A 72089-nucleotide genomic window follows, 5' to 3' on the forward strand; every position below is an offset into this window, starting at 1 on the left:
GACGCAATATGGTCGACTTAGTGCTAGTCTGATGGAAACATTTGAATGGGCCGAATCTCATTTGGGAAACAGAAAGTGACATGATGAGTCGCTACCCACATCTGTTTGTTGATGCATGATTGCGGGACGGAATCATCCTAAAGGGGAGAGAATTGTAACACCCGGGTTTTGGGGCTAAGCATTTTTAGACAATGTAATAGTATAGGTCAACTATTGTAACTCTTTTGAAGTAATAAAGATGATATATTTGAATACTATGTGAATTATGTGTATTACTTATTTACAAATGTATAATAAATAAAGGATAAAAATAAGCGTCAAAATTAAAGTGTGAGAAAACTCGATATCTTTACATAAAGTTGTAGTGGTCGAAACAAGGATTCTGGAGATATAAATGATGGGTTTTAGCCATAAGAACATCTTATGTGCTCATACAAACCCTAATGCTTGGATCTAGGTTTCTCTATTGTACATGCAATTCATCCAAGACTTTAAACCCTAGATCTAGTATATGATAATCAATACAACATATGAATTAGGGTTTAGATCATACCTTTATTGTCATGTAGTAATAACAATCTCAAATCCTCCTTGTAATGACTTTAGAAAGCTTAGAGTCACAAATGTCACTCCTCTAATGGTTCACAAACACCAAGAGCAAGAGGATGAAGAAGAGAAGAGAAGGAGGCTGGCCAAAACATGTGGAAACCCTAAGGATTCAGTTGCCCACGTTTTTGGTGCCCAAGGGGTCCTTAAATAGTGAGGCTATTAGGGTTATCTAACAAGGAAACCCTAATTTGGATGCTTAGGCCCTAAGCAACCCATGTACTCCATTCTTAAAGGCCTTTGGACGATTTCTAATGGGTTTCTCCACAGAATTCGTCCACCCCTTTAATATGGAGTCCATTAGCCCAATATTCAACTATCACACAATTGACAGTTCTAGTCCCTTAAGTTTAATTAATGTCTTTTAGCCACAAACTTAATTCTTATTAATTCTTGACTAATATTAATTAAACAATATGATTTCTCCTTTAATATAATATATTAATAAATCATATTTAATCCTTTCTCTCCATAATTCATCCTATCAAGTTGCTTTGATGAAGGCAACCCAAAAGGACCATGCACCATCGGGTCAAGTACATACCAAAATAGTTATGGACTTAGACACTAATCCAACAGTCTCCCACTTGGATAAGTCTAATAACTATTCTGCATATGACTTCAGAATCCTGATCTGCAATCGTAGCTTTCCAAAGCCGCTGTCAACTCTGATCTTATCAGATACGCGTGTCCTTTAGATAAGGGATCATATATTCCTCCATTCTATATATCGTATAGATATGAGACATGAACTTAATCATTCTTTCTATACTATTTCCCGACTTCCGATTTATGAAGACTGATAACAGACTACAATTTGAACACATCAAATTAGTCCCGGCTTGGCCAAGCGCTTAGGTGCCATCACTAAATCATCGAGAGGCCCAAAGATATCGCTTTTATCCTACTTTGGATAAAAGGAACGGATAGACTTCGACTCAATGCTCGCTTGCACTCACTTACCGAATTACACACAACAATATGTTTTATAACACCAAGTTACTGGTGCGTTTACATATCATCAATGTGCAACCAACTCGCAAGATACAACTCACACATCTCGGTTTCAAGAATATAAGATGTTATCATCTCACCAATCACTCGTGATAAAATCCATGAAGTGATCCAAGTGAGCGTGGGTTTAATCCAATGCCCAAATCATATTCATAACCACTCATGAACGTTGCAGCAAACAATTGATTATGTCTAATACACTTTAGACAATCCACACACCAATTTACGACAGTCTTCATTCATACCTACTTCCAACATATGAACGACTGTGGTCTGTTCGAATAATTTGACTATTCTGAACCAATTAAATCATTCAGGAAGTCAAAACATGCAAAGTAAAACACAAGAATAATACTAATCCCATATGGCCTCAACCTTTGAGTATAAATAAAACACCTTTTATTTATCACCATATCGATTACTCATTATTTGTTGTTTCGGGTAATCAACTTCTTACTTGAATTATAACTACACTTGTCCCATGCTCTTAGCATGCACACAATGCCAACCTATGGTCCTTACTTTGTGAAATATATCAAATGAACACATTTCCAATCAGACTCATTTCACAACTCCCAATCCTTATCATAAGTATAAGAATATCAAATTCTTTCCACTTATAGAATATGTTAGATTCTAACATTTTATGCAATGATTCTTTTGTAATGTCACTGCACTAAGGTCACAATGACTATTTCCAATGAATTACAAAGCTCTCTATCGGAAATTGTTACAAGACAATTCCATAGATGTGATGTCTCTCACTCAAAGTACATTCCTTTGAACATCCTTCTTGCATAAAATTTTCTAATCTAGACATAGATTCTTAATATCCAACTCCTAATATGGAAACCCTTCCATACTTACCATATGACAACTCATTCTTAATAGAGTCTTATCTATTCATAATAATGTCGATATACTCCATCCAATATGATACTTCCAACTACTCACAAGTGACCAATCCTTAGCAAGCTTTGGATCGTCCTTTGATAGTTGTTTAATTATCTTAGTCAAAACCGATTCTAGTCCTTTTTCCCTCTAAATGCGCTAGACATTTGGTAAATTTTAGAATGGTCAAATATTATAGCATTTGCAATCTATCCTATACCTGAAGCGTATGGGACACGATGCATAATGTCTTACATAAAGATTTGATACTTTATCAATCTTTTGCCATAATATATTATGTGTCACGTTCTTATGATTCGAATTATGAAGAGGAATGCCGTAATCATAATCGAAATTTAAGAACTCACTATGTATCCTTGACTAAGTTTATTAACATTCCATAACCTAAGCCTTTAGTTTTGAAATGAAGCATAATATTCTCTCCCTTAATTATAGAAAAACAACTATTTAACCCTTGCAACTTTGCAAAGTATGACTCTTGTTTTCTACAATTAATATTGCTAACTTGCAATACTTGCCTTAGTAATCATGCAATCATAACATTTATGCTCCCACTATTACGATGATTATTATAAACATAACACTTATGCTCCCACTAGCTTTGACATGTATTCAGAAACCAGCATAACTTCCAGAAAAACAATACCTATTGAATTTCTTAAGTTCGTATTTTTTTAATACTTAATGCTTTGATAATCTTTTATCAAGCCTCTTAGTCTTATACACCATTGCATTAGATAGCTTATATGTGTGTCTAAACAATTCAGACTAATTGCCAAATCTCACAATTCGAATTATGGAAAGGGATACCGTAACCATAATCAAATTTGAGAATACAATTTCACAATCGCTATCTTCTTAAAATCTCTCCTAGTGAAAGCATTTCCTCATAGTCATCTTCATGAAAGAGGGAGTCTTATGACACTTAGATTTTAATGGTGTATTTGTACTTATCCATGCGAATTTGTCAAAACCAAAGTTTGCGGCAAATCCAAACCCTTATGGACCGAACTTTTCTTAACCTTGAACTCTTGTCTTATGGTAACACGGCTGCCCACCATGTCTTCCAAGTAGTTAAGCAGCTCACCCTTTCTTATCAATGTACTTTTCATTGATCAAGGTGCTTGCCTTTTATGCGTTCAAATGAGAACTCATAGAACTTACATGCATAATTAACTTAATTGGAACGGCATAGAAACAAGATAGTGTCAACACGATAGGTTATAAACCTCAAGTCGTGTGCTAGTGATGATTGATAAGGCTTATTCTTGATTAGTTCTTGAACCTTTTCAAGACCATTAAGACTCCCACTGACTCCTTGACATATAAGATTCTCTTGTCAATGAACATTTCTTTACAAACAAATATTCAAGAGTTAGTGTAGCTTTTATCAAGACAAAACACTTCATAAATTGGTCCTAGTTGGTCTTTGTCTTATCCAAGACATCACAACTTTCCAATTTCAAATGTGCAAGAATAAGAAAACCTTTTTCCAAATTCTACATTTGATGAATGTTATAATCTTCTTAAGACTTGTCACTCAATGTCACAATCTTAACTTTAAGACTTGTTTTGGAACGAAGTATGATTAACTTCTTAATTTAACCATTTCTTCAATTCTTGATTTCTCTTCTCAGACATACAATTGTACTAAGACTCACTTAGAGGATCAATATGGTTCTTAATCATTAAGACCTATCATAAAACATAATAAAAGATACTCTCCCTTCTTCTTAGAATAAAGAAACTTTTATCTTTCTGCCTACTTGATTCTTCTCATTCGTTTTGCTATTGATTTAAACTTTTTTCAATCAATTCAGAATTACACTTACTCTTATAAGTATAATCATATTTACTAAACTCTTAGTAAATCACGACGAATATCTTTGTTACTCTTGTGGTGGACTTGATCAACACACAACTTTGTGTACTCGATCTCCTAGTCCTTCACTTAACACTTTGTCAACGACTTAGTCTAATTTCCAAATATGAAATTTCTCATTCATCGTGCAACCAAGTTGCATGATTCCAAGTTTCTGTCCAATTGAAACTTGGGCGATGAGAAACTCTCCTTATTTGGTAAATTCTCAACATTTCCAAAATTAACATAATTAAGAATCACATCCATTCGTTGTAGAAATATGCAAATATCAATTTTTCATAACGACTTCATTGCAAGGAAATAAATAAATAAATAAATGAGTCAAACCAAAATTTATTTTATTCATAAAAGCAGCGGAAAACATTTGTCCTTACAATGCAAAATCAACTGAAAAACTATGTAATCAAATATTCCTAACAACTCTATCGTAACTTTCTAATCTCAAAATCTAATCTTCGAATCCATGTGATCGAGATCCATTTCTTCGTAATTAGACTCATCTTGCTCTTTCATCAAGCGTCCTCTCTTTTCACTGATCCTGCAAAACATTCAAATGTAATCTTATCACATTATGTATTAAGAACCAATGAATAGGAACTTAATGGAGTTAGATAGTGGATTTTACCTGAAGCACAACCATACTCTTTGACTCTCCCATCTTCTGGACTCTTCAGGCTCTTAGGGCAGACTTGTATCCAACGCCCTTTCTCTTGGCAGCAAATACAGGTTGGTTCTCCTAGAACGTCCTCGGAAGCATGGTTGGTTGATTTTCCCAACAAATATGCTCCATTGCTTTGCCAAATCATTTCTGATTCAGCAGCAATGAGCATGTAAGTTAGGTCAATGAGGTTTGCGTCATGATCCATCATATAATACTTTCTTTTGAACTCATTATATGATTCAGGGAGTGACTGCAGAACCCAGTCCACAGCCAACTTACCAGGGAATGATGCACCCAACACTATCAACCTATCGATGTGTGATTTCATTCCTAGAATGTGGGCACACACGGGTTTACCATCTTCATGTTTCATTTCCAATAGGGCTTTAGTGACATTGAACCTTTCAATTCTTCAATCTTGTGGGTTAGAAAGAATAATCGGAGGAGGTGGAGGAAGTGAAGCATGATCTCTTGTTCCTCAATTGAATCGTGGAATATCATCTTCATGTGGAATGCTTGTTCCACAGGATTTGGGAAGACCATAGTTGTCTTACTTTGACATCTACAAAATGGAAGAAAACAAATTCAAGTTAGTTGATTGAATGAGTCCTTAATAAATCACCCAAATGAGATAATAAGGCTAGGAACCAACACAATATTCTACAACTCGGGAGAGGGATGCCGTAACCCAAATTGCAGAACATTTGAAGGTAAGTGAATGACGATTCACTAATTTTCCACCATAAAAAACGAAAAACAGATTAAGTTTTAAATGTATTGAAAACTCCTAGATCCTATGAGATTCATTGAACTTTTCAATGGCATGTTTAAATCTCGATATGCCCCTCTAGTTTGTGACTGGGATGCCGAGGATCACAAAACGGGTGTGAATAACCATGCAAATTTACATGGTGCCCCCACATGTTACAGTCACCTATTCAATGTGCCGGTTAACCACAAACGCTCCACCGAACTATGACAAACATTGAGTCACCCTTTGCTACCTTTGCTTAGAACCATTTAGTGTGCCGGTTAACCACACACGCTCCACTAACGTCTTCGCAAGGGTACAATGTGTAATTTCATGGAATTGCATCAATTCACTTTTGCCTAAAGTAACTAAGATTGTGAATTTTATGAAAACAGTTAGTTACTTTTATACTTCATTATACTTATAATGGAAGGTTTCTGTCCTATCCTACTCGATCGGCTAACGACCCTCCACTAGTCAAGAGTGCGGTGGGTAAGAGTGGATACCCATTCAATCGCCATTTTATAGGCAATTTCCTTAAACACCCCTTATAGACCAGCTTCGTGAATGAGGCCTACTAACGGTAAGACTGACTTTTACTTATACATATATATATATATATATATATATATATATATATATATATATATATATATATAATGTTAGACTTTTAATGTTATATATAGTATAGGGTGTATTTTACACTTTTAAAATACTAGGTGGTCTAATTTAATAATTATACTTTTAATTTAATTAAACTGTACACCAAAACTTTATGGATTTACTAAATCTCTTTTAATTATACACTTTAATTCATTAATAAAACCATAAGGGTGTTATTTGAATTTTTCAAAACAATACTAGGGTTTTAGAATTTAACATTCCTAAATTAAACTTTTAATTAACTTTTAAATTCCAAAACTTGAGGGCAAGTTTTGAAACATTTTTCAAAACATTAGGGTTTCAACTATTTAAATTTCGAAACAAAACTTTTGAGTTCAAATTTAAACTATAAAACCTAAAGGGGAAAAATTGAAACTTTTCATAACACAATGATCAAATATCAAATAATATAAATTAAACAGTTTATTTTATCATTATCTATATTTGACCTAATTTCAATTTCTTGCAAAGTAAGTTACCCAATTAATACAAATAATCAAACTTTATCATATAAGGAAGTTATTATCCAATTAATTGGTAATTATCTTTTGTTTAATCAAGGATATACTCATAAATATGTATAAAATCGGATTTTAATGATCTAAAACAGATAAGGCAAGTATCCATGAGTAAAACAGCAAGAAATCCTGAAAATAGCTCCATCTGACGCTCGAACTCGCCGAGTACCACACTGGACTCACCGACTTGAGGCCTACTCGCCGAGTACATTGTGGTACTCGCCGAGTTCATCAAGCAGGGAGCTCAAAAAACGTTTTTGCAACTTGAACAAACATACAAAGCATCAATACAATAGAAACCAATCAAGGCTCTGATACCACTGATGGGTTTTAGCCATAAGAACATCCTATGTGCTCATACAAACCCTAATGCTTGGATCTAGGTTTCTCTATTGTACATGCAATTCATCCAAGACTTTAAACCCTAGATCTAGTATATGATAATCAATACAACATATGAATTAGGGTTTAGATCATACCTTTATTGTCATGTAGTAATAACAATCTCAAATCCTCCTTGTAATGACTTTAGAAAGCTTAGAGTCACAAATGTCACTCCTCTAATGGTTCACAAACACCAAGAGCAAGAGGATGAAGAAGAGAAGAGAAGGAGGCTACCCAAAACGTGTGGAAACCCTAAGGATTCAGTTGCCCACGTTTTTGGTGCCCAAGGGGTCCTTAAATAGTGAGGCTATTAGGGTTATCTAACAAGGAAACCCTAATTTGGATGCTTAGGCCCTAAGCAACCCATGTAATCCTTTCTTAAAGGCCTTTGGACGATTTCTAATGGGTTTCTCCACAGAATTCGTCCACCCCTTTAATATGGAGTCCATTAGCCCAATATTCAACTATTACACAATTGACAGTTCTAATCCCTTAAGTTTAATTAATGTCTTTTAGCCACAAACTTAATTCTTATTAATTCTTGACTAATATTAATTAAACAATATGATTTCTCCTTTAATATAATATATTAATAAATCATATTTAATCATTTCTCTCCATAATTCATCCTATCAAGTTGCTTTGATGAAGGCAACCCAAAAGGACCATGCACCATCGGGTCAAGTACATACCAAAATAGTTATGGACTTAGACACTAATCCAACAATAAGGAATGCCGAAATCCGAGTTATAACGAAGAAGTTATGACCCGTCGAAGTTTCGCGATGCAACCGGCACGATACCAGGAATCGTAAATAGTGAATTTATGATAGAGCGAGTTTTAGACTTAGCGATCTAAACGAAAGTCGTAGAATACATTAAACTGAGAGCATCGATAAAAAGAACGCCAAAATTTGACTTCGTATGAGATAGTTATGATTTTTCAAAGTTTTAGCTTAGCAGTGTACAGCCTGAAGCTCGAATTTTAGATCGAGCGGTTTTTAGCTGACACAACCTAAACGAGAATCGAAGATTTCGTTATTTGTAGCGCAACAATAAAAAGATAGATAAAAACGGACGTCAGATGAAGAAGTTATGAATTTTTAACGGACCAATCCTGTCCCGGACTGTTAAAAATATAACTTTTAAAATAAATTCAAAATTAGCCGACGGAGCCTAAACAAAAGTTGTAGAGTACGCTCCCGCCTTCGTGTGGATATAAAGAACGTCGAAAATGGAGCTCATACACGAAAGTTACGAATTTTTAAAGTTTGTAGTCAAATTTGCGAAGTCTGGTGAGGAGCTGGTGACGTGGCAGCATCTGGGCCACCCATCGCTGATGAAGAAATGCGCTTCGGAACACGCCACGTAGCCCTCACATTACGCCCAGCGTATCCTCTTCCGAACGTGCCGCGTACGCGAGCCCTCCCTCGGCCCATCTTAAGCCACGTCGCACCATCCGGAGCCTGCCACCTGCTGACCTTATCCGAGACTACGCCCCGCGTAGTGTTGCTGAACGCCCAGCGTTGGTCCGAACTTCAGCCTATAAAAGGGCTGCGAGACTGCCATCTTTTTCACACCAATTCTCTTTCTGTCTCTCTAATATCTTTCTCTCTCTAGCTCCCCTAAGCCTCCCTAAACCCTAGGTAAAACCCCTAGCACCAAAAGGAAGCCCCGAGGCTCCCGGATTCCCGAGAAAAAAAGGGTCTTTCGGTTCGAAGTGAGCTACGCCTATGAAATTTTTAATATTGCTTTTAAATAATTATAGTAATGTTATTAGGTCCTTAAAATAATTATTTGGGCTATTATTATGAGTTATATAGAGTGTTGTTTAACGCTTATATAATAATAATAATAGCTAGACTATTAATTAGTCGCGGTTAACGTTAGACTAAACCCTAGTGGTATTGATACTAGGTTTTGTCAAGAGAAAATTGTTTTGAGATAACGAAGTGTTGTCCGAGTACCGAGTCACCACCTAATCAGGTGAGTGCATAGTCACTTTCAGCTTACACATAGATATGAAGTATTTTATATAAATTACATGTTGTGTGTGCATATTATATGTATACTTGTTATCTATGCTTGGTGAACGATTTTATACATGTTTTAAATAATTTAAACTGTATATATATTTTATATCTACAAAAATGTTTGGTAAAACATGGGTAGATCTAATAGATGATGTGTGATAAAATGATGAGAGGCCTCGATGTTGTTGTTGTTGATTCTGTCATCTAGTAGAGTATGGATGACAACCACAGACTCTTCTAGACAGTCTAGTGGAACACTAGCAGGCTTGCAACCTGTAAGTGTTTGTGAATGATGTGTTCAGCGGTGTACTCCATCCCGCTCATGGTTGCCTTTAGACATTTATTGTTGAGGAACCCCTTAGCAGTAGTGTCCATCCCGATGATGATCCTTAGGCTAGGTCCCTTATGATAGGTTTTTAGGGACATAAAGTGAGGATAACGGGAACGGGTAATCGGGTTAGTGTTGATTAATGAAATTAATCAACTTATTTATTGTGGGTTGTAAACCCTATGTGCTCACCAGGCTCCCAAGCCTGACCCACTCAGTTTTATGTATTACAGGTAGTGACGCTCGAGCATAGATGTGATGTTTTGGATGAGGGATGTTTTGATTTGTATCGAACATGACATCCGGAGTCTTTTAATGAAATAAATTTCTTTGGAAATATTTTTGGTAAATCTTTATCATATTTTGTTTTGGGACAAATTCCGCAACACTTTTATTTAAAATGTTACTCTGATTTTCAAAAAAGCATAAACAAAATCGGTCTTTTCTGGCCGTGAAAATGGAGATGTCACAAATAGTCCTAGTCAACCTTTGTAACTCATTTTGAAGTACTAAAGAGGAATTATGTGAATATTATGTGAATTATATGTTTATTTGCTTAATTATTATGATTAATGAATTAAGGATAAAAATAAGCTTCAAAAATAAATATTAAATAAAGCCGATATCTAAGGATAAAGTTGTAGTGGTCGAAACAACTATTACGGAGATATAAAGAATATTGAAATCCGAGTTATAATGAAGAAGTTATGACATGTCGAAGTTTCACGACAGAACCAACACAACGCTGTGTGACGTAAAAAGTGAATTTACGATAAAATGCTTTTTAGCCTTAGTGATCTAAACGAAAGTCATAGTGTTTGTTAAACCGAGAATTTTAATAAAAAGAACGCCCAAATCTGACTTCATATGAGAAAGTTATGATTTTTCTAAGTTTCGACTTAACATTATGCAACCCAAAACTCAAAATTTAGATTGAGTGATTTTTAGCCAAAACATTCAAAACGAAAATCAAAGATCTCGTCGATATTAGTTCAAAGGTAAACAGACAGACGAAAACGGACGTCGAATGAAGAAGTTATGAATTTTTAACGGACTTTTTCTGTCCCGGCCTGTTAAAAATATAACTTTACAAATTAAATCAAAATTAGTCGACGGAGTCTAAACGAAAGTTGTAGAGCATAGTCTGAGCTACGCGTGGATATAAAGAGAGTCAAAATGGAGTTAATATGTGAAAGTTACGAATATTTGAAGTTTTTGGCACAAACTTCGAGGCTGGTCCGAAGAGTACGCCCAGCATACTTCGCTTCGTACGCCCAGCGTACTCATGTTCGTGGTTAGAAATTGGCCATGTCGACCTCCCTTCGCAATCAACACGTATTATGCGAAAATGACACGTCCGTAGCCATGCATCTCCTACGCCCAGCGTAAGAGGGCTTACGCCCTGCGTAGAGTCTCGCATTGCAGTACGCCCCGCGTACTTGTCTTTTACGCCCAACGTAATGCTGACTTCGGTTACTATAAATAGTAACCGAGGGCTTACGGGTTATTGTTTAGAAAAGCAATTTTCTTTCACTCCCAACTCTCTTTTTAGCCTACTTTTAACCCCCAAAACCCCAGTATTATCCACGATACCCGAAGCAAGTCCCAACGCTCCGAAGTTCCCGAGAAAATTATATTTTCAAGCCGAAACTCTGTCAGCGTGAAGCCCATTTTTGAGAAAATACCACGGTTTTCATCAGAGAAAATTATTTTTAAAGCTGAAGTACTATCCAATCGTCTTCTTAACAAGTGAGTGTGTAGTCACTTTCTTCTTACACATAGATATGAAGTGTTTTCTATAAAATGCGTGCTATGTGTAATTATATTGTTTGTTTATTTGAGATGGTTGTTGAATAGATATTTTATACAAGTTTTAAACTGTATATGTATTTTTATCTACAAATATGTTGGGTAAAACATGGATAGATATAATAGTTGATGTGTGTTAATATGATGAGGGGCCTCAATATTGTTATTGTTCCAGTCATCTAGCGGAGTATAGATGACGACCACAGACTTTTCTAGACAGTCCAGTGGAACGTTAGCAGGCTCGCAACCTGTAGGTGTTTGTGAACTTAGTGTTCAATGGTATACTCCATCCATCACATGGTTGCCTTATTTGACATAAATTGCTGAGGAATCCCCTAAAGCAGTGTTGTCACCCCGATGAAATCCTTAGGCTAGGTCCCTTATGAAAGGTGTTTAAGGATGTAAAGTGAGGATAACGGGAACGGGTAATCAAGGTTATTGTGATGAAATTAATAAATTTATTATTGGTTGATGAAATTAATAAATTTATTATTATTTGTGGGTTGAAACCCCTATATGCTCACCAGGCTCCTAAGCTTGACCCACTCATATTTTTATATCACAGGTAGTGGACCCAGAGCATAGTTTGGAGGTTGAAGATGGATTTTTGGATTATAGGCCAGTAGATGTAAATATATGTTATAAGGCTTAGAATGTACTGTTTATGCTTTTGGTCTGTATCGGAACATTACATCCCGAGGTTTTGCTATATAATGAAAATATATTTCTTTAAGAAATGTTTTGATAAAATTTTATTATATTTTGTTTTGGGAACAAATTCCGCAACATCTTTTGGAAAATTACTCTGATTTTATTTTAAAAGCATAAACTAAATCGGTCTTTTCTGGACGAGAAAAATGGGATGTCACAGTTAGTATCAGAGCATTAGTTTAAGCGAACTAGGAATTTGTAGGATTTCTAGACTTAAACTTAGAATGCTAAGTGATGATCGTGAGATGGGTGTCTACTATATTTTAGACACGAGCACTAGTATATTTTTTAGGAGAGATGCCTAAAATGATTTTATGTGCTAAATGTTATATGTTTACCATATATGCCATTAGTTGTTCGGATCTATGGTCTGTTGCCGACTAGATCTGGAAACCTTATGTGTTTAGGATTCTAAGTGTACGACTACGATATTAGAACTAGCATATAAACGTTTCGGAGTCATAAGAAGAATTTAAATGTCTATCGTTAATAAAGATCTAAATTCGCCTAATTTGGTGTATAGATCAAATGGCGAGAACCCGAAGTGGAGCTGGAAATGCAAATAGAAACCAGCAACCTCAACCCCAAGTGGTGGAACAGGTGCCGATTGCAGGAGCTGCACCAAAACCCATCACCATGGCTAGAGTACAAGCCATGATTCAGGCAAAGATGGTTGAGCAAAGGGGAGAAATGAGGCAACTATTGCTGAACAATAGGATTGAACCTTCTATGCCAGTTGAACAACCTGAATTAAATGACGATCAGTCGGAGGAGGGAAATTATAGTAGATATGTTGGTCAAGTTGAACCAATTATGGTTAGGAGGAATAATCTGGAGAGGGAAAACCACAGAGATGGGCATATGTATAATGATTTCTAGGGTGCCAAACCGCCAAGTCTTTCTGCAAGCCCAAAGCCTGTTGAGATTATGGACTGGATCTTCGAAATGGAGATGGTATTTGAAAGCTGCAACTATAGCGATAAGCAAAAGACAGTATTTGCAGTCAGACAACTAAAGACCAAACTTTTAAGTCGGTGGAAGTTATTGAAAGACACGATGCCACATGGAGAATCCCTGAAAATGTCTTGGGAAATGTTCTTGGAGCAGTTAAAGATGCAGTACTGCTCAGAAATAGATCTGATAGATCTAAACAATGAATTTAAGAACTTGAAGAAAGGGAAAATGAGCATAGACGACTATGCTACTACATTTCCCGAAAAGATGAAGTTATTTCCATACTTAGTGCCAAATGAACTCTAAAAAATAGAGAGGTTCACGAACGGACTGCCAGCCGACTTTGGCCCAACAATCAAGATGGCAGGTACTCTGAAGACAGCAATCTGAGAAGCTAAAAATGTGGAAACCCAGTTAAAAGAAAGGAATCAGGAGAGGGCAGAAGTTGGCGAAAAGAGAAAGTTTGAAGGAACTTCAGGTTCCAACAAGAAAAGTAAGTTCTCGAAGTCTGGTTCGAGAAAATTCGGAGGAGGAGCCGCAGCAAAATGGTGTGATAAATGTAAGAAGAAACATGTTGGGAAATGTGACGAGGAGGTCACTGGTTTTAAATATGGAAAGCCAGGGCACTACGCCAGCAAGTGTACAACCAAAAAAAGGGTGTGCTATGGATGCCATGAAGAAGGGCACATTTTAAAGGATTACCCGAAGAAGATAGAGGTAGCGAAACCTAATATCCCACCAAAGCCGAAAGCCAGAACTTTCTGTGACATCCCCAAAATCACGGCCAGAAACGACCGGTTTCATTTATGCTTTTAAAATAGTTTCAGAGTAAATCCATTGATTTAAAAGAGTTGCGGAATTTGTTCCCAAAACAAAATATGATAAAATAATATTTACCAAAGCATTTCATAAAGAAATATATTTTCATTATATAATCAAAACTCGGGATGTCATGTTCCGATACAGACACAAAAGCATAAACAACAAAATATAGACCATACAACAGTTACATATAACAACTGGTCTAATAAACAAAATAACTTGATGATTCATCTAACTTATGCTCTCGCGCCACTATCTGTAGTACAACAAAACTGAGTGGGTCAGGCTTGGGAGTCTGGTGAGCATATAGGGTTTTCAACCCACAATAAATAATTAAATTTAATTTCACCAACCAACAATAACCCGATTACCCATTCCCGTTATCCTCACTTTACGTCCCTAAAACAACATCTATTATAAGGGACCTAATCTAGGAATTTCATCGAGATGGACTTTAGCGCGAGGGGTTTCCTCAGCAATGAAAGTCCTAAGGCAAACCATAAGGGAGATAGAGTACACCGGTGAACACATCGTTCACAAAACCTATAGGTTATGAACATGCTAGCGTTCAACAAGATTGTCTAGAAAGAGTATGTGGTCGTTATCCATACTCCGCTGAATAACTAGATCAACCACAACAACATCGAGGCGTCTCATCTGTTTATCACACATCAACTATCTACCCATGTTCTACCCAACATATTAGTAGATAAAAATATATATGTTTATACATAGTTTAAAACCTCTATAGCATTCTCATTCAATACACAGTCCAAACAACAGATGAGACACATACACATAACACGTATTTCACAGAGAATAAATCATATATATGAGATAAAAGAAAGTGAATATACATTCACACATATAACAACAAAATATACACATAACATGTATTTTGTATAAAATACTTCATAATTATGCATTAGAAGAAAGTAACTACACATTCACTTGATCAGAATGTGATCGTACAACACTACGGCTTGTAGAAGTAGTATTCTTTGGTAGATCTGGAAGATCTTTACAAAAACTGGCTTCTCGCGGGCAGAGCTTCGGCTCGAGAATTGCACTTCTCGGGATCTTCGGGGCTTCGAGACTTGCTTCGGGGCTCGGGATTAATACCGGGGCTTCGGGGTATAAGTTGCACGCAAAACAATGCAAAACGTGAGAGAGAGAGAGAGAGAAGAGAAATTAAGCAAAAGGATCGGCTGCCCTCGCATGCCTTTTATAGAGGCTGAAGCCTCGCATTACGCTGGGCGTACGCTTCGTATTCGTCATCGCTTACGTCTTTGGAGCACTTGAGTGCGAGGCGGTGCATGCATCGGGGTACGTTGGGCATACTCAACTACGTTGGACGTAGTTCAGATCAGATCGGTGACTCATTCTGATATCCATCCGAATTAAAGATTAAATAATAAATATTAATTATTTAAAAACTTCAGAAATTCATATCTTCTTCATACGAACTCCGTTTTAGACGTTCTTTATATCCACCCGTAGGTGAGACTACGCTCTACAACTTTCGTTTAGACTCCGTCGGCTAATTTTGACTTTATTTTTATTATTTATTTTTAGTAGGTCGGGACAGGAAAACTCCGTTATAAATTCATAACTTCTTCATCTTACGTCCGTTTTCGTCTGTCTTTTCACCATTGCACTACTATCAACGAGATCCTCGATTCTCGTTTAGATTGTTTCGACCAAAAATCACTCGATCTCGAATTCTAGTTTCGGAATGCATACTGCTAAGCTGAAAATTAGAAAAATCATAACTTCCTCATACGAAGTCAGATTTGGGCATTCTTTTTATGCACGTTCTCGGTTTAACGAACTCTACAACATTTGTTTAGATCACTAGGGATAAATATCGCTCTAACGTAAATTCACTTTTTACGTCATTCAACGTCGTGTCGGTTCTGTCGCGAAACTTCGACAGATCATAACTTCTTCGTTATAACTCGGATTTCGGCATTCTTTATATATTCGGAAACCTCGTTTCAACTATTACAACATTATACATAGATATCGGCTTTATCTAATATTTCATTTTAACGCTTATTTTCATACTTAATTCAATTAAGTCACACAGTTAAGCACAGAACACATAATACTCAAATAATACACTTCTATTATTTCAAAACGGTTTACAAAGGTTAACTGAGAATATTACATCAACATTAATGACAAGCCCATAAACACAAGCGTTACAATTCTCTCCACCTTAGAATGATTCCGTCCCCGGAATCACACATCAACAAACAAATGCGAGTAGCAACTCATCATGTCACTCTTCGTCTCGCAAATGAGATTTGGCCCATTCGTGTGTTTCCAACGGACAAGCACTAAGTCGACGATCTTGCATCACAACTTCTTAGTCTTTCGGTCAACAATTGCCTCTGGTTCTTCAATCAACCTTTTGTTCGCATCAATTCTCAACTCCGAAAGTGGAATCGTGTCAGGAACTTTTCCTGTGAACTTCCTCAAATAACATACATGGAAAGTGTTATGAATTCCATTCAGTTCTTCTGGTAGTTCGAGCTTGTAAGCTTGGTTCCCAATCCTTTGAAGAACCTTAAACGGTCCAATAAACCTTGGACTTAACTTTCCCCTTTTTCCAAATCTTATAAGTCCCTTCCACGATGAGACTTTATGCAAAACCGAATCTCCAACTTCAAAAGTCATCGGTCTTTGCTTGTTGTCAGCATAGCTCTTTTGACGATCCTGAGTTGCTAACATTCTCTCCCTAATTATTTTCAACTTTTCAGCAGTTTGATGGACTATCTCCGGTCCCATAAACTGCTTTTCCCCAGCCTCAAGCCAACAAGACGGCGTACGACATTTTTGTCCGTACAAAGCTTGATAATGTGCCATCTTTATGCTCAAGTGGAAACTATTATTGTAGGAAAATTCTACCAAAGGTAAATGTTCATCCCAATTACCTTGGAATTCCATGGTACATGCTCTCAGCATATATTCAAGCATTTGTATCGTTCGTTCGCTCTGACCATCAGTCTGTGGATGGTAAGCTGTACTTAAACACAACTTGGGACCCAATTCCTCTTGTAGACTTTTCCAAAATCGTGAGGTGAAACGACTGTCACGATCTGACACAATTGTTAACGGAACACCTTGAAGCCTCACAATTTCCTTCACGTAAGAATTTGCAAGCTTATCCATAGACCATTTCTCCTTGGCTGCTATGAAATGCTCACTCTTAGTGAATCGATCAACGACCACCCAAATCATGTCGTGACCATTCTTTGTTCTGAGTAGTTTAGTGGCAAAATCCATAGCATTGTCTTCCCATTTACCCATAGGCACAGGTAAAGGTTCTAAACTCCAGTATGGTTTCTGATGTTGTGTCTTGACTCTCGCACAAGTCACACACTTGGCCACATACTTTGCAATATCAAGCTTCATCGTCGGCCTCCAGTAATAGGGTTTCAGGTCCCTATACATCTTAGTGCTGCCGGGATGAATTGAGTACATGGTTTTGTGAGCTTCTTCCATTAGAATATCTCTGACTCCTCCTGTCTTAGGTATCCAAATCTGATCTTGGAACACCTTCAGTCCATGACTGTTTACACCGAACACTAACGTTTTGCCCAAAAGTTCTTCCTTTCGGTCATTCTTCTTAGAAGCTTCCTATTGAGCTTTCTTTATACTTTCCACTATTTTCGAGACAACTTCAATTCTCAACGCTCTTCGCCTCTTCCTTTCACGATTGACTTTCAGACTGAGAGCATCAACAACAACATTTGCTTTACCGGGGTGGTAAAGTATCTCATAGTCGTAGTCCTTAAGTAACTGTAGCCAGCGTCGTTGCCTCATATTCAATTCCTTCTGATTAAAGAGATATTGGAGACTCTTATGATCAATGAAAAGTTTTCAATTCGTTCCATAGAGGTAATGCCTCCATATCTTCAGTGCAAAGACTACCGCCGCCAACTCCAAGTCATGAGTCGGGTCGTTCTTTTCATGCTCTTTCAACTGTCGAGATGCATATGCGATCACCTTTTTCCTTTGGGTCAAAACACAACCCAACCCAACAGCAGACGCATCGCTATAAACAGTTAAGTCTTCAACTCCATCGGGTACAGAAAGTATCGATGCCTCGCATAGTTTCTTCTTTAGCTTCTCGAATGCTTCTTTATGCTTATCACTCCAAGTATAAGTAGCTCCTTTGTGGGTCAAAGTTTTTAATGGACTAGCGATCGAAGAAAAGCCTTGGATAAACCTTCGGTAATATCCGGCTAATCCTAAAAAGCTTCGGATCTCCATGGGACTCTTCGGTTGTTCCGACTTCATCACAGCTTCGATCTTTGCTGGATCAACCATTATCCCTTCTTGGTTGACCACGTGACCCAAGAATTGGACTTCTCGAATCCAAAAATCACATTTGGAGAACTTAGCATACAACTTCTGCTTCTTCAAGACTTCTAACACTTTTGGCAAGTGTCTTCCATGCTCCTCTTGGCTTTTCGAATAAATCAGAATGTCATCTATGAACACTATCACAGATTTATCAAGGAACGGATTACAAACCCTGTTCATTAAATCCATGAATGCTGCTGGAACATTGGTTAGTCCAAACGACATAACCAAGAACTCGTAGTGTCCACATCGTCATCTGAATGCAGTCTTCTCTATATCCTGCTCTCTTACTTTCAGCTGATGATATCCTGACCTAAAATCGATCTTTAAGAAATATCTCGAACCTTGTAGTTGATCGAACAGTTCATCAATCCTCGACAACGGATATCTATTCTTTATTGTTTCCTTGTTCAGCTCTCTGTAATCGATGCACATTCTCATACTTCCATCCTTCTTCTTCACGAATAACACCGGAGCTCCCCAGGGTGATGAACTGGGTCTTATGAAACCTTTTTCCAATAACTCCTAAAGTTGCATCATCAGCTCCTTCATCTCTGTCGGTGCTAATCGGTAAGGTGCCTTTGCTATTGGTGTCGTCCCTGGTAACAAGTCTATTCTAAACTCCACTTGTCTATTTGGCGGTAATCCGGGAAGATCTTTGGGAAATACTTTCGGATAATCACACACGACAGGAATGCTCCGCATCTCCTTTTTCTCCTTCTTAGCATCGATCACGAATGCTAGATACGATGTACATCCTTTGGCCAAACACTTTATGGCTTTCATCAATGAAATGATTCCAGAATTTACTCTGCATTTATCTCCATACACCATAAATGACTCTTTCCTAGGCGAGTTTACTTTGACTATCTTCTTCTTGCACAATATCTCGACGACATTGGCACTAAGCCAATCCATTCCAAGCACGATGTTGAAACTGTTAAGTTCGATAGGCAATAATTCCTCATGAAACTTATTCCCATTTAAGTCAATTAAGATGTTTTTCATACGATGGCTAACAGGTACAAACTTGTCACTAGAAACTTCGACTAATAAATCATTATCTAGTCTATCAAAGGCAAAGCTAGTTTTATTCCAAATTCATGCAAAATAAAGGAGTAGTTGGCTCCAGAATCAAATAAAATTTGGGCAGGCAATTCGTTAACGAGAAAGGTACCTGAAGCGACATCAACTTCATCTTTAGCAGCTTCCAGTGTCATCTGGAAGGCTCTCGCCTTCGGCTTAGGCGGAGTGTTGGGTCTTGCTGCCTCCTTCTTTTTCGGGCAGTCCCTAGACATGTATCCCTCCTCACCACAACCATAGCAAACTTTCTTGGTGAGAGTGCATTCGTTGGCAAAATGCCATGGCTTTCCACATTTGAAGCATGTGGCCACTACGTCACATTTTCCATGATGCTTCTTCTTACATTTGTCGCACCATTTTGCTTCGCCTCATCCTCCTCTCGAACTAGACTTCGAGAACTTGTTTTTCTTGTTGGACTCGGAAGGTCCATCGAACTTCTTTTTCTCACCAACATCTATCCTTTCCAGACCCTTTTCCTTCTGCTGGGCCTCCACATTCTTAGCTGCTTGAACAACTGTTTTCAGAGTGGTTGCCATCTTGACTGTCGGGCCAAAGTCGGCAGGCAGTCCATTAGCAAACCTCTCAATCTTGGAGAGTTCCGTTGGCACTAGGTACAGAATTTAACTTCATTTTCTCAGTAAATGCAGTAGCATAGTCATCTACGCTCATTCTCCCCTTCTTCAAGTTTTGGAACTTATTGTTCAGATTAATCAGATCTATCTCTGAATAGTACTGCACCCTTAGTTGTTCCAAGAACTCCTCCCATGACATTTTCAGGGCTTCTCCTCGTGGCATGGTATCTGCCAATAACTTCCACCAGCTCAAGACTCCAGTCTTCAGTTGTCTAACTGCAAAGACAGTCTTCTGTTTATTGCTACAGTCGTAACTTTCAAATACCATCTCCATTTCGGAGATCCAATCCATAATCTCAACAGGCTTTGGGCTCCCAGAAAGACTTGGCGACTTGGTACCCAAGAAATTCATGTACATTCACCCATCCTTGTTGTTTTCCCTTTCCAGGTCGTTCTTTCGTTCTCCTTGAGTCCCAACTTGACTCACAACGCGACTATTGTTTCCTTCCTCCGGTTGTTCGGGAATCGGTTTGGGTTCCCCAATGGGTATGATTGGTTCGTCCCTATTTTCATGTAACATCTTTCGCATTTCTTCCCTTTGTTCAGCTAACATATCCTGAATCATGTCTTGCACCCCAGCCATCGTTATTGGCTCTGGTGCATCAGCTACGACAGGTATTTGCTCAATCACTGGTGGTTGATTCCTGTTTTCATCCGCGCTTCCAACACCACTCCTGTTTCTTACCATTTTTATCTATACACCGAATAAGGTGAAATTAGATTCTCATCCATGATAGATAATTACATCATCCTTATCACTCCGAAACATTCACATGCTAGTTCTAATACCGTCGTCATACGCTTAGAATGCTAAACACATAAGGTTTCCAGATCCGGTCGGCAACATACCATAGATCCGAACAAATAATATCATATATGGCAACATATAACATTTAGCACATAAAAGCATTTTAGGCAGTTTCCTAAAATATACTAGTGCTTGTGTCTATAATATAATAGACACACATCTCACAATCTCCACTTAGCATTTTAAGTTTAAGTCTAGAAATCCTACAAATTCCTAGTTCGCTTAAACTAACGCTCTGATACCAACTATGACATCCCCAAAATCATGGCCAGAAAAGACCGGTTTCAGTTATGCTTTTAAAATAGTTTCAGAGTAAATCCATTGATTTAAAAGAGTTGCGGAATTTGTTCCCAAAACAAAATATGATAAAATAATATTTACCAAAGCATTTCATAAAGAAATGTATTTTCATTATATAATCAAAACTCGGGATGTCATGTTCTGATACAGACAAAAAAGCATAAACAACAAATTATAGACCATACAACAGTTACATATAACAACTGGTCTAATAAACAAAATAACTTGATGATTCATCTAACTTATGCTCTCGCGCCACTATCTGTAGTACAATAAAACTGAGTGGGTCAGGCTTGGGAGTCTGGTGAGCATATAGGGTTTTCAACCCACAATAAATAATTAAATTTAATTTCACCAACCAACAATAACCCGATTACCCATTCCCGTTATCCTCACTTTACGTCCCTAAAACAACATCTATTATAAGGGACCTAATCTAGGAATTTCATCGAGATGGACTTTAGCGCGAGGGGTTTCCTTAGCAATGAAAGTCCTAAGGAAACCATAAGGGAGATAGAGTACACCGGTGAACACATCGTTCACAAAACCTATAGGTTATGAACATGCTAGCGTTCCACAAGACTGTCTAGAAAGAGTCTGTGGTCGTTATCCATACTCCGCTGAATAACTAGATCAACCACAACAACATCGAGGCGTCTCATCTGTTTATCACACATCAACTATCTACCCATGTTCTACCCAACATATTAGTAGATAAAAATATATATTTTTATACATAGTTTAAAACCTCTATAGCATTCTCATTCAATACATAGTCCAAACAACAGATGAGACACATACACATAACACGTATTTCATAGAGAATAAATCATATATATGAGATAAAAGAAAGTGAATATACATTCACACATATAACAAAAAAAATATACACATAACACGTATTTTGTATAAAATACTTCATAATTATGCGTTAGAAGAAAGTAACAACACATTCACTTGATCAGAAGGTGATCAGACAGCACTACGGCTTGTAGAAGTAGTATTCTTTGGTAGATCCTTACAAAAATTGGCTTCTCACGGGCAGAGCTTCGGCTCGGGAATTGCACTTCTCGGAATCTTCGGGGCTTCGGGACTTGCTTCGGGGCTCGGGATTAATACCGAGGCTTCGGGGTATAAGTTGCACGTAAAACGATGCAAAACGGGAGAGAGATAAGAGAAATTGAGTAAAAGGATCGGCTGCCCTCGCATGCTTTTTATAGAGGATGAAGCCTCGCATTACGCTGGGCGTAATGATCAGTACGCGAGGTGTACGCTTCGGATTTGTCATCGCTTATGTCTTTGGAGCACTTGAGTGTGAGGCGGTGCATGCATTGGGGTACGTTGGGCGTAGTTCAGATCAGATCGGTGACTCATTCGGATATCCATCCGAATTAAAGATTAAATAATAAATATTAATTATTTAAAAACTTCAGAAATTCATATCTTCCTCATACGAACTCCTTTTTCGACGTTCTTTATATCCACCCATAGGTGAGACTACGCTCTACAACTTTCGTTTAGACTCCGTCGGCTAATTTTGACTTTATTTTTATTATTTATTTTTAGTAGGTCGGGACAGGAAAACTCCGTTATAAATTCATAACTTCTTCATCTTACGTCCGTTTTCGTCTGTCTTTTCACCATTGCACTACTATCAACGAGATCCTCAATTCTCGTTTAGATTGTTTCGACAAACAATCACTCGATCTCGAATTCTAGTTTCGGACTGCATACTGCTTAGCTGAAACTTAGAAAAATCATAACTTCCTCATACGAAGTCAGATTTGGGCATTCTTTTTATGCACGTTCTCGGTTTAACGAACTCTACAACATTCGTTTAGATCACTAGGGATAAATATCGCTCTAACGTAAATTCACTTTTTACGTCATTCAACGTCGTGTCGGTTCTGTCGCGAAACTTCGACAGATCATAACTTCTTCGTTATAACTCGGATTTCGACATTCTTTATATATTCGGAAACCTCGTTTCAACTATTACAACATTATACATAGATATCGGCTTTATCTAATATTTCATTTTGACGCTTATTTTCATACTTAATTCAATTAAGTCACACAGTTAAGCACAGAACACATAATACTCAAATAATACACTTCTATTATTTCAAAACAGTTTACAAAGGTTAACTGAGAATATTACATCAAAATTAATGACAAGCCCAGAAACACATGCATTACACTTTCCAAATGACATTGGAAGCTGCAAAGGATGCAACGGATGTCGCTTCAGGTACCTTTCTTGTGAATAGATTGCCTGCCAATTTATTTTTTGATTCCGGAGCGAATTACTCATTTATATCACATAAATTTGGTGAAAGACTAGCATTGCCTATAGAAAAGCTAGATGATGCCCTAATTGTAGAAGTTGCTAGTGGCAAATTCATACCTATTAGCGATTGTATTAGGAATATCGTTATCGACCTAAATGGAAACGAATTCCTTGAGAAGATGTTACCCTTCGAGTTAAATAGCTTCGACGTAGTATTGGGAATGGATTGGCTTAGCACCAATGATGCTGAAATACTATGCAGGAAAAAGATAGTAAGGGTAAACCCGCCTGGAAAGGAGTCGTTTATGGTATACGGAGACAAGCGTAGAGTAAATTCTGGAATCATTTCCTTAATGAAAGCCAGAAAATGTTTATCTAAAGGATACGCTTCATACTTGGCATTCGTGATCGATGCTAAGAAGTAGAAAAAGGATATGCAAAGTATACCAGTGGTGTGTGACTATCCGAAAGTTTTCATTGAAAATCTTCCTGGATTGCCCCCTAATAGACAAATGGAGTTTAGAATAGACTTGTTACCTGGCACAACACCAATAGCAAAATCCCCATATCGATTAGCACCGACAAAGATGAAGGAGATTATGACGCAACTTTAGGAGTTGTTGGACAACGATTTTATTAGACCTAGTTCATCACCCTGGGGTGCTCCGGTGTTATTTGTGAAGAAGAAAGATGGGAACATGAGAATGTGTATAGTTTACAGGGAGCTGAACAAGGAAACAATAAAAAACAAGTACCCGTTGCCAAGAATTGATGAGTTGTTGGATCAGTTGCAAGGTTCGAGCTATTTCTCGAAGATTAATCGTAGGTCAGGATATCATCAACTAAAGGTAAGAGAGCAGGATATTGAGAAAACTGTCTTCAGAACAAGATATGGACACTACGAGTTTTTGGTTATGTCATTTGGACTAACCAATGCTCCAGCAGCCTTCATGGATTTAATGAACAGGGTTTGTAAACCATTCCTAGATAAATCCGTGATAATGTTCATAGATGACATTCTGATTTACTAGAAAAGCCAGGAGGAGCATGGCAGACACTTACAAGAAGTGTTAGAAGTATTAAATAATGAGAAGTTGTATGCGAAGCTCTCCAAATGTGATTTTTGGATTCAAGAAGTCCAATTTTTAGGTCATGTGGTTAACCAAGAAGGGATTATGGTTGACCCAGCTAAGATTGAAGCTATAACAAAGTGGGAACAACCAAAGAGTCCTATGGAGATCCGAAGCTTTCTAGGATTAGTTGGATACTATCGAAGATTTATCCAAGGCTTTTCTTTGATAGCTGCTCCATTGACAACTTTGACCCACAAGGGAGCTACTTATGCTTGGAGTGAGAAGCATAAGGAATCATTCGAGAAGCTAAAGAAAAAATTATGTGAAGCACTAATTCTTTCTCTACCCGATGGAGTTGAAGACTTCACAGTGTATAGCGATGCATCGGGAGTTGGGTTGGCATGTTTTCTTACTCAAAGAGAAAAGGTGGTAGCATATGCATCTCGATAATTGAAAGAGCATGAAAAGAACTACCCCACTCATGATCTTGAGTTGGCAGCGGTAGTATTTGCTCTAAAGATATGGAGGCATTACCTCTATGGCACAAAATGCAAACTTTTCAATGATCATAAGAGTCTTCAATATCTCTTTAATAAGAAGGAATTGAACATGAGGCAACGACGCTGGCTAGAGTTACTCAAGGACTATGACTGTGAGATACTTTACCACCCTTGTAAAGCAAATGTTGTCGCTGATGCTCTTAGTCGGAAGGTAAACCTTGAAAAGAAAAGGCCAAGAGCATTGAGAATTGAAGTTTTCTCGAAAATTGTGGAAAGTATAAAGAAATCTCAGGAGGAAGCTTTAGAGAAAAATGACCGAAAGGAAGAACGTTTGGGCAAAACGTTAGTGTTCGGTACAAACAACCAAGGGTTGAAGCTATTCCAAGATAGGATTTGGGTACCTAAGACGGGAGGAATGAGAAATCTAATGATGGAAGAATCTCACAAGACCATGTACTCGATTCATCCTGTCAGCACGAAAAAGTATAGGGATCTGAAACCCTACTACTGGTGGCCGACGATGAAGCTCGATGTTGCAAAGTATGTGGCCGAGTGTGTGACATGTGCGAGGGTTAAAGCACAACATCAGAACCCATATGGGAGTTTAGAACCTTTACCTGTACCCATGGGTAAATGGGAAGACATCACTATGGATTTTGTAACCAAACTACCCAGAACAAAGAACGGTCACGACATGATTTGGGTGGTCGTTGATCGGTTCACAAAAAGTGCACATTTCATTGCCACTAATGAGAAGTGGTCTATGGAAAAGCTTGCAAAGATTTACGTGAAAGAGATAGTGAAAGCTCATGGTGTTCCCCTGACTATTGTGTCAGACCGTGATAGTCGTTTCACGTCGAGATTTTGGAGAAGTCTACAAGAGGAATTGAGTACAAATTTGTGTTTGAGTACTGCTTACCATCCACAAACTGATGATCAGAGCGAATGAACAATTCAAACGTTGGAGGACATGCTGCGAGCATGTACCTTGGAATTCCAAGGTAATTAGGATGAACATTTACCTCTGGTAGAATTTTCCTATAATGATAGTTTCCACTCAAGCATCAAGATTACACCTTATCAAGCTTTATATGGGTAAAGTGTCGAACACTGTCGTTTTGGCTTGAAGCTGGGGAAAAGCAATTTATGGGACCTGAAATAATCCATCAGACTGCTGAAAAGTTGAAATTGATTAGGGAAATGATGTTAGCAGCTCAAGATCGTCAAAAGAGCTATGTTGACAAGAAAAGACAGTTGATATCATTCGAAGTTGGTGATTTGGTTTTACTTAAAGTCTCGCCGTGGAAGGGACTTGTAAGATTTGGTAAAAGGGGAAAACTGAGTCTAAGGTTTATTGGACTGTTTAAAGTTCTTCAGAGGATTGGGAATCAAGCTTACAAGCTAGAACTACCAGAAGAACTAGAAGGTATTCATAACACCTTCCACGTGTGTTATTTGAGGAAATTCACAGGAGAAGTTCCCGACATCATTCCAATTTCTGAATTACGGTTGGATGAAAATAAAAGGTTGATCAAAGAACCCGAAGCAATCGTTGACCGTAAGACTAAGAAGTTACGACACAAGATGATCGATTTAGTGCTTGTGCGTTGGAAACATACGAATAGGCCAAATCTCACCTGGGAAACGGAGAGTGACATGATGAGTCGCTACCCGCATTTGTTTGTTGATGTGTGATTCCGGGGACGGAATCATCCTAAGGGAGAGAGAACTGTAACGCCCGTGTTTCTGGGCTAAAGCATTAATGATGGTGTAATAGTCCAGGTCAACCTTTGTAACTCATTTTGAAGTAATAAAGAGGAATTGTGTGAATATTATGTGAATTATGTGCTTATTTGCTTAATTATTATGATTAATGAATTAAGGATAAAAATAAACATCAAAAATAAATAATAAATAAATCCTATATCTAAGGATAAAGTTGTAGTGGTCGAAACAAGGATTTCGGAGATATAAAAAATACCGAAATCCGAGTTATAACGAAGAAGTTATGACATGTCGAAGTTTCGCGACAGAACTGGCACGACGCTTTGTGACATAAAAAGTGAACTTACGATAAAATGCTTTTTAGCCTTAGCGATGTAAAAGAAAGTCATATTATTTGTTAAACTGAGAATTTTAATAAAAAGAACGTCCAAATCTGACTTCGTATGAGGAAATTATGATTTTTCTAAGTTTTGACTTAGCAGTATGCAACCCAAAACTCAAAATTTAGATCGAGTGACTTTTAGCCGAAACAATCTAAATGAGAATCGAAGATCTCATCGATATTAGTTCAATGGTAAAAATACAGACGAAAACGGACGTCGGATGAAGAAGTTATGGATTTTTAACCGACTTTTTCTGTCCCGACCTGTTAAAAATATAACTTCAATAATTAAGTGAAAATTAGCCGACGGATTCTAAACGAAAGTTGTAAAAAATAGTCTCACCTACGCGTGGATATATAGAGCATCAAAAATGGAGTTCATATATGAAATTTATGAATTCTTGAAGTTTTTGGCACAAACTTCGAGGCTGGTCCGAAGAGTACGCCCAACGTACTTCGCTTCGTACGCCCAACGTACTCATGTTTGCGGTTAGAAATTGACCACGTCGACCTCCCTTCGCAGTCAACACGTATCATGCAAAAATGACATGTCCGGAGCCACACATCACCTACGCCCAGCGTACAAGGGCTTACGCCCCACGTAGAGTCTCGCATCGCAGTACGCCCCGTGTACTTGTCTTTTACGCCCAGCGTAATGCTGACTTCGGTTACTATAAATAGTAACTGAGGGCTTACAGGTTATTGTTTAGAAAAGCAATTCTCTCTCACTCCCAACTCTCTATTTAGCCTTCTTTTAACCTCCAAAGCCCCAGTATTATCCCCGACACCCGAAGCAAGTCCCGACGCTCCTAAGTTCCCGAGAAAATTGTATTTTCAAGCCGAAACTATGTCCGCGAGAAGCCCGATTTTTGAGAAAATACCACGGTTTCATTAGAGAAGATGATTTTTAAAGTCGAAGTACTGTCCAATCCTCTTCTTAATAAGTGAGTGTGTAGTCACTTTCTTCTTACATATAGATATGAAGTATTTTCTATAAAATACGTGCTATGTGTAATTATATTGTTTGTTTATTTGAGATGGTTGTTGAATGGATATTTTATACAAGTTTTAAACTGTATATGTATTTTTATCTACGAATATGTTGGGTAAAACATGAGTATATATAATAGTTGATGTGTGTTAATATGATGAGAGACCTCAATATTGTTATTGTTTCAGTCATCTAGCGGAGTATAGATGATGACCACAGAATTTTCTAGACAGTCCAGTGGAACGTTAGTAGGCTCGCAACCTGTAGGTGTTTGTGAACTTAGTGTTCAATGGTATACTCCATCCCCACATGGTTGCCTTATTTGACATAAATTGTTGAGGAATCCCCTAAAGCAGTGTTGTCACCCCGATGAAAATCCTTAGGCTAGGTCTCTTATGAAAGGTGTTTAGGGACTTAAAGTGAGGCTAACGGGAACGGTTAATCAGGGTTATTATGATGAAATTAATAAATTTATTATTGGCTGATGAAATTAATAATTTTATTATTATTTGTGGGTTGAAAACCCTATATGCTCACCAAGTTCTTAAGCCTGACCCACTTAGATTTTTATATTACAGAGCATAGTTTGGAGGTTGAAGATGGATTTTTGGATTATAGGCCAGTAGATGTAAATATTTGTTGTAAGGCTTATAATGTACTGTTTATGTTTTTGGTCTATATCGGAACATGACATCCCGAAGTTTTGTTATATAATGAAAATATATTTCTTTAAGAAATGTTTTGATAAATTTTTATTATATTTTGTTTTGGGAACAAATTCTGCAACATCTTTTGAAAAATTACTCTGATTTTATTTTAAAAACATAAACTAAATCGGTGTTTTCTGGCCGAGAAAAATGAGGATGTCACAGTCGGGGTTTCCGCCAAGAAAGAGGTTCATGTGAATTTCTTGACTGGCCTGACAGAAGGAAGGTCAACCCTTAGACCGGCCAACGTTCTGATTTTTGGATGGGTTAGAGGGAAACACACATGTGTGGACCTTACAGGGTATCTCCTCTCGTAGGCTTGAGGGTTGAAGGTTTCACAATGGGACATGCTGCTTTAAAAGCTCTTACATGCAAGATCACCAAACGCGAGAAATCGTGCATGGAAAATCAACACATGTTCATACCATTTGCAATTGATACGTTTGGTTTCTTCACGCCGGATGTGGTGAAGCTTCTTAAGAAAGTACAATGGATCATGCATATCAATGTTATATCTTTTAGATCTATATATGTAGTATTTAAATAAATTGGTTTTACCATACAAAAAAACTTAGCGGCGCAGCTTGTTGCTCGTTGTCATCACATTTGTTGTATGATGATAACTAAGTTTTATTATATATATATATATATATATATATATATATATATATATATATATATATATATATATATAAAAAAAAAAACAAAAGTGTTTGTTATGTTTCTACTAACTTACCTTTCAAGTATATTGGTTTTGGTTTGAGTGAGTTTGAATATGCCTCACATTGATTCTTAGACATGTATAGTAAAAATAATTACAAAAAAGCCTTTCAACTGGAAATGGAAAAATTGTATCTTAATAGGCAGTAGTTCAACGTTACTCAGTTCGATGATTGATAATCTTGTCATTTACTATATGTCTATTTTTTGACCTCTACTAGAATTATTCATTAGTCTGTTAGAATATCTTCAAAGCAACTTTTTTGGGAAAGTCGACCTGTATAGCTTGAATTAAATATAAATACTACGAGTCAAAGCCATTACTGTAACAAATATTACCATTAACTTCATGAATATTGATATTTTTTGCTTAGTAGTTTTTACTTTTTATTTATATTGTTTTTTTAGAAACGGTTAAAAATCTATTCTAATAAATAAATGTTTTTTTTATTAAATGTCACATTCTTATTTAATTTGGCAAATATCATTTTGTAATTATTTTGAATTAATTTCTTTTTCACATGTCATTTCATGATTTTTTCTATTTTAATAAATTCCACATAATAATTTAATTTAAATGTTGTAATAAATAAATTTCAATTTCCTTAATGGACTTATCTTATTTTTTTCAAAATTTTCAAATTAAAACTCACTTTTTTATTTTGTTTATTTATTTAAATTTAAAAGATAAAAAAAAACAATTTTAATAATTTATTATTTTTTTTGTTTTTTTATAAACCCAAAATTCTTAAATATTTAGACTTTTATATTTAATTTTTTTAGTTAACTAATATAATATATGTATTATACTTAATATATTAATAGAACCCACAGCCTTGCAAGCAACCAAAGAAGGGCAAAAAGGAAACAAAGGAAGAGTTTAAAGTCATTACCCAGGGCAAATTTGAAGGAGTTCCGATCTATCCGGTTATCAAAATGATAATTACTAAATGTAGATCATATTATATTAATATCTAATTATAATAATAGTCATATTTATAATAAAATCTCAGTGCTTTCAAATAATTAAATTAAGGGTAAATTATACTATTTGTCCATCGTGCAAATGTCAAAACATATGTTTAGTTTATTCAGATGGTTCCTTATTTGTTTAAAATTACATGTTTGATCCTTATTGACATAAAATGACTATTTTTCCATTAATAATTTCTTGTTTTTAATTTTATTTATTTATTTATCATTTTAAATTTAAAAATAATAATAATAATAAAACAAATATCCCCACCCCTTCCAATCGTTGTTCCATTTCCCCAGCTTCTACAACAAGATTTGAAAGCACCACCACATATCACTGTCAACTCCTACAATACAAAGCAGGACCACCTCAACCCACCACTACCATATGTCGACATATAAACAATCAAGGATCCAGTAGGTACATAATAAAGACAAACATCAATCATACAGATCACAATCGCCTACTAGTCCTCTCACATCATATAATCCTGCTAGCAGCTAGCCTCCATGAAATGTGTAACCATAAGTAATCAAAGGTGAGATAGCCATCCGAACAGATGATCCTACTCTAGAGCCATAGCCAAAAGAGGAACAAGCTAAAAAGCCTAGATCAAGAGTTCTCAGGATATCCTACATGACGACAGACAGTCCCTAGGTCATTCCACCAGATGATAACCAACAAGTACAGATAACATACAGTTCTATTGATCATTACAACAAAGCAACATACTCAATACCAGGATACAGATCTATCGGATCACCACAACATAACAACATAATCGATACCAGGATACAAATATAACAGATTACTACAACATGGTAGCATACTAAATATCAACAATCCAAGGAATACATGACCGCATATACTCTAAAGTGAGATAGACACCCTGACAGGTGATCCTACTCTAGAACCACAACCAAACGAGGAACAGGTAAACGGGCCTAGATCAAGAGTCCTCTGTCTATCCTACATGACTATATACGATCCCTAAGGCACCCCTCTACTAACTGATAACCAAAACAAGTGGGTCGGCATTGGTGTCTTTGACCCACAGGTATATTGAGGTGAAACTCACATGAATCGAAGAACTCTAAACACTGTGATATGACCCCTGTTCAGTACTGCTTGTTCCTGCGAATCCATTAACACCATAAACAGATAGAATCTCTATCAATAACTCAAAATCCTCAAGTTTGACCTAAAGTCAAACTTGGTCAAAAAGTCAATGGTCAACGAAATTCAACGGACAATAGATGCTCACGGTGTGACCATCTATGGCTCACATCATGAGCCACTACAGGACAAAATAATCGAGTCTCACAAGCCTCACAATGTGACATGCATCGCCTCACGTTGTGAGATCAGGCTTGAAGTTATTTTGATCCAAAAACTTCTTAATCCATTAAGCCACTAATCCATCTTTTCGGGGGGGGGGGGGGGGGGGGGCTTCCCAACACTCTAAGGATCTTAAAAATCGATGGTTTAAGGTCTTGAATGTCCAATACAAGTCTTAGGATCAAACTAGCTCTTTCATGGAGTAAAAGAAGATAAATTCTCAAGCATGAACTTCAACATCATCTAAGTTTTAGATTTATAACATATAAGCACCAAGGAACCCCTTGGACCCATAAAGTTTCCAACTTTATGGAGTCCCAACACCCTAACTCTTAAACTATGGCTAAACATGCATAAAAATTTAGATCTAGCAACAAGGAAACATAAAGTTTGGATCCTGATAACTTACATTCGTCCAGAAGTGTAGCTAAAGGATGCAAATGGAACTCCCAAGTTAAAACTATGCTTCAAGGCAAGGGTCGTAACGCGAACCCACAATTAGCTCAAAACCTAGATCTCAAACCTTGACCTCTATTTAAGGAGTATGATATTTAAGTTTGACTCATTGATCATTCTCCACCTCCATAAACCTTATAACTTCAAAAACCCTAGCCTCTCTTCTTCCTTTGTGTGCCCTGGTGGTGTCTTGATAACCTTTAATGAATAAGTAAGTAGATTTTGTACTCAAGAAGCTTGATATATAGTAGATTCAGTCTTCTAACATCCTTTTGGACCTTTGTAAGTCATCAAGCTCATGTCTTTATGTGTTTTACTTACTAAATCTAGGATTATGAGCACCTTGTGTTCCCTTTAATGATATTTCGGTAGAGTTTGGAAAACTCTAATCCCAAAGGTTGTTTTAAATGGTTCTCTAGAGCCTTTGTGGTAGAAAGAAGTGTTTGTCATCAAGCATCCCATTTTAGACATCAGTTAGAGAAGAGTGGGTTTGAGGCATGAAAATGGATAAAATTGGAAACTTTATCCATTAAGTCATTATTTTGACGTGATTTGGAAAGTTGGGGCATTAATTTTAAGGGATTAAGTGCTTAATAATTTAAGTAGTTTGCCTCGAAGACCGTGACACAACCAAGGAAGGTTGGCGTCGCAAATATGGATCTAATGTTGCAATTGTTTTGTCACATGATGCTCACGACGTGACCAAGTCCTGGTCGCTGCGCGTTGACCAATGTCCGTTAACTTTGACCAGTTGACTTTTGGTCATTAACTTTTGACGAGTTTAAGTTTTGGTTAAACTTTAAGGGATTGGACCGTAGTTTGAGGTTTGACCTCTGATTGTTATTTAGGTGGATTGTGTTAGCCGATTCGTCCGCAGAGGTTGCTATTGAGTTTCTGTTATTTGGATTAGGTGAGTTTTCTCACTATACTTCATATGACAATATGCATCGTGTATGCTAGGATGTAAGTACTGTTTGAAAAGAGTTATATGAGTAGACTAGTATGATCTTTTGTTGGATTGACTTTCAAGTTATATGATATGTTCATAAGTCTGTCTAGGTGGATGTGTGAGTAGACTAGTGTAATCTCCTGTATGATATTGTTGGTTATATTATTTGTTGGCATGTTTTTATGAGTAGACTTCTAAACATGTACCTAATTATGTGCCTCCTTAAAAAAATACATGATTTTTCATGGGTGAAGGTTTTCTCTTTGGATTCGTTTTGATATTTTTCTGGTGCCTTAATATAAATATCGAAATCATTTCTTTCGATTTTATATTAAACTGAAAGATTGTTGTAGATGTCATTGGATTTTGTAACATTTGCTTTCAAGGTGCGCCATTTTCCGATAAGGCGTCGTATTCTAATAGATATCTGAACCCATAGCCACATAGAAATGATACAAAACTCGTTTTCATAAAGTAGTGGAACTTATGTGGTTCCATTTAATTTTATATATTGAGATGACTATCTAAGCACGAGTTAACAATGGTTCTTCATATTGGGTTCACTTTTTAGGACCTTTTGCATCATGGTTGTTTTTTGCATTTTCTTTTCCGATTGAGTTGTTCGTTTTGTTGGGTTTCTGATATGATTTCTTCTTGAGATAATTGAATGGCTATCTGTTGGGATGGTTAAGAGGTTAGTTGTTGGGATGGATTTGGTTGAAAGGCTTGTTGACATAATGGGTTTTCTTGAAATAATGGTTATTGGTATGAGTTTTCTTGGAATTATGGTTTTTGGTTTGAGTTTTGTTGAAATGGTGGTTGTGAAGAACCTTGCAATAAGTATGATTGTTCACCATTTAGATAAAATCTATTATCCAATTGGACTAGTTGGATCAGATATTTCGATTATGGATTGGTTTTTACAAAGATAAATTGTTATTTTGGATTTCAAATTGGTTTTGATTTATAAAACCAGTACTGTATAGTTCAAAAAAAAAAAAAAAAAAACTGAATAACAATTATTTATGTATTTTTCAATATAGAACTTTAATTATTTATCAATTTACTAAATCCAATAAAAAAAATTTAATATGTATATCTTCTTAAAAAATTTATATATGTAAAATATTAAATTATATTATAATTTTCTTAGTAGTTATAAATTTAAATTTTAATTTACAGTTAAACAATTTAATTTTGTTTCTTTTATATAGACTAATATTCAAGGTATATATTGTTTAAAATCCTTTGAACTTTGAAAATGAATTTTTAAAAACCAATCCAACGAAATAACAATTTGTTGGATCGAATCGGATTTGAATTTAATTTGACTTATTCAAATCAATGTTTTGAAACCATAATTAATATTGATTTACTAGATCAGTTAGGATTGAATCGATCCATCCAAATGAACACTTGTGTTAGACTGCTAGTACGCTTGTGAAAGTGCAATGTGGGGAATTTATAAAATGTTGATCGTATTGTCTGAACCCGAAGTTGTAGCGATTATATGGAAATGGTTTTCACATGAAGGTGTGTTTGAGTTTTGGTTGATGGTTGTGTGTATTGGTTTTGTTCCATTTTTTAGAAGAAAGTTGGTATATGAGAAAGTAAGTGTTGTTTAAATTCCAAACTATCAAAACTCTAATGGCCAAATTTTGAACTCATTTCTCGCGTTATAAGGTCATCCGCTATACCCACCATTAACCACTAAAATGTTGTGATACTCAACACTATATCCTCTTATTTTTTTATTTAAATTATATATATATATATATATATATATATATATATATATATATATATATAATTGTAGAGAGAGGTGAAGAAAGGTAGATAGAGATAAAGAGAATTAAAGAGAGAAGCAAGCTGATTCGGTGTGGCGGTTCGTGCTCCCCACCACAAATGACCACAAAAGTGTTCGACCACTAACCACCACTAACACGTTGAAATGATATTTACATTCGTGTTTAGTGGCCACGTAGACCACGAAACCTCACGTGATGACCATAACAGATGGTCTAAGTTGTGTCAGTGGGCACGAGTTACCACTTACCACAACACACAAGATGGGGGTGGTGTTTGTGTGTTATAACACACAAAGTAGGCATCTTATCTATGTGTTACACCTATACCTTAAAACCTTAGTATTTATTTACGATAAAATACAAAAGTAAAATATATTAACTGTTACTTTTTTTATTCTATAAGAAATATATGTAGAAAGACTTATGTACAAATTTACTGATTTAACAAGGTAAACTATTATATAGCGATTTAACCGTTATATATTTCTTGACCTCTTAAAATTTTTATTTATTTCGGTTATATATTTCTTGACCTCTTAAAATTTTTATTTATTTCGGTTAGGACAAAATATAGAAAAATACAATATATGGCTAATGCTATAAGTACCCCTCCTCCCCCTCTTTTCCAATTTCATCCCTTCTGATGTGACTTTTTTGTTTTTTGTTTTTTTTTTCTATTTTGTTTTTTGTTTTATTATTATTATTATTATTATTATTATTATTATTATTATAAATTTCGATAACCATATAAAATTCGGATAACATTTTAAATTTCGGCTGAAACTTTAAACTTCGGACGGCATAATAAAATTCGAACGACTATATAAAACGGAACAAAATCAAAGTTTGTCTTTATTATGACGGATATACTAATTGGTTCGGTATTACTTTTGTGTGGTACGTTATGCAGATTGAAAACAAAATTTATTTTTGTTCCGTTTTATATAGTTGTTCGAATTTTATAATGTTGTCCGAATTTATAATGTTGTCCATATTTTATATGGTTATCGAAATTTATAATAATAATAACAATAATAATAATAATAAATAAAAGAAAAAACAACGGAAAAACAAAAAGGGAAAAAAAAGAAAAAAAAATGATGTCAAACCAAAAGTAAAATGTTGATTAAATTGATGTTAGGGACGGTAAGAATTGTTAAGGGGAACACTTATAATACAACCTTGTATTTTTTCCATTATAAAGATCTAATCGGCATATAGTGATTAATAAACAATTTATAATTACTTTTTTAAAAAAATAATGAAAATCCAACCAATAAAAAAACCTTAAAAATCGTTTTTTTTAACCAAATTGAAGTCACCAAATTCAAAATATATTTTTGAATTTATACGACAAAATGTATTGTCCTTTTATAATTTATACGACAAAATTCAAAAGGTCAACAACATAAACAAATGAACGATCAAAATCCGGATGCAAAACAACTTTTTATTATATATTTTTTTATAATTTGTCTTTAACGTTTTCTTTCTTTTGTCTTCATAATCAAAGACACGAAAATGATGGGCCAAGGGAAAGAAGAAAAAACGCTTGGACACGAAACCCAACAAGCAATGTTTAAGGTTTTAATTGAAATACAAAAGACAACGGAAAATAGCCTCAAAAACTAGTCGGTGAAGTTGATAGGAGAAGTTGCCACATCATCAAACCTTGTCACGTCTACCAATGAACACTATATCGGAGATTATCGGTTACCTTCAAACCGGTCATTTTTACTGTTCTGAGCAAGTTAAAATAGCTTAGGTGATAATAAACAAACTTGGTTACTTAAACAAAAAAATCAAAAATGACTGGTATAACATGTTATTTGTCCAATATAATTTGTGTAATTGTGTTCATGCATAATATATGGATCATCCATCTCACGTCTTTGGATTTGTGAAAGATTAAAGTTTTAAGTTTTAGTTTTAAAATATCAAATTGCAAACCATTTTAGTGGGAGCACTTTTAGCGTATTGTCATATTATTTTTTATGTTGTAATGTCATTTTTTTCTCTCATCTTGCTTCGCATTTTTTCTTTAGCATTTCATAAACGGTGGTAACACCCCTACACATTAATTTTTTTTTCAAACTTAAATAATTACATTTTATTATAAAACACAAACATTTAATATTAAATGAAAATGTTACAATACATTAAAATTTCAAATACAACTTCATAAATTAAAAATGCGGTAATACCTAAAAACATGACTTGATACCTCAATTTTAAAACATGACTTAATACTCAATTTAAAATATAATTTAAAACTACATTGAAGACATAAATCCTACTACTTATCATAATTATATTGTTTTGCAATCTTCTTCTTTACATTTACCACAATCCGACGATCATTTTCGTTTTCGCTTTTATTTCCCACTTCCAAATATTTTTCGAGTTTACTATCAAACTCTTGGAGCTCGTTCCTCGTCGTCTCCATTCACTTGATGAATTTTGAACACCTTTTAAATTCTTTTTTGCTTTATCTCGTCCCATAGAACGAGTTGACACCTCATATGGACCGTCGTTGTTGAGGTCAATTCTGATATGTACATCAGAAGATATTGACTATGAGTTGACTTGAAAGTTCTGCTTCGTTTGCACATACCCACAAAATCATCAACACTTTTTAGAACAAACTATTTTGGTTTGTTCTTCATAGCCTCCCAACACGCGTCATTTGCAAAAGCTCTACCAACTTTTGTCTTATAAATTTGACGAAATTTTGCTATGACATTCACCTCATTTGCACCGATTTGTGGGTTGCGTGTCACATTCATGTAGATGTCATTGAACTCCATTGAATTTTTGTTTACGGTCCTCCATTTTCGAGTTAACTAGTAAAGCGATACTCCTTATTCATTCGGGCACCAAAACTTTTCCAAATTCTTATTTTAAATGTTGCACCACTTTGGTCATCCCTCGTTGTCGGATCATCCGATACATCTAGCCATGCTTGCCCCAATGTCTTCTCTTCTTTATCTGTCCATCCTTGGCATTTTGTCCTTGGTTTTTGTTTACTTTTTTTTTTCCTTTGGAGTTAACTTCGGTTTCTTGAACGTGTTGAAAAGGTCCTTCATCAAAGAATCGGTAGACTCGTTGACTAGGGGTTGGATTCGGATTAGAAATTTGTTTGGGGTTAGGGTTGGGAAATGAATTAGGTTTCTTGAACCGAATCAAATGAATCAAGTTCGAGATTTGGATCGGGTATGGGTTGGGGTTGGAAAATTGTTTGGGGTTGGGTTTAGAAAAATGGTATTGGTTGAGATTGGAATTGATAAGAATATGGATGGAGTGGATACAATTTTGGAGCCATAGTCGGATAGTAGTAACTAGCGAGTGAGTGGATGGGTTGATCGAGTGAAGTTCGATAATAAGATGGTGATGAAAGGCTTGGTGAAGATGTGTTGTTAGGGTTTAATTTTTTTTTTCTCCTTAGGGTTTTGATTTGGCTAAGTGAAGACATTGTTTTTTGTGAATTGAAAAGTTTTTTGAGAGCAAGAATGGTATTTTATGTGGTAATATGTTGAGGTTTAAGTGTTTATTTATAGTGGTTGGAAGAGATTTTTAACATTTGAATTTTTTGAACGAAAAATAGCTTTTTTTTTTAGAAAAAATCATGGTTGAGTTCTTAAAAGACAATCTGATCAAAGGGAATAAATGTGAAGGTCAAACTCTCAACCACCTCCCAAACACCAAATCTCTTTCTCTCTTCTTACTATGATGTTGGCGAGCCCCTTGGCGAGCGCTGATGACATCTGTGACGATGGTCACTCCCTAGAGCCTAAATATTTATCCAATGCGAAGTTTCTTCAAAATTGTGGATTTGTAATTATCATGTTGTCTTTATTTAGAATGTCACCATCTGATATCATTCTGCGTCAACCAAACGCCAATTGAGAAAAAGGTTGAGAATTTTAAAGTGAATATGGACCACTCATTTTGAATCTATCGCTTAGGCGCTCGAACGTACTGGAATGACGAGACATATAATATTCATATATGAATAAGTGTACTCGAATATGAATAAGTATATGCATACTCATATATGAATAAGTATGGTCGTATATGGATAAGTATATATACATACTCATATATGAATAAGTGTATTCATATACGAATAAGTATATATGTTTGTTCACAAGTGATTATTCATATATGAATAAGGCGGTTAGTGGTAGTTGGTGGCGAATGCAGTGGCGGTGGTAACAGTAGCGATGACAGTGGTGGTTGCGGTGGTGGGGGTGGTGGTGGTGGTGTTGGTGGGTGGAAGAGGTATTGGTGATAATGGCGGTGGCGGAAACGATGGTGGTTGGTAGCGAATCTAGCAGTGGAGTTGGTGGTTGGTGGCAGAGGTGGTGGTGATGGCGTGACAAAGGTGGTGGTAAAGGTAGTGGAGGTGATGGTAGCGGAGGAGAGGGGAGGTGGTGTATTCATATATGAATATACTTACATTTATATTCACATATAAATATTACCTTCCCTCGTCGCGATGGTACGACCAAGCATTTTGCGGTAAAAAAATATAATTTGTTAGTACATGAAAAGTGCCCCTTACTCAACCCGATCTTTTGTCCATTTCCGAGATGATGTATATATAGAGATGAAGAGGTTTCTAAGAAGAATAGATTGTAGAGATTGTGTTAATCTGAGATTTGTCAATTTTGTTATGTCATAGGTGAAAGTACTTGTTTGCTGTTTACTTTTGTAACTTAGTTTTGTACTACCGATAAGATCAACAACAACGGCTATGCCAGGCTGTTGATCTTCAGTCCCTGCACACTTTATCTATATTTGTCTTTTGTAACTCCTTGGCTATAAAAGGAGTGACAACCTTGTAAATGGTAACAACTTCACTTCAATAAAATCGAGAATTATTCAGTCAATCATTTCTCTCTAATATTCTTCTTGTTCTTAATATTGTTGATTCTTTATACTTTACTTTGCTTTACTTGAGCACTATGTTGAAATTATATTATTCGAGACTTGAATGTTTTATCCAGACTTAACTGGACTTAATATCATTAGCAAATATTGTCGTTATTTAATTCAAGATTTGAGTTTTGAAACCTTGTCCGTGTCAATCCGCGTTCATATAATTGGTATCAGAACTTATGTGGTTGTCCTTTAAATCCATAAGAACATATTATAGTTGGTTGAAGATTACCTTGGTATCTCAATCATTTATGTGTTCAAGATAAAAGTTCTTGTATATACCACTTCAACTCTTATATCTAGCAACAATGATTATTTCTAATTAATCTCAACAAATGTATTCAATGCAAATCGCAAATAGCGTGGGCCTCCCATCGCGTGCGCCATTGCTAGTTCTCGAAGAGTATGATCAAAGGAAAGTTAGAATGAAGAGGTTTTTGGTTGGAAAAGAAAAAGGTGAAGATATATAGAAGTCTATGAAAGAAGGTCCTCATATCCCTGATAGTCAAAGGGTTAGTGATGTTGCTTCTACTCTCATGGGTTAAGACGAGCTCAGACTTGGACCTCTAACAACCAATGACATCGAGAAACTCCATGCTTATAAAATCACGTATTCCGAAATAGTGTTTGGTGTTCCACCATCTCTCTTTGAGCACATTAAGTTGTGCAAATCTTCAAAGGAAATATGGGAAACTCTTCAAGATCAGTTTAAAGGTTTGAAAAACATGAAGGACAAGCGCCTGACATCTGTGGTGAATGACTTTGACACATTCACTACCACTCCTGGTGAATCTGTTGCCTATGCATCAAATTGGTATAGAATTAAGGTGAGCAACATGATGGCATATTAAGTTATCTGAACTCCTATTGAGTACAATCTAAAGTTCATCAATAGTCTCGGAAAAGGATGGGGCAATGTCAAGTGTTGTCTTCAGAGTAATGGATCTTTGAAGAAACTGAAGCTCTATTAGTTGTTTGAAGAACTGCAAGGAAATGAGTCTAATGTTTCTCAAACCTTAAGAGAACTCTCTGGAGGTCCTCTCACTCTTCTCAGTTCTATCAATCAACTTCTTCCAAACCCAACTGTCTCAGATCCATTCAGAGTTGTGCTACCCTTCCACCTGTTTAACCTACTCAACCTGTTCCACATGTTCCAAACTTTCCATATGTAAAAAACTTTGATCCAGAAGTTGCACATGCCGAAATTCGTTTCCAACAAGAGTTTTCTCTTCTATCGATGAAATACAGGCGACCATAGAATACCAATCAAAACATCCTCTGAAAAAAATTTCAAGCTCCTCACCAAAACAATCCTCAACCTTACCCCAAACCTACTGAAAATCCACCAGCTTATCGACCCAACCTTCTGAATCACTCCTCAGAACCTCAAGAAATTTTGACTTCAGCCAAACCTAGGATTGTCTGTCACAAGTGTGGTCTCAGTAACCACTATGCTAAATATTGCTTTGCTGATGTTCCTCATAAACAAAAGGTGAAAGACTCTGTTTATTATGTTCGTTGTGTACAAGAGCTAACAGAGAAAGAAAAGGCATTTGTCACTACAGTTTCTTGGAATATTGATGGGTAATGGTATTCTAGTTCTGAAGATGAAGATGAGGACATTGAGTCAAACTATTGTTACATGGAAACCAATGAGTGTGATGAAGGAGAAATCTATGTCTTATGGCTAGAAAAACCATTGAGTGTGATGAAGGATGTTGGTATTCTAGTTCTGAAGATGAAGATGAGGACATTGAGTCAAACTATTGTTACATGGCAACCAATGATCCACCTGGCAGAAGCATCATCCAACAGGTAAAATCTATGATTACTGAAAATAATTTTGATTTATCTGTTTGTGAACCTTATCTAACTTAAATCGAATAAGATATGATAGTGATTCTTAAAGCCTAGGATTCTGCCATAGATGTGTGTGAGAAGCTGAACAATGAATTGACCAAACTTAGATTACATTTTGAAGATCGCAAGCTTAAGATAGAGTCTTTAGCACACGAACTTGTTATAGCTAGGGATGAATGTATTATCCTTAATGACAAATGTGTCATTTATGTTAGTGAAAGTAATCTTCTTGTCAATGATAATATGCGATAATGCTAAGATTGATGGTCCTCATAATTTCCTTGATACGATTGAACTTAATGGACGGATGACTCATAATTTTTGTCGTCCTTGGTCTAAAGCACCTGGTCTAGGAAGTGAGTTTCCAAAACCTGTCGTTCGTCCACTAAAGGAACTTTAAAACTTGATTTTAATGGGAGACATTCCTAGCCAAACCTATTCAGATACATCTGTCTCACTATTTTTGGTCCTTTAAGAGACTTCAGAAGGATATCAATCATTGATTCATGAGTTCAAACCAATCACTATTACATGTCCTGATTCCACACAACTTCTTCCTCTGATATCGTTGGACTAAAATCAATTTTTGAAAATTCTACATAACACAGGGGGCACTGGAGTTTATCTTGGTCCTCCAAACAATTGTCTTATTATCGAAATTAGTCCTGAGACAAGCAAACATGACTCAGACAAACCTAACGATACAACTAACTCATTTTGGGCGTCCCTTGATGGTGGTGTTGATGAAATTTTTTTGTGTGATGAAGACTCCTCGTTTGATTCCTTTGTTTCAAACTCAAAAGTTGTTTCCAAGACTACCTTAGTTCCGATTAAGCCTTGTTTCAACAATCCATCTGTCGGGCAGTCTTCTAATTCAACACTTGACTCTAAGAAGAAGGCTTGGTTGAACAAGAAGGACATTGTTCATCCAAAGACATAGGCTAGGAAAGTTCTTGAAAAATAAATTAGGTGCAGACAATGCTCTAGGTTCCTTGAGAAATTCGATAAGAAAGTGTCTCAGAAAGTTGTCAGTCCAGCTACTAGGAATCACAATATGTTCATGCTTGTTAAAAATTGTGTAAAAGCTGTTACTATTGAGACCTCATCAACGAAAAGTAACTCTCTTCCGAAAGTATCCTCCCAAATATTTACTGCTACCTCGGATGGCATAATTTTTAAACAAAAACAATTTCCGAAATCTAATGTTCCTATGAGAGCAATGAACAAAGGAAAAGATACTCATAACACTTTTGTTAAGAAACCCTTAAAAGGTTCAATTCTGAAATTTGAATGGAAAGTTAAACGAAATGACATGTTCAATGAATCTGGAAAAGAGCCTTCCGAGATACTAGCTGTTCATAAATCAAAATCCAAGTCCAAAGCCCATGCTAAAGTCCCTAATTATAACTCGGAGCCTAAAACCTACAAAACTCACTGATTCTGTAGTGTTTTTATTTTCTTCAGAACAAGATACAATACGATATATTGACAGTGCTTGTTCTGTACACATGACAGGTAAGAGTGATTTTCTATGTGATCTTAAGCTAACTCCAAATGCTAGTTACGTTACATATGGAAAAAATACAAATTCTCATATTCGAGGCTATGACATCCATACCAATGACAACTTCTTTGTCTCCAACATTGCTTAGGTGATCGATCTCAAGCACAATTTGATTAGTGTAGCCCAACTCACTGATGCAAATTAGAAGGTTGAGTTTTGTAAGAAGCATAGCTACATCATGACAGAAGATCGAAAAGTTTGTCTCATCAAATCAGATCGGAACAAAAATATGTATCATCTGGATATTAACATGATTGTCGGGAACCCTCAAATATGTCTTCTCACCAAAATTATTCCTGATGTCAGTTTCCTTTGGCATCGGAGGCTTGTACACTTGAATTTACGATATATGAACGATCTAGTTTCTGGTGAAATGGTCTGAGGTTTGCCAATCCTCAAGTTTGAAAATGATCATCTTTGTACTGCGTGTGAATGTGGGAATCAATCCAAGAAAGGTCATTATGTTCTGCTCAAAAAATCAATTTCCAAACCACTTGAACTTCTTCATATCAATCTGTGTTGATTGTATGCAGTTGAAAGATTACATCACAAAAATTACATTCTTATGAAAGGAGTTTTCTGTTTTTGACGACTACACGAGATTCACTTGGGTTTTCTTTTTAAGATGGAAATTGAAAACAACTTCCGAGCTCATAATTTTTATAAAAAAGATTGATGTTCTGAAAAAAGTACCCATTCAGAGAATTCGAAGTGACAATTGATATGAGTTCACCAATGCTACAATTGAAAAGTTTCTAAATGACGAAGGCATCAAACACAACTTTTCTGCTCCTTACACTCCACAACAAAATGGTGTCGTTAAAAACATAAAACTGAACTCTAGTTGAAGCCGCTTGGTTGAGGTTGAACTTTATAGATCTTCCTCTTTATCTTTGGGCTGAAGCAGTCTCCATGACTTGCTTTACTCAAAATCAGAATATCATCAACCGTTGACTCAGCAAGACACCATATGAAGCAACGAATGGTTAGAAGTCAAGTATCTCGTTCTTACACATCTTTGGATATAGTTGTTTCATCAAAAACAACCGTGATCAACTCACCAAGTTTCAACCGAAATCAGATGAAGCCATCTTTTTTGGGATACTCTGCCAAGTTAAAAGCTTACCGAGTTCTAAATCGTCGAACCGGTGTAACTGAATAAACCTTTGACATCACTTTTGATGATAACTTTATTTGGAACTCAGAACCCACTCATGTTACAACGCATATCCTGGAGTCTGATGCTCCAGCTCCTGGGTCTCCGAATCCTCTAGTTATCAATGAAGCAGATTTTGAAAGTTTTCTTGGACTAATAGAAATATCTCTTGACCCGGAATCTTGATCAAGACCATCTTCAATGCCAAATCCTCCTATTTCTCAAAACATATCAGATCCAACCCCAACTTTTCCTCCATTTCATTCTAAAGTATTCCCATCTTGGATTGAGGGGGAGAATACCTCTGCTTCCTTTCCTCAAGGGAAAGAAATCAATCCAACTCTCGAATCAAATTTTGATGGTTTTCAAGATGCAGCAAATCAATTTTTCAAAATTGATCCAATTTCGAACAACAATGATGATGATGCCAATTTCTTTGAATTTCTGGACGATGGTGATGCAGACATATCAGGTTCATAAGTTCAAGGGGAGTATCATCCTCAAATTCAAACCATTCAGGGGAGCAACATAACCCCATTGTTGACGTCGGATCTTCAGCTACACAAGAACATTCGAGATTGCATATCTGGACAAATGATCATCCTCCAAATCAAGTTATTGGAAATCTGAATGCCAGAGTTCAAACATTTTTTGATATTAATATTTAAAATCAATGTCATTTTTCAACATTCATATCAGTGGTTGAACCTAAATCCATCAAAAAAGCTCTAGAAAATTCTGATTGGATTACAACCTTGCAAGAATAAGTAGTAGAGTTCGACAGAAATCAAGTGTAAACTCTTGTCCCTCCTCCTCCTCAGGATCACCTAATTGTCGAAACTCGTTGGGTTTTCATAAACAAACTCGATGAACCAAGGTTCATTATCTGAAATCAAGTGTAGACTCTTGTCCCTCCTCCTCAATGGTGAATTTGACAATGAAGTTTATCTTCAACAACCTCTTAGGTTTGTGAATTTATTTTATCCGAACTAATGCTACAAACTTCAGAAAGCTATGTATGGATTGAAGCAAGCTCCTTACGCCTAGAACAAGACTCTTACATAAATCATCTCATGTTAGTTCGAATATATGTCGATGACATCATCTTTGGATCAACTGATCCGACGATATTTGTTGATTTTTCCAAACTGATGGTTAGTCGATTCCAAATGAGCATGAATTGTGAATTAAGCTTCTTTCTCGGATTGAAAGTCAAACAAAAAAATTGAGAAATCTTCATTCACCAAGATAAATACACTTCCGAACTTTTGAAGAAATATTCATTGGACAATTATGCATCTGCAAAAGTTCTAATGGGGTCCGGACACAAGATTTTCTCGGACCCATTTGGTGAAGTCAATGATCAGAACAAGTATAGGGGAATGATTGGATTGATGTTATACCTCACTACAAGTCGCCCATAGATTATGTTCTCGACATGACTTTGTGCTAGATTCCCGATTAATCCAAAGATGTCTTACCTTTTGGTTGTGAAACAAATCTTTCGATATCTTAAAGGAACAAAGGGCCTTGAAATTTGGTACCTTGAAAATGAAAGCTTCTTGTTGCAAGCTTATTCGGATTCAAATTATGGTGGAATTCAACTTGATCAGAAGAGCACATCTGGTGCTTATCAATTTTTGGGTGAAAGACTGGTTAGCTGGTCATCTAAAAGCAGAACTGCATAGCACTTTCAACAGCTGAAGCAGGATACATAGTTGCTGCAAGTTGCACCTCTCAAGTTCTCTGGATGAAATCTTAGCTATCAAACTATGATTTCTGATTTCAGCAGATTTCGATTTACCGTGATTCTCAGAGTGTTATCGTGATATCTCATAATCTGATCCAACACTCCATGACCAAATTTAATGGTTTTCTGAACAAAATAGGAATTAGGATGTATGATCCTTAATTTTTCCTAGAAGTATGTACTATTTGATGGAAACATCGGAAAGTCAAATAATTTTGACCTAAACATTTTTCACTTCAAAACTGTTTCTTCTCGGAAAATAAAGGATCAATATTTGTATTTTTGTCTAAACTTTCTTTTAGTGTTAAGCTATCAAGTAGATGATTAATTATCTTGCAAAGTTTCATCCGAAATATCTTTCATCAAAGATCTTGAGATCCGGAATTTAACTATTCGTTATGTATAATAACTTCATCTCAAAATTCAGATGCAAATTGGTAATGTGATTTCATTTCATCTCTTCTCTGAGCTCTAATCCTTTGGCTCTCGGAATCTCTCAAATCTCTTTTAAACGTTTGACTAAGATCTTCCATGTAACTTTTGTTTCTGATATCCATTCTTGTAACTTTTGTCCGTCTCGGAATTTCTTTATTTTGACATCTCTCTTTAATAACCAATAAATGTGATTCTAAGGTTATCATTAACTATGTTTTCCAAAACGGCCAACATGTTTACCCAACGGTTATTATCCGTTAGTCCAAATAAACATGATTTGGCACGCATTTCAATAAATTACAGAGTGATTTTCTGATATAGGGGTTATTTTTTCACCATGGTTGTTAACAATCATATAGGGGTTATTTTTAGACCCAAACATTAAATACAACCCTTTTTCTGATTCGGGTGTGCTCATCGTTCTTTAGACCCGATCTGAAAATAACCCACCTATATAAGGATTTTGAATCCTAAACCGTTCCCTCTTTATAATATTTATCTTTCTTTTTGCCTAGAACACTTCTTCCTTCCTCTGTGTTCTTCGTGTTCATCCTCAAGCATTCAACAATGGCTCCCAAAACAACTACACCTCCATCAAAGAAGAAATCATAAAAGGGTTTTGCATCGTCTTCTTCAGATTCACCCATGTTGAGGGACACGACACAAATTTTTTACTTGATCTAAACTATTATGACAAATCTATTCAAGTCATGATCGAGTTCATCTCGCTCCATCCCATTTCAGTTCATTTGACCAAAATCCCTAACTCTATCTTCCCACTGTGTTTGCTTCACAAATCCATTGAACATATCAAGATTGATAATGATGTTCTTGAGTGTTATCTCACCGATGACAGGATTTTCCATGTTACTAAGGAAAACATTCTCAGAGCTATTGGGGTTTCCACAAATCCTGAAGTTTTTCAAGCCATCCATCTAACTGCAGAAGAATTGCAACGGTTTTTGAACCACATTAGCTTCGTAGGGGTCTACAAATCTAAAGAGTTCAAAAATTCATCTGTTCCAGGACCGTGGACTATTTGGATGCATATGGCGATGAAACGTTTATCTGGAAAACATGGAGGATCTGACTCCATGTGCATGGATTGGATCTACTTAGTTTACATCATCTACACCAGAAAAACTAATTACATCAACCTACTGGAAGTATTATGGTAGGATTTTCGAAAGTTTTCCATACGTTAGAAACCTAATGAGATATCAATTCCGGGATTTTTGGCTCTCACTCTTCAATAGATCTACACCAATCGACGTGAACCAGTTCCCTTGACGTCCAACTCACCTGAGGTATATTGCAATTTTAAAGTTATTAAAACTTATCATTTTCCGAACCAATCATCTTTCTATCCTATTCGATGCATGCCTCAACACATGTTGGACTCACTCCCTTCCAACTCTCTGTTTAAAGAAAAACATCTTGAGGTTTTGGAATTGTTTGACCCATCAATTCCTACCCCCAAGATGTTCAGCCCTAGGAAGATAATAGACCTGCTTTATTGGTTGGCAGACAAAAGAAGATTGCTAAGAAGAGGACAGATTCCCTTCCATGTCCAAAACCAAAAAGAGATCCAAAACCAGTGAATCCTATCAAAAGGTTTCGCAAATCCATTCTCAACCTGATTTTGGGTCTCTGCCCACCCCCACCTGCCCATTTTTCTGAAGTACCCTTTGGACTCTCTATACCACATACATACACACAAATACAAGGATTTTGCACATGATCTTCCCCCATCCATTCAAAAGGATGGTGCTGGCATTGAATAAAGTTCCTTGCACCCCCATGTAATATACACACGAGTCATTGATATCAAAGCATTTCCGAAGAAATGTATTTTCATTATATTAAAAACCTCGAGATGTCATTGTCAATACAGATCAAAAGCATAAACAAAAACAACATAGGCCTTACAACATCTATTATTCTAGTGGCCTATAATCCATTGATCTCTCATCAGACCATCAATCATGTGCTCTGTTGCCACTACCTGTATACAAGAAACTAAGTGGGTCACACTTGGGAGCCTGGTGATTAGATATGGTTTTCAACCCACAAGAATTAATTTAATCAATCAATCAAACTGATTACCCGTTCCTGTTATCCTCACTTTCTATACCTAAAGCATCTAATCAAGGGACCTAGCCTAAGGATTTTCATTGGGATGACAACACTGCTTAGGGGATTCCTCAACAATATATGTCAAATAAGGCAACCATGAGGGGGATGGAGTACACCTGGTGAACACTATGTTCAAAACCACCTATAGGTTGCGAGCCTGTCGACATTCCACTATACTGTCTAGAATAGTCTGTGGTCGTCATCTATATTCCCCTAGTTGACTGGATCATCTTAAACATCGATGCCTCTCATCATTTATTTCATCATCTATATCATCTATCCATCTTTACCCATCATAATTATAGGTATAAATACATATACAGTTTAAATAAAATAAAACATGTATATTTTGTTCATCTAGAACTGATATCAAGAACACATATAATATGCACACATAACATGCAATTTATATCAAATATTTCATATCTATGTGTAAGATGAAATTAAATATGCACTCACTTGTTAAAGTGATGATTACAAACTCGGGCAACGCTTCGCTTCTAACAATTATGTTTTCCTTCGACGAGACCTAGTATCATTACCGCTAGATTTTAATTTAATATTTATTGTGACTATTTATGAACGATATTGTTTTATAAGTGTTAAACAATACTTTTCAGCCCCTATGTACAGACAGGGGCCAGACATGAAACGTCGGAGGGCAGGACCATTTTACCCTTATAATAACACTTATATTTAATAATACTTAGCACATATATTTTTTTATAGGTTTATAATAACGATAATAAACTTAAACATAAGCTATACTTAAAGTAGGGCAAGCATAACTCACTCATAATGGGGTTCGGCTAGAAACCGGGCTCTGCAGGGGGCAGAACTTCGGAGCCAAAAGCTCTTCTTCTCGAAGCCCTCTGGAGCTCCGGGACTCGCCTCTTAGCACTTGGGAATTACTAGGGATTGGGAGGGGTTTAGAGACATGTTTGAGAGAGAAATAAAGGTCGAGGTGTGAAGAAATGGGAGAAACCTGGCACCTATTTATAGGAGGCTGGCTTCGGACTACGTTGGGCGTAGCTTCATAGTACGCAACGCATACTCAGTACGCTGTGCGTACGAGGGGCAACGTTGCGTGTACGAGGGACAACTATTGTTCTTCGGATGGGGCGACATGGAGGCTATTGGGACCACGTATGCGAGTGCGCATGGCGTAGTGCCAGCTACGCAGGGCGTACACGTGTCCCCTCGCATCCTAACCCATAAACTTCTAAATTCCGTAACTTACACATACAAGCTCTGTTTTCGACGTTCTTTATATCCACACGTAGGTATCAACGAGATCTACAACTTTCGTTTGGACTCCGTCGGCTAATTTTGATTTTATTTTTACAGTTATATTTTAACAAACTTAGACAATTAAAATCCGTTAAAAATTCATAACTTTGTCATCTGACATTCATTTTCATCTTTATATCTTTGAGATCCTATTAATGAGATCTATGATTCTTGTTTAGGTGGTGTTGGCTAAAAATCGATTGATCTAAAATTCGGATTTCGGGTTGTGCACTGCTCTGCTAAATCTTAGAAAAATCATAACTTCCTCATACGAAATCAGATTTGGACGTGCTTTTTATGCACGCTCTCGGTTTAATGTATACTACAACTTTTTTTTTATATCGCTAAGGCTAATAAGTATTTTATCACAAACTCACTTTTTACGATTCTCGGTTTCGTGCCGGTTTTGCACCAAAACTTCGACATGTCATAACATCTTCGTTATAAGTCGGATTTCAGCATTCCTTATATCCTCAAAATCCTTGTTGTGAGCACTTCCATTTTCTTCATAGATATTGGGTCTATCTATTATTTTATTTTTTACGATAACTTTTATTATTTTTTATTACGCCGTTATAAATTAGTATAACGCACACAAAATCACATAAATCACATAATACTCAAATAATTCCTATTTATTACTTCAAAACAGGTTACAATTGATGTCCCTAAATATTACATAATCATAATAAATCTTAGTCTTGAAACACAGGGGTTACAATTCTCTCCTCCTTAGGATGATTCTATCCCAAAATCATGCATGAGCAAGCAAACAGATGTGGATAGCGACTCATCATGTCACTCTCTATTTCCCTGGTGAGGTTCGGTCCATTCGTATGTTTCCATTGCACAAGCACCAAGTCGACCATCTTGCGTCGCAACTTCTTTGTCTTACGGTCAACAATCACTTTAGGCTCTTTGATTAACCTCTTATTTTCATCCATCCTTAACTCTGAAAGTGGAATTATATCGGGAACTTCTCCCATAAATTTCCTCAAATAACACACATGGATAATGTTATGAATACCATCTAGTTCTTCTGGAAATTCCAGCTTGTAATCTTGGTTCCCAATCCTATGAAGAACCTTGAATGGTCCAATAAACCTTGGACTCAACTATCCTCTCTTTCCAAATCTTATAAGTCCCTTACATGGTGAGACTTTGAGCAATACCAAGTGTCCAATTTCAAATGTCATCAGTCGTCGCTTCTTGTCAGCATAGCTCTTTTTGCGTAATTGAGCTGCCAACATTCTTTCTCTAATCACTTTTAGATTTTCAGCAGTCTGATGGACTATTTAGGGACCCATAAACTGCTTTTCTTCGGCCTCTAGCCAACAAGACGGCATACGGAACTTCTGACCGTACAAAGCTTGATAAGGTGCCATCTTAATACTCGAATGGTAACTATTGTTGTAGGAAAAATCTACCAGGGGTACATGCTCATCCCAATTACCTTGAAATTCAAGGGTACAGGCTCTTAACATATCTTCTAGCGTTTGAATAATTCTTTCGCTCTGACCATCAGTCTGTGAATGCTTAAACACAACTTCGTACCCATTTCCTCTTGTAGACTCCTCCAAAATCTTGATGTGAAATGACTATCACGATCTGATACAATCGTTAAAGGAACACCGTGAAGTCTTAATACCTCCTTCATTTAAGCATTTGCAAGCTTATCCATAGACCACCTTTGAAACATCCCAAAAATATTGTCCAAAAATTTCGTTTTAAATCATTAATAAAACCCTAATTATCATTCAACATGTAAAAATCATAATTTATGTATCTCAAGAATATCATAACATCTGTCAATATATCATAGTATAAACATCCTAGGCTGAACAAATGGTGTGTGCACTACAATCATCCCGAGCTTCTATTTTGAAAACCGAAGTATCTAAAACCAAAATTGAAAACTGTAAGCACGAAGCTTAGTGAGTCTCCCCAAACTACCACATACCATACATATAATATGCAACTAGGAGATACGCTGGCCCGCCCACTCTCATGGAGATTCGGGCACTGACCACACTCCACTATCTAGGAGATTCGAGCCCCACCCACACTCCGCTGTCTAGGAGATTCGTGCCCCACCCACACTCCGCTATCTTGGAGATTCGGGCCCTACCCACACTCGGCTACTCTGAGATTCAGGCCCCGCCCACACTCAGCTACTATCATGCATACAAGTATCACACAGACAACAAGTATCTCTAACTTTATCAAGCAGATACATAACTATACTCAAATAACATTACGAGATTCGGGCCCCGCCCACACTCAACTACTAACATGCATACAAGTATCACGCAGACAACAAGTATATCTGATACTAACAAGCATTCACATATCCATACTCAAATAAGGCTACGAGATTCGGGCCCCGCCCACACTTGGCTACTATGAGATTCGGGCCCCGCCCACACTCAGCTATTAACATATCACGTATATGGGACGGCCTTAGTGCCTTATACCTGCTCCTACTGAAAGGGAACTCACCTCACACTGCTGAAGTCCCGCAGATAAAACCCTAGCTGCTGGATGACAGATTCCCGAATCCGTCAACATCAAAATAGCACCCAATTATTAATTGGGTTCCAACACATAACCATAAGACCATGCTTGGGGTAAAAGACTACTTTACCCGTAACTTAGCTTGACTCAAGCCCAAGGCCAATCTAAAGGCCCAAAAGTCTAACAGTGAACCAAGACCCAGCTATGGCCCATCTATGGCCCAATTTTCCAAATTAGGCCCAAACCCATTACATGGGCCTTACCCTAAATCCCATTAAATTATTCTAGTCCATATGATTATTCTTGAATGGCTAATTAAAAGTCCAGACATCTAGGCCCAACTCTAAACCCAACATATTTAGGGTTTTCATATGAAATGACGATTAGGGTTAAGTGTTTCTCAGTTAACCCATTAAGGACTTAATCCATTAAGTCCATCACTCTACTAGATAAGTCATATGGTGTGATTGGGTGTAATTTACAAATCCCATTCCAATGGCGCAAATGTGGGTCCTAATAAGTCCAAGGCCCATATATCCAAAATTAGGGTTTTCTAAACCCTAATTAGGGCTTCCCACCCAATCATAACCCAATAGTCCCAAAACTAAATCTTTAATCCCATTAGGGTCTCATTAGGTCAATTAGGGTTTTGCTAGTCGGGCACCACCCACTACCACCTTAGGTAGTGGTGGTTATGGTTCTTTTCATTATCCTTTTTGCTAATGACAATTACAATGCTTAATCTCAAATAACATACACACATACACACACACTAAGCTAAACACACACACACAGCCACCCTAGTGGTGGCCGACGGTGGCATGTGGTGGCAGCCACCACCTAATGGTGGTGGTGGTGGCTATACTCGATTTTCCAGCCAAAAAAACACCATCTACAACCCATGTACGGATTCTTATTTGTTCAACGGGCTTAGCCACCCACCTAGTGGCTCACGAAGATGGCAACAACTATTTTGCGATGGCAGCCACCACCTCACGGTGGTGGCGGTGGTTTTTGTTGGTTCCCAGTCAAGCAACACTTCAACCCACACGATTTCACGAAGGAATTGCATCCAAACACTACCACCCTCGTAGTGGCACCTGGCAGTCAGAGGGAAATCGATGAAACAATCCCTGGATGGCGGCGGCAGCGAATGTCCGTTAGTTGCAATCGGAGGAGGATGGAGAAGAACAACGAGCTGGAACAGCAACGTTGAGAGTGACAACTTCCGGCGATATTTCGATTGTTCGCAGCCCACACTTCGCCATTTACAGCTCGAAATCTGATCTCGTTGGTCCTTTTCACTCACGGTATCATCGGCAGTAGCTGGCAACCTGGTCGGATCAGAGACACGAGTAGAAGGGAGGTGGCGGCTGGGGAGTCACAAGGTGGTAGCGGCTGATCTCTATTAGGGGTAGGGTTTTGGAGGTGGTAACTATATATACCCGGTTCCTTCAAAACATATCTCCATAATAACAACTATGGTCCCTCCCATCTAAATTCATTTCAAATTGAGCCAAAAACTTACACTTTAGTCCCTGACCCCATAAAATCTTTTCAATTTAAGTCCAACATTTACCAAACAACCCTTCCCTCTACAAATCCTTTTCAGTTTAGGTCCAATAATACCAAACACCCCCTGTCTTCTAAAATCTTTACTAAATAAGTCTCGAATTTATACCTTAACCCACACACCCAAACTTGATAAAAATGGCATTACATTATAATAAGACACTTTACAGTGTAATTTTCGAAAGAATTCATAATAAAGAGATTGAAATTTCTCAACATAAAGAAATACTTTTCAGTAATAAAAAACACTTAGTGCATATAATTTTCAGAATTCTACAAGCACAATATAAACATACTCATGAATATATACCAAACATGGTTAGTATACGTAAGTATCTCCTACATAAGCAAAAAGTACATCAAGAACATCTTGATAGAAATAAAAACTTAGTTTCAGAACTCAAAAAAAGGATTTTAACTTGTTAACAATTCTTAAAATGAATAAAGAAATTTTCAACAACTCTGAAGAAAATAATTCAGAAGAAAAACAAATCTTAACTTATGTTGAAGATGAAGACGGCTTTCATGCAATTCTTTTAATAAAACAAGACCTTCTCTCTCGAGTTAAGAAAATAGATTTAAAAATAAAGAAAGAAAACATTTTCAAAAATGTTCCTTCTAAACTTAGTATTCTAAATCCTATTAAAAGGAAAAATGAAATCTTCTACTTTGTTAGTACTAAAGAAATGTCTGTAGACATAAAAGATACAATAGGAGCTGTCTTTCTACCCATTTTAACTAAGGAACAAATAAACAATAACTTAAAAAGTATTCCAATTGAGATTAGATCAAAAATTAGAATGGTCCATATCAGAGCTGTAAATTTTTTGATAAAATCCCAATTCCAAACAGGAATAAATTCTCCCATAAAAATGGTCTTAACTGAGAACATAATTACTGACAGATAGGACTGCATCTTAGGTGCTGCAAAGGGAAACCTTGTTTACCAAAAGTTTATGTTTTCAGTCTATCCAAAGTTTGCTCTGGATTTAAAATCTGCAAATATAGATAAAACCTTATCTTTTATACACCACTTTGAAAGAAGTGACCTTATGAGTCCAGGTGATAAACCATTCACCATAACATATCTCATAGGATATGCCCTGACCAACAGTCACCATAGCATAGACTATAAGAAAGACGAGTACATCGAACTTGATGATGTCTTTTCAGAAATAGGCCATGTCAAAGATAAACAATTATGCGACATAAATCCTCAAGAAAACTCTTGGGTTTTAAATATAGCTAGAAATAAAAAAGCTCTAGGAGAAACTCTTAGACCAAGAATTTCTATGGATTCACTCCACATAGGAGAAAGCTCGGAAAGAAAAGATAATAACTTAATAAGAAACATGTCTTTAAAAATTGATAGTCTACGCCAGAATATCAAACAAATCACTAACATTATAAATGAGTAATAAAATTGATTTTCCTCATTTCTACAAAAAAGGTAAAACAGTCAAAATTAAAACTCTTGATGATAATACTGAAAAGAAAGAATACGTTTTCTCTACTTCTGGAAAATCTGGTATTCAAACAATTGTAAATCATTGCAATAATCTCAACCAGATCATTGCAAGATGTCTCTTAAAAACTTCAAAAATAAGCCATTATCTTGGTATTTCAAAAGATATTTCTAAAGATATTTCAATAAATAAAATACCTTTTAACCAATTTAAAAACGATTTAACCTTTATGGTTAAAAACAATCTTGATAAAAATGATTTTGAAAAATTCTTCGAAGTTTATGAAAGACAAAATAAATTAACTATCAAGTTAACCCAGTCTATTGACAAAAATTCTATTCTTTTAGAAAACTCTTTAAAAAACAACCAATTTGTTGAAGAAGTCGCCAAAAAGGCAAATAATGAGGGGACTCTTAAGGAAATCAACCTTAAGATCACTAATATACATGACCAGTTAAAACAACTAATAGGATGACCTCGATACCAGAGCTCAATAGATCAACCACCTCGATACCCGAGCTCAATAGATCAATCAACCTCCTTAATGAAAAAAATAGATGGGCTGATTATAAACTTGGACTTAACAGTCAATAAATACATAACCATTACCCAGTTGGAAGTAGCATCTGCAAAAATTATTGCAGACATTACTAAGGAGTTATTTGAAAAGATTGACTCTTGCCCTTGTAATAAAGACATTCTTGAGCACATCAAGAATATCTCCATCATAGAACAAAAAACCAAGCCTCGAAAATATTCAGGTCTTAAGAAATACTCACCTCCCAATCCTAGTGTTGGAAACCCTGACTTAGGAAGCTCAAAAAATTCCCAGAAAATTGACATTTTCAGGAAAGAGTAAATATGAAAGAAACAATCTCTGAGCAACTCGAGAAATATTTCTTTAACCTTCAATATGAAGACTATGATAAAGCTGACCAAAAACTTATTCGGCTTTTATCTTTAGAAACTGAAGAATGTGAAGAATTGTATCAAAAAGAACCCAAACTTTTTGATCAATATTTTAGAATGACTAAAATAAATGAACCTGATACTGAATCAGAACAAGAAGATAATTTTAAAACAAATACAAAGACTGTTAAGTTCGAATATTCAGATATGGAAGATGATGAAGCAGAATCTTCTTATACAGCCACAAGAAGAGGCAATAAAAAGAAATATGAGTTCAAAACGCCTGTCCACAATGGTATACCAAATAGTGGTCAAGGACCCAATACGATCAATGTACTCAATATTGATTGTATCCAAGATCTAAAACTCAGAGAAAGAGTTGTAGATAAATGGGTTACTGAGATTTCACTAATCTTACAAACAAACCCAGATGAATTTGAAAAAACAAAAAATGTTCTACTACTTTTAGAACACAAAACTGATGGAATTGTGCAAAAATTCCTAAGAAACAATAATTGGAATGACGAATTGCATGGTTCAGATCTTTTTGATAATCTCATAAATGTCATATACACTACTTTCTTAGGTCCTAATTATATTTCTAATAAAGACTTCACCATTAATAAGAAAGTTGACATAGCAAGAGTTTCAATGACAAAACTCCAATTACATGATATTAGTCTTCTCGACAAATATACATGTATGTATGAATCATATCTGTATGATATTCCACAGAGAAGTGAATATGCGCAATGGATATCTGCTTATCTCATGAAAATTCTAATTATTGGAGAAACCTGTACCGACAGATGGAAAAAAGAAGCTACTGGAGAAATCCAGCAACCCAGTCTTTCTTATGCAACAAAAATTGCAAAAGAAGAAATTGATAGAATCTGTCAAGACATATATAAACAACAAAAGCTTAAAACAATAAGGAAAGATTGTTGTAGCATTCTCTCTGATTTCAAAAACTTTGATATTGGAAAGAAAAATTATACTAAGAAAAAGTATAAAAACAAAAAGAAATACAAATCTTTTTGGAAAAAGAAAAGAAGAAAATTTTCACCAGGAAAATACTTCAAAAAACCTTCAAAAGAAACACCTAAGAAGACTACTTCCTGTCCGCAAGGAAAGAAAAAATGTGGGTGTTGGATCTGCAATGAAGAAGAACACTATACCAATGAATGTCCAAATAGAAAAAAATACCCTGACAAAGTCAAGGTTTTACAAACCGCTAACAATGGAGGTTATGAAGCTCTTGAAGAAGAGTATGATGGTATACAACATGTTTTTATATATCATGTTGAGACTGAATCGTCATCAGACACTGATGAATACGAATCAACAACGGATGACTCAGACTAGTCCCATACAGACCCCACTTTTCAGGGAGGAGGAGATTAACCATTTTTGCTCAAACCTCCTGAGGATTGATGATTCCCTTATCATGAATCTAACTAATCCAAACTCTATTTATGTTTCTGCCTTCCTTAACTTTAAAGGATATAAAAAATTTAGAGTACATTGTTTTGTAGACACAGGTGCATCTTTTTGTCTTGCAAGCAAACTCATCATTCCGGATGAACTCTGGTAAAACGCTCCCAAATAAATTAGTGCCACTATTGCAAATGGTGAAACCATAAAAATTAATAAAGTTTGTAGAAATATTAATCTCGAACTTTCAGGAGAACATTTCAGCGTTCCCACTATTTACCAACAAAATTCAGGAATTGATATCATAATTGGTAACAACTTCTGTCAAGTCTATGGACCATTCATACAAAGGATAGATAGAATTGCCTTTCATCTTAATAATGATATGGTAATTATAAAAAAAGCTTACAGAGGCCTATAGCAAAGGAAAACCAGGTTTTCTTGAAACTCAAGAAAAAGGTTCTAAAGAAAAACAAATTTCGGGTACTAATATAACCCATGAAGGGATTAATAAAGAAAGGATTATTTCTATTCAAACTAACAGGTTCAAACAGATCGAGGATCTTCTTGAAAAAGTTTGTTCTGAAAATCCTATTGATCCAAATAAAACCAAAGGATGGATGAAAGCTTCAATTAAGCTTATTGATCCCAAAACGGTTATTAGAGAAAAACCTATGGTTTACTCTCTACAAGATAGAGAAGAATTTTCCAAACAAATCAAGGAATTACTTGATATGACACTAATTATAGAATCAAAATCCCCTCATATGTCTCCTGCCTTTCTTGTCAATAAAGAAGAAGAGAAAAGAAGAGGAAAGAAGTGCATGGTTGTCAACTACAAAGCAACCAATGATGCAACTATTGGAGACTCACATAATCTTCCTTATATGCACGAACTCTTGACTCTTCTACGAGGAAAGAACATTTATTCAAGTTTCGACTGCAAGTCAGGTTTCTGGCAAGTTCTACTTGATGAAGAACCGCAGCTTCTCACTGCCTTCACATGTCCTGATGGACTCTTTCAATGGAAAGTACTACCCTTTGGGCTTAAACAAGCTCCTAGTATTTTTCAAAGACACATGCAGAACGCTCTTCGAGGCCTTGAAGGTTTCTGCACTGTATATGTTGATGACAACATGATCTTCAGCAAAAATAAACAAGAACACTATGTTCATGTCACACAGGTTCTCAGAACTATTTTAAAATATGGAATAATACTTTCAAAAAAGAAAGCTCATCTTTTCAAAACAAAAATAATTTCTTTGGGTTTAGAAATAAATGAGGGTACTCATTGTCCTCAAAAGCATATTCTTGTACATTTACATGACTTTCCAAATGTTTTAGAAGACAAAAAGCAACTACAAAGATTTCTTGGTGTTTTAACTTATGCTGAAACATATATTGAAAAACTTGCAGCCAAGAGAAAACCTTTACAGGCAAAATTAAAAAAAGATGTCATTTGGAATTGGTCAAGTGCTGATACAGACTACATCAAAAAGATAAAGAAAGTTTTAATCAATTTTCCAAAACTTTATCTTCCAAACATTGAAGACAGTTTAATTATTGAAATTGATGCTTCTAATGAATTTTGGGGAGGTGTTTTAAAAGCTAAAAACCCCAAAAACGAATAACAAATTTGCAGGTACACCTCTGGCAGTTTCAAAGCAGCTGAGAAAAACTACCATAGCAATGAAAAAGAATTACTCGCTGTAAAAAGAGTTATTACAAAATTCTCTGTATATTTAACACCAGTAAAATTCCTGGTTCGTACAGATAATAAAAATTTTACTTATTTCCTCCGAACTAAGATTGCAGGAGATAACAAATTAGGTCGGCTAATATGTTGGCAGGAGTGGTTCTCACGATATACATTCACTGTTGAACATTTCGCAGGAAACAAAAACGTACTGGCAGACTGCCTCACCTGTGACTTCAGGTATACCTTACATCATCCATGATCTCACTCGCTCCTCTTGAGCCCTATAAAAGGATATGATCCTCCTGACATATTTCCTCACAAAAACTTCACCTACAAAAAAAAGAGGGGGAGATTAGAGAGAAAAGTAAACAAAAATTGAGTTTACAAAAATGGAAGACCTCAACACTTTGAGGATAAAGAAACAAATGCTCCTCATAGAGCTATCTGCAATTGAGCAGAAAATCAACTTGTATGAACAAGTAACAACGGTCACCAATGTACCGGAAAGCGAAAGCTCAAAAACAAAGGCTATTCCAGTGCAAACGGCACCTGGTAAAGGATCAACAAATCCGTTGAAAGCTGATGCTTTGCTAAAAAGCATAATAAAGGAGACAGCTACTCCTCTTCCTAATGGAAAAACTAGCTTATTGGTTAATCACAATCCTTGTACTGAAGGAATCAGTAAAATGACAACTTTATCACCCAGTAACAAATCTGTGCAGGAGTTTACACCAGATTACAAAAAAGCTCTTAACAAAGAAGCTAAAAGATTTTATGTAATCTACAAAGGACCCCATGTCGGTGTTCATACTAACTGGGGAATTACAGAAACCTTCTGTAAAGTTGATAAAGTTACTTGCAAAAAATTCAGAAATGAAGCATCTGCAAGATTAAGCCTTGCCACTTATGAAGACGATACAAGCAAGACTAACCAACCACTTCTTCGACCAAAAATTCAAAAAGTCAAAGAAGCCCACAGAGACCAAAGGTTTGACGTTCCAAATGACGTTCAACAAATGGTTAACTATCCTGAAATCTCTTTTGAAGATTTCAGAACAATCTGGAAAAAAGCAAGAGCTGCATGCCCATAAGACCTTATTCATGAAAAGTTTTTCACTACGGACAAGAAAACAAAAAGTTTGTTCAACTTCCTCGAAGGAGTAGATGCAAAATTAGTCTACCAAGCCTTTCAAGCTGGACTAATCGACAATATCTACCCAAGTTGCAACCTTCATGAACTCAAATTCTTCCCAAGCAGCATGGTAGAATCCATTAAGAACTTTCGAAAGAAAGTACTTAAAGCAAAAGATAATCCGATCTACATCAGATGCATCTCTTCACTCCCAGAATGGATTCAAGAATCAACTCTTTCTCCATACCACTTTCTGGAAATTGGTCTTTCTAAAGCCAATAGAGAAATTGAGCAATCTCAACCAATGGAAGATAAAGATCTACCTTTCACAAAAATTCTTCATCCCAATCACATCAATGGTTTAAGAAGAATATCATAAAAAATCATTGAGATTATCTCTGGTTCAAAAAAGAAGATTAATTATACCGACTCACATTGTATAATTACAAGCTGGAGTTACAACAACACCAGCCAAGAAGATCTTCGCCAAGCCTCCAAGTTTGCCGAAAAATTCATGAACAATAGCATGGAAGTATCCAATGCTACACGCCAACACTTCTGCCGACATGCAGAACAACTTTTCGAAGAACATCTTTGTCACTTTTGCGAAAGCAAAGATTCGGAGACAAAGGAGGGACCCTCCTCTGAATATGACAAATCCTCATCATCTTAAAGAAATATGCTTCACGTGTCAAATGGCCCCCGCCACTCAAAATAATAATGCCTTTCTTCATTATTAGAAGCTTTCCAGCTGTCCACAATAATGTAATCTTTAGTGGATAAAAACGTCATGCCTGACATAATAGGCAAAGATGAGACCCTCTCAATGTATCTATAAATTGAGAGTTATGTTTTGATTAGAGATATCGCAATAACGAGTGCAAGAAAAAACACTCTCTATCTAGTAAATTTTCAGTTCAATGTCTAGTGAGTAATTCCTCCCTTAGAAGGGAGAAAATGTAAAATATTGTAAGAGTTTTCCCTTTTTGGGAACTCTTTATCAATAAATCTTTGTTTTGTTATTTTTGAGTGTTCATACAAATTAGAGTCATGAAACTTATAAGTGACAGAGTGTCAGGTCGAAGATGATTAACAGTACCGCAGGCACGATGCCAACAGGGAAAGCAACCACACAGACCAAAGAATGACACAGGTTGGCTTGAATAGTTTTTATCTATGTAAGTATAACACCCACTACATTACAACATTACATTTATTGATACTAGAGTCTTCTTTTTACAATTTTTTATATTTAATCCCTTCTTTGTTAAAAATATTCCATACACACCCACACACCCAAACTGGTATCAGAGATTCATTTACTAAATACTATGGATTTTAAGACCAGGATTCATTTATTAATATTTATCTATTTATTTACATAATAAACAGGGTGTTACAACCTCTCATTGGATGCTATGAAGTGTGCACTCTTTGTGAACCAATCCATGACTACCCAAATCATGTCGTGGCCATTCATTATCCTGTGAAGTTTAGTCACAAAATCCATGGTGATGTCTTCCCATTTACCCATGAGTACAGGTAAAGGTTTTAAACTCCCATACGGTTTCTGATGTTGTGCTTTAACTCTGGCACATGGTACACACTTTGCCACGTACTCTGCAACATCGAGCTTCATCGTCAGCCACCAATAGAAGGTTTTAGATCCCTATACATCTTAGTGCAGTCGGGATGAATCGAGTACATGGTCTTGTGAGCTTCTTCCATCAAAAGATATCGCATTCCTCCTATCTAGGTACCCAAATCCTATCTTGGAATACCTTCAATCCTTGACTATTTGTACCGAATACCAATGTTTTTTCTAAACGTTCTTCCTTTCAGTCATTTTTTGTGACATCCCCATTTTCACGGTCAGAAAAGACCGATTTCGTTTATGCTTTGTTTAAAAATCAGAGTAATATTTTAAATAAAAGTGTTGCAGAATTTGTCCCAAAACAAAATATGATAAAGATTTATCAAAAGCATTTCCGTAGAAATGTATTTCATTTAAAAAGACTCAGGATGTCATGTTCTATACAGATTATAAGCATAAACAATATAGAATAGGCCTTACTACATTATTCCGTATTTACAGGCCTAAAATCCATTAATCTCTCATCCCAATACATCACATCCATGCTCATGCGCCACTACCTGTAATACAAGAAACTGAGTGGGTCAGGCTTGGGAGCCTGGTGAGCACATAGTGTTTTCAACCCACAAAAATAAGTTATCAGCTATATCAAACCAAACAAACCCGATTACCCGTTCCCGTTATCCTCACTTTACGTCTCTAAAACATCTAACACAAGGGACCTAGTCTAAGGACTACCATCGGGATGGACACTACTGCTAAGGGGATTCCTCAACAATAAATGGCCTTAAGGCAACCATGTGGGGGATGGAAGTACATCTGGTGAGCACACAGTTCAAATAAACACACAGTTCAAATAAACACCTACAGGTTGCGAGCTTGCTAGTGTTCCACTGGACTGTCTAGAATAGTCCGTGGTCGTCATCTATACTCCGCTAGATGACTGGATCATCAATAACATCTATAACGAGGCCTCTCATTATTTTATTTTGTCACACAACAACTATTACATCTACCCATGTTTTACCCAACACATTTTGTAGATATAAAATACATATACATTTTAAATCATTGAAAACATTTATAAAACGTTCATCCAGCATAGATAGCAAGTATTCAGATAATATGCACACATAGCACATAATTTATATAAAAGACTTCATATCTATGTGTAAGCTGAAAGTAACTATGCACTCACTTGATTAGGTGGTGACTCGGTACTTGAACAACACTTCGTTATCTTAAAACAATTTTTTTTCCTTGACCAAAAACTAGTATTAATACCTCTAGAGTTTAGTTTTAACGTTAATCGCGACTAATTAATAGTCTAGCTATTATTACTATTATATAAGCGTTAAATAACACTCAATATAAATCATAATAATAGCCCAAATAATTATTTTAAGGTCCTAATAATGTTATTATAATTAAATAAAAGCTATATTAAATATAGTATAGGCGTAACTCATTTACATCGGGTTTTTCTTAAAAATCGAGTTTCGCTGGAGCAGCGTTTTCGAGCCGAAAGCTTTTCTTCTCGGAGCCGTCGGGCGCTCCGGGGCTTTTTTCTCTTGATAGGGATGTTCCCTAGACTTGGGAGGGGTTTAGGGAGGTTAGAGAGAAGTTAGAGAGAGAGAAAGAAAGGTTTGAAGGTGTGAGGAAATTATGAAGAGTTCATCTCTTATTTATAAGAATTGTATAGTAAAGTAGTCTCCATGCTTCGTCTGTAACTTTTGCATACGAGCTCCGTTTTTGTCTGTCTTTTTACCGTTGAGTTCCTATTAATGAGATCTTCAACTCTCATTTAGACCTCGTTGGCTAATTCTCACTCTATCTCGGATTTACAAAACTGTATCGAATTCGTCGCGCTCGAAAAGTAGAGACTAAGCTTCGTCCATAACTTTCGCATACGAGCTCCATTTTTGTCTGTCTTTTTACCGTTGAGTTCCTATTAATGAAATATTCAACTCCCATTTAGACCTCGTTGGCTAATTCTCATTCTATCTCGGATTTACAAAACTATATCAAATTCGCCGCGCTCGAAAAGTAGGGACTAAGTTTCGTCCATAACTTTCGCATACGAGCTCTATTATCGACGTTCTTTATATCCACACGTTGGTATTTACGAGTACTACAACTTTCAATTAGATCCCGTCGGCTAATTCTCACTTTATCTCAGATTTACAAAACTATATCGAATTCGCAACGCTCGAAGAGTAGGGACTAAGCTTCATCCATATCTTTCGCATACGAGCTCCGTTTTCGACTGTCTTTTTATCGTTTAACTCCTATTAATGATATCTTCACTTATCGTTTAGATTATTTTGGCTAAAAATCGACTGATCTAAAATTCAGATTTCGGGCTGTGCACTACTATGCTAAATCTTAGAAAAATCATAGCTTCCTCATACGAAGTCAGATTTGGATGTTCTTTTTATGCACACTATCGGTTTAACATATACTACGAATTTAGTTTAGATTGATAAGGCTAAATCTCGCTCTATCGTAAATTCACTATTTACGCCTCCTGGTATCGTGTCGGTTCCGTCGCGAAACTTCGACGGGTCATAACTTCTTCGTTATAACTCGGATTTCGACGCTCTTTATATGTACGGAAACCTTGTAACATATACTAAAACTTGGTTGAGATTATTTATTCTTAATAATCTTTTGTCGAAAAGTCATTTTCGACCCCTATTGCCTCTAAATTGACTAGCCCGGATCTACGGGCGTTACATTTTCTCCAAAGCTTCTCCCTGTGCTTTCTTGATGCTTTCCATGATTGTTGAGACAACTTATATTTTTAACGTTCTTGGCCTCTTTCTTTCCAAATTTACTTTTCGACTTAGAGCATCAGCTACGACATTTTCTTTACCAAGGTGGTAAAGTATCTCATAGTCGTAATCCTTGAGCAACTCTAGCCAGCGTCGTTGTCTCATATTCAATTTCTTTTGATCAAAGAGATACTGGAGGCTTTTATGATTAGTGAAGAGCTTGCACTTTGTGCCATAAAGATAATGCCTCCATATCTTTAGTGTGAATACTACCGCTGCCAACACAAGATCATGATTGGGGTATTTCTTCTCGTTCTTTTTCAATTGTTGAGATGCATATGCTATCACTTTATCTCTTTGAGTTAGAACACAACCTAACCCAACTCCAGATGCATCGCTATAAACTGCGAAGTCTTCGACTCCATCAGGTAAAGAAAGAATCAATGCTTCACACAACTTACTCTTTAATTTCTTGAATGCTTCTTCATGTTTCTCACTCCATGTGTATGTAGCTCCTTTATGGGTCAAAGATACCAATTGAGCAACCGTCGAAGAAAAACCTTGGATAAACCTTCGGTAATATCCAGCTAATCCGAGAATGCTTTGAATCTCAGTGGGACTTTTTGGTCGTTCCCATTTTATCACAACTTCAATCTTTGCTGGGTCAACCATTATTCCCTCTTGGTTAACCACATGACCCCAGAACTAGACTTCTCGAATCCAAAAATTACATTTGGAGAACTTTGCATATAGCTTCTCCTTCTTCAGAATTTCTAACACTTCTTGCAGGTGTTTTCCGTGCTCCTTCTGGTTCTTTAAGTAAATCAAAATGTCATCTATGGACACAAACATGGATTTATTGAGGAATGGTTTACAAACCCTGTTCATCAAATCCATAAATGTTGTTGGAGCATTGGTTAGTCCAAATGACATAACCAAGAACTCATTGTGTCTGTATCTCGTTCTGAATGCGGCTTACTCAATATCTTGTTCTCTCACCTTCAGCTGATGATATCATGACCTGAGATCGATCTTTGAGAAATAGCTTGAACCTTGCAGCTTATCGAACAGGTCATCAATCCTTGGTAATGGACACTTGTTCTTTACCGTTTCCTTGTTCAGCTCTCTATAGTCTATGCACATCCACATGCTTTCACCCTTCTTCTTCATGAATAACACCAAAGCTCCCCAGGGTGATGAACTTGGTCTAATGAAACCGTTGTACAAAAACTCTTGAAGTTGCATCATAAGCTCCTTCATCTCTGTCAGTGCTAATTGGTATAGTACTTTTGCTATTGGTGTTAATCCTAGAAATAAGCTTATTAGAAACTCCACCTGTCTATCAGGGGGCAATCCACGAAGATCTTTGGGAAAGACTTCCAGATAGTCACACACCACTGGTATTCTTTGTATCTCTTTCTTCTCCTTCTTTTCATCAATCACAAATGCCAAGTATGATGTGCATCCTTTGGACAAACATTTTCTAGTTTTCATTAGTGAAACGATTCCAGAATTCACTCTCTGTTTGTCCCTATATACACTATAAAAAAAATCTTTTCCAGGTGGGTTTATGTAGGATTTAGTGTCTAAGCCCATAACTATAATTGGTATCTATTTGACCCGAGAGTAGCATGGTCCATTTGGGTTGCATGGCACCAGAACAATTTGTAAGGATGGACTTTTGAAAAGATGATATTTATGATTTATTAAAATATTATAAGTTCTAATATATTAATATGAAATCATATTATTTAATTAGTATTGATCAAGAATTAATTTGGAATTAATTTTGTGATCAAAAGAGAATAATTAAATATATGGGGATTGATTGTGTAAATCACTCATTCTTACAAAGTGGGCTTATGATCCATAGTTCTTTATGTTGGGCTAAATCCATGTGGTGACCCATGGATACTCCATGGATGTTAAAACCCATGGAGCCTAGGGAATTTGGAATTCATGCACATTAGGGTTTGCATGGTGTAACCCTAGTTGTGTCACACTATATAAGAAACCACATGGCAACCAAAATCGACACTTAAGTGAGACACAAGAGGGCTAGCCGATTTTGTGCGTGCAAGACAATCTTTTCTCAAGTCCTCCATTGTTGGTGGTGTTGTGTGAAGCATTTGAGGCATCACACTTAGGGTGCTAGGCTCTTAAAGGCTTAAGGTTTCAAAGCTACAACAAAGGTAAGTCATATAAATAGTTTTTTGTAGTGTATATACTCCATAGTATGCTAGTTAGGATGATGCCTTGCAAAATTGAAAGTTTGCATGTATAATAAAGAAAACATAGATCCAAGGCATGTAGGGATGCATGTACACCATATGAGTGTTAGAATGCTTAAAACCCTTCAATGGTATCAGAGCCAAGGTTTGTTTTCCATTATAATTGATGCTACTTGTTTTCAAAGCTTGAAAAAATTGATTTTCTGCTTTCTGGACAGTGGACTCGCCGAGTCCACTGACAGACTCAACGAGTCATCCTTAAAAACTGACCAACTCGTCGAGTCAGTTCATGCACTCGACGAGTTGGTGCTCCAGAATGCAGAATTTCGAGTTTTAAAGCTGGAATTGGACTAGGATCATTACCCTAAACTATTTTTGAACTTATAAACATATTTTTGATGTGGTGATGATCATGCTTATCCAATTCAAAAGATAATTATCAAAGTTTCATGATTTGTATTAGTTTATGTGGTTAGGATAATTACATGAAATTTGTTTGATATGAATTTTCTTGTTCATATAAGTTTAATCTAGATCATGGACATTACTTGACATGCTTGTTAGTTTAAGTGATGATCTTAATGGCCTTTGATGTGCTCCATAACTTGTCCTCATGTTATGGAAAATGAAAAGTCACTTCTTTAAGAGGCATTAAAACTCATAGGTTATGGACTTAAAAAGTTTTGACAAGTTTCAAAACTTGCCCTCAAGTTTTGGAATTTGTAAAGTCACTTTAGAATACTTTAATTCCAAATCCTATAATTTTAAAAGTTTAAAATTCAACCCTTATGGTGGAGGGTCGTTAGCCGAACAGGTATGATAGGAATATAATTCTCATTAAGTATAATGATAATAAAGTAACTAAATGTTTTATTCAATTCCCAATCTTAGGTACTTTAGGAAAATGTGAAATTGATGTTAATCCATGAAAATTGCACTTTGCACCTTACCAAGTTGTTGATGGTTGTGTGTGGTTAACCGGCACATTAACTTGGACTAGTAAGGATAGAAAAGGGTCGCTTGATGTTTATTATAAGATTAATGGAGCGTTTGTGGTTAACCGACACATTGATTGGGTGATAAAGTCGAGAGTACCAAGCACATTTTTCATGGTTATTCACACCTTGTTTGTGATCCTTGGTATTCCAGTCACGAACTTGAAGCGAATAATTGAGATTTAAACATGCCATTGAATTGTTTAATGAATCTCAAAGGATCTAGGAGTTTCAATCCAATTAAAACTTAATAGCAATTTCGTTTTTCATGGTGGAAATTGGTAAATCGTCATTTACCTACCTTCAAATATTTTTCACGTTGGATTACGACATCCCTCTTCCAATTTGTAAAATATTGTGTTGGGTCCTAGACTTAATAATTCATTTTGGGTGTTATATTAAGGACTATTTATCTAATCTAAACTTTGTCTTTCTTTCTTTTTGGATGTCTTCCAACACTGCTTCTGGCTCAAACCCTACTAGATCCTTCTCTCTCATGAACCTTTGTAGGAGAGTCATCTTTGATGGTTCCAGCTTCAATGATTGGATTAGGAACATCAGGATGGTCACTCACTATGAGGACAAGGAATATGTCCTAGACAAGGAGCTTAAGGAAATAGATGAGTCTTCTGCTACTCCTGAGGAGATTGCTGAGTTTAGGGCACATAAGTAGGATGCCACCAAGGTAGCTTGTATTATGCTTGCCACTATGTCAGTTGAACTCTAAAAGTCCTATGAGGACTTCTACCCTTTTGAGATGCACCGGGACCTGATGGAAAGATACCATCAGAGTGCTCGTCAAGAGAGGTATGAAATCATCTCTTCCATGATAACAACCAGGATGAAGGATGGTGAACCCATCACGGGTCACTTGCAGAAAATGCAAAGGTTTGTGGACCGGTTGTTAAAGTTGAATGTGAACTTGCCTGAGGAGCTGACTATATATATCATTCTACACTCCTTGCTTCCATGTTATGATCATTTCCGCATGACCTATCATATGAACAATGAGGAGCTCACGCTTAGAAAACTTCAAGGGATTTCGAGGACTGCTGAAACCGGTCTCAAAGGTAAAACTGTTGTTTCAACTCCTACCACCACCCCTGTTCTGGCAATTGGACAAGGGAAAGGGAAGAAGAGGAAGGCCCCCTCAAAGAGCCGCAAAGGAAGGTCTCTTGGTGGATCCTCTCCAAGTGGGACCAAGACAGGTTCTACTGCTCCCTCTTCCATTCTTAAGGAAACAGAGTGTTTCTACTGTCACGACAAAGGGCACTGGAAGCGAAGCTGCCCCAAATACTTGCAGGATGCCAAGGATGGGAAGGTTAAACCCACCCATGCAAGTATTTATACTATTCTATCTAAAAACTCATCACATTCTAACTCTTGGGGTTCTTGACACAGGTTGTGGATTTCACATTTATTTTGATGTGCAGAGCCTAAAAGGAAGTAAGGATGTGGAGCACGGGAAGATAAACTTGATCATGGGGAATAGGAAGGTTTCACCTGTCACCAAGATTGGAGTTTACTCTTTATTTCTTAATAGTGGGTTAGAAACATATTTGAATAATTGTTGCTACTCGTCTGATATGGCGAGAAATATTATTTCCTTTCATGGTTTTTACAAACAAGGCTATAGTGTTTCATTTGATAACGAAATTGGTGCTATAAATGCTTAACATACTAGTGTTTTTCATTTTAAAGCATTACCTTGTAATGGTGTATATGAAACTGTTAATGTTGTAGACAACTTAGGAATAATGTGTTGTATATTGATTCTTCCACTAAATTGGATAAAGCATGCTTGTGGCATTGTTGTCTTGGACATGTCAACAAGAAGCGCATAAACCAACTCCAAAAGGCTACAATTTTGGAGTCATTCGACTTAAAGTCGGATGACACTTGCGAATCTTATTTTCTTGGAAAGATGACTAAATCACCCTTCACTGGTACTTGTGAAAGGGGTGAAGGTTTGTTGGATCTCATACACACAGATGTGTGTGGGCCCTTCAGAACCGCCACAAGGGATGCTAACCGCTTCTATGTGACTTTTACTAATGATTATAGCAGATATGGCTATTTATACTTAATCAAGCATAAGTCAGACACATTTGAGAAGTTCAAAGAGTTTAAACAGGAAATGGAGAATCAGCTGGGCAGGAAGATAAAGATGCTCCGATCTGATCGGGGCGGTGAGTATCTTAGTATCGAGTTCCTTGATTATCTTAAGGAATGTGGAATTATTTCACTGTTGATGCCACCTAGGACACCACAGCTTAATGGTATGGCTGAGAGGCGCAACTAAACCTTGTTGGACGTAGTTCATTCCATGATGAGTTGAGCTTCGTTACCTATCTCATTCTGGGGGTATGCCTTGGAGACTGCTGCCCATATCCTTAATCTAGTCCCTACCAAAAAGGTTGCCAAAATACCTCATGAGATTTGGACTGGGAAGGTTACCACGTTAGACCACATCAAGTTTTGTGGTTGCGAGGCTTTCGTGAGACGCGATACTAATGACAAGCTCGAACCTCAGAGTGAGCGGTGTATTTTCATCGGCTACCCAATGAAATCCTTTGGTTATCTCTTCTACAGGCCGAGTAACAATGTTGTCTTCATTGCGAGGAGAGGAGTCTTTCGCGAGAGAGAGAGCTTGTAGGCCAAGGAGACACTGGGAGGCAAATTGACCTTGAAGAACTTCAGGAGTCAAGCGGTGAAGGAACTTCAAACACTAGCGATCAATCTGAGGAGGAAACTCCTGTTGATTCGAATGAGGAGTTTGTACCTCTGAGGCGTTTCGGTAGAGATAGAGTTCCAACCAAGTTTTATGGTTTCCATATTACTGTAGAAGGTGATACATTTATCAGTGAAAGCACACTGGTAAATTTGGAAGAACCTAACAGCTATAAGGAAGCCATGGCAGGCCCTGAGTCTGCTAAATGGAAAGAGGCTATGGATAGCGAGATTCAGTCCATGTATGACAATCAAGTTTGGAACTTGGTTGACAATGTACCGGGTCGTAAGACAGTCAGGTGCAAATGGATCTTCAAGAAGAAGATCGACATGGATGGGAAGGTACACACTTATAAGGCGCGACTGGTTGCAAAGGGCTTTACTCAAACTCTAGGAGTTGATTATGATGAGACCTTCTCACTAGTAGCGAAGATTAAGTCTATTAGAGTTATGCAATCCATTGCTTCATTTCATGATTATGAAATATGGAAAATGGATGTCAAAATTGCTTTCCTTAATGGAATTTGGCTGAGGATGTTTACATGAGTCGGCCAGAGGGTTTTGTCAATGCAAAGTACCCTAATAGAGTGTGTAATCTTGAGAAATCAACTTATGGATTAAAACAAGCATCTCGAAGATGGAATATTTGTTTCGATGAGAAAGTCAAAGAGTTTGGCTTTTCGAGGAGCGAAGATGAGTCCTGTGTATATGTCAAAGCTAGTGGGAGCATAGTTAACTTTCTGGTAT

This window comes from Lactuca serriola, chromosome 8, assembly GCF_051521515.1.
Source record: "Lactuca serriola cultivar US96UC23 chromosome 8, Lser_US96UC23_V15, whole genome shotgun sequence".
Classification (NCBI taxonomy): domain Eukaryota; kingdom Viridiplantae; phylum Streptophyta; class Magnoliopsida; order Asterales; family Asteraceae; genus Lactuca; species Lactuca serriola.